The sequence below is a fragment of the Lactuca saligna genome, chromosome 3 (genome assembly GCF_052625555.1).
Source record: "Lactuca saligna cultivar CGN05327 chromosome 3, ASM5262555v1, whole genome shotgun sequence".
Lineage (NCBI taxonomy): Eukaryota > Viridiplantae > Streptophyta > Magnoliopsida > Asterales > Asteraceae > Lactuca > Lactuca saligna.
The window spans coordinates 188159673-188231761 of record NC_136419.1 but is presented as its reverse complement, the minus strand read 5'-3'; the positions used below and the strand labels follow the sequence as shown (position 1 = coordinate 188231761).

The 72089-nt window shown below is 42.3% G+C and overlaps 2 protein-coding genes and 1 pseudogene across 3 annotated transcripts in view; all 3 read left to right on the top strand.

Annotated features, from left to right (window-relative positions):
- The first annotated feature begins 15074 nt into the window (after positions 1 to 15074).
- On the top strand, positions 15075 to 29396 carry LOC145036260 (uncharacterized). Its single transcript, XM_078984715.1, has 4 exons — positions 15075 to 15196; positions 15289 to 15518; positions 15602 to 16096; positions 29335 to 29396. Exons 1-4 carry the CDS (start codon positions 15075 to 15077, stop codon positions 29394 to 29396), a joined length of 909 nt encoding a protein of 302 aa, XP_078840841.1.
- A 1757-nt stretch (positions 29397 to 31153) lies between these two features.
- Positions 31154 to 46377, top strand: LOC145037637 (putative disease resistance RPP13-like protein 1; annotated as a pseudogene). The gene is made up of 2 exons (XR_013678928.1): positions 31154 to 34990; positions 46089 to 46377. The product of XR_013678928.1 is annotated as a putative disease resistance RPP13-like protein 1 (transcript).
- Positions 46378 to 67176: 20799 nt separating this feature from the next.
- The window catches only part of LOC145037636 (putative disease resistance RPP13-like protein 1), a 5269-nt gene continuing 356 nt past the window's right edge, over positions 67177 to 72089 (top strand). The window contains exons 1-3 of the mRNA XM_078986336.1: positions 67177 to 71025; positions 71842 to 71960; positions 72042 to 72089. The exon at positions 72042 to 72089 is cut by the window's right edge and continues 356 nt beyond it. Coding sequence (XP_078842462.1) covers positions 67286 to 71023 — 3738 coding nt within the window. The 5' untranslated portion in view covers positions 67177 to 67285 and the 3' untranslated portion in view covers positions 71024 to 71025; positions 71842 to 71960; positions 72042 to 72089. The remainder of the gene's footprint in view (positions 71026 to 71841; positions 71961 to 72041) is intronic.

The following is a 72089-nucleotide window of genomic DNA, read 5'->3' as shown; positions in this document are numbered from 1 at the left end:
TGACAATAGAAGCACTCTGCTTCTTTTGGATTAGATGAAGGAGCAGCATAACCACCTTTTCCTTTGGATCCACTCGAAGTAGATCCATCATGAGACTTTCCCTTGTGATTCTTAGAGGGAGATTTCCTATTTTTCCCCTTCCCTATTCCAATAGCCAGGACTGGGGTAGTAGTGGTAGTAGGAGTAGACATGACCACTTTGTCTTTGAGTCCACTTTCAACAGTTCTCAACAGACCTTGAAGTTTACTCAAGGTGACCTCCTCCTTGTTCATATGGTAAGTCATCTTGAACTCGTTGTAACAAGGAGGTAAAGAGTGTAGGATTATATCAATCGCTAACTCTTCGTCAAAGTTGACATTCAACTTGAGCAATCGATCCACATACCTTTGCATCCTTTACAAGTGGCTCGTGATGGACTCTCCATCCTTCATCTTGGTCATGATTATCGAGGAAACAATCTCGTACCTCTCTTGACGTGCACTTCGATGGCACCTTTCCATTAATTCTTGCAACATCTCATAAGGCCAATAGTCCTCGTAAAACTGTTGGAGCGCAGGAGTCATAGTGGTGACCATGATACATGACACCTTTGTTGCGTCCTTCTCATGGGCCTTATACTCAGCTATCTGTTTAGGAGTAGATTTAGTTTCATTGATCCCGTTGAGTTGGTTGTCGAGAACATATTCCTTTTCTTCATAGCGTAATGCCATTCGAATGTTGCGAATCTAGTCATTGAAGTTGGATCCATCAAAGGTGACCCTCGCACAAATGTTCATGAAAGAAAATGAGCTAGATGAGTTGGATTTCGAGCTAGAAATGTTGTTTGGTCCAGACATTTGAAAAGAAAAAGAACAAAGTTTAGATTAGATAAAGAATCCTTAATATAACACCCAAATGAAATATTAAGGCTAGTACCCAACACAATATTTTACAATCTGGAAGAGAGATGCCGAAATCCAATTGCAAATATTTGAAGGTAGGTAAATGACGATTTACCAATTCCACCACAAAAAAACAAAATGAAGAATTAGGTTTTAAATGAAATAAAATTCCTAGATTCTTTTGAGATTCATTGAACTGTTCAATGACATGTTTAATCTCGATTATGCCCTTCAAGTTTGTGACTGGGATACCGAGGATCACAAACAAGGTGTGAATAACCATGCAAATTAGCTTGGCACTCTCGATTCATTTGTCACCTAATCAATGTGTCGGTTAACCACACACGCTCCATTGATCTATGATAATTCTCGAGCTACCCTTTGCCACCCTTGTTAGTCCAAGTTAGTGTGTCGGTTATCCACACATGCTCCACCAAAGACTTGGCATGGTGAAAAGTGTAATTTCATGGAATAGCATCATTTTCACATTTTCCTAAAGTAACTAAGATTGGGAATTTATGAAAACGTTTAGTTAATTTATAATATTCATTATACTCATTAATGAAGAATTAGTTGTCCTATCCTACCCGTTCGGCTAACGACCCTTCACCAATCAATGAAGTGGTGGGTGAGAGTGGACACCCATTCAACTGTCATTTTATAGGCAGTTTCCTTATACCCCCCCCCCCCCCCTTATAGATCGGCTTCGTGAATGAGGCCTACTAACGGCAAGACTGCCTCATCTTATACATATATATAAGTATTAAGCTTTTAATATTCTAATAGTATAAGGGTTGTATTTTAAACTTTTAAAACACTAGGGTTTTAGAATATAATATTTCATAATTAAAACCTTTTAATCAAATTTTAAATTCCAAAACTTGAGGACAAGTATTGAAACTTTTCAAAACTTCTAGATCAAATTTTAAAATAATTAAAATAATCATATAATTTTATCTTTATCAAAGTTTGACCTAATCTAATTTTATTTGGTAAGATAAATTCAAATCAAAATTTACAAATAATTAATATATCATATAATCTTGTAATAATCTTAAAATTTGACATTTATCTTTCAGTTAGATGAGCATATTCATTACCATATCAAAAAAATCTAATTTAAGCTTGAAATCTAAAAAATCTGCCAACAGACGACTCAACTTGTTGAGTTCCACATTAGACTCGTCGAGTTCATCTGGCAGAGTGTAGAGTTCGATTGCTTTCTGCTTTGAACAGTTAACCATGTCATCAAATATAACCAAAAAACACTTAAGCTCTGATACCACTGATCGGTTTTAAGCACTACAACATTCATATGGTGTACATGCAACCCTAATGCTTTGGATCTAGGTTTTTCTCAACTTATACATGCAATAAATTATCCAAAGCATAAACCCTAATCTAGTATAAAATTTTCGAAATTGATGACTTAAACAAAGTTAGAAGAATACATTTTCTTGTAGCTTGTTGATCTTGACCTTTAAGAGCTTAGTGCCTCAATTGTTGCACCTCTAATGGAGTCACAAACACCATTAGCAACAAGGAAGAACAAGAGAGAGAAGGGAGGCTCTAGAAGTCGGCTAGGGTTCTCTAAGAAAGCATAGGGCCGATTTCATGAAGTCAAGGGGTGTATTTATAGTTAAGCTGCTAGGGTTTCAGGTAAAACCCTAATATGACTAAATTGTAAGTTGTCATCGCTTACAATTGAGGATACCATGAAAAAAACTTGAATTCTCATCTCTAAAAAAATGTTTCATTCTCCTTCCAAGCCAATGTGGGATCAGGTATAACCCACCTTCATCGCCCATTATAGGGTTCGACTTCGTTGTCGAACACATCGACTCGTGCACCATCTCTGATACCATTTGTAACATCCCCCCCCCAGAAAGTTTTCGTACAGGGAGCCTAAAGTGGACAATATTGTGATACATGCCAGAGGGGGATGTTACACCAAGGGTTCATATCCACCAACCCAACCACCAATTGCGACCAAGAGCCACGTACTATCTCATCAAAATCATCTAATTCAAACCAAGAGTGAAAAATCCGAAAAAGAGTAGGACCGTAATCAACAGGTTGTTCTATCAAAATAATGAGACGATGATCTAGTAAATTCTTTTCCAAAACCAAGCCCGTCATATGAGGAAAATTATGCAATAAACCCTCTATGATAAGAAATTTATTGAGTTTGCTAAATTTTCGAACCCCATCAATCGCTCCAAGTAAATCTGGTCCCTCCTAAAGGAACATCCACCAAATCGACATATTCTATAAAATCATTAAAATATCTAGAAGTCATCGAATTAAAACGAGACCCCAATCGCTCTGACTCATCTCGAACTTCATTAAAATCGCCCATAAAAATACACTCTCCTAGAAAAGAAACAACCATCTCTAAAATGTTAGCCCACTGATTCCTTTTACAAACAGCCCCTTGGGGCTCATAAATAACAAAAAACATAACATCCAAACCCAACCGCGACCAAACAACCTCAACAACAACAAACCAATCACTAATAATCACCTGTTTCTGAGAAATAAAATGCGGGTTCCAAATAGCTAGAATACCACCAGAACCTACACGAGATGGAGAAAAAGCATGCATAAAAGAATAATTCCACCAAAACAACCGAACCAACACTAAATCCATAACTTCCATTTTTGTTTCTTGAATGGCTAGAAAATTTACTTTATGAAGATGTCATAAATTTCTAACCCACCCTCGCTTATCTACATAAACGGCTCCATGAATGTTCAATTAAAGACAATTCATGGATTATTAATACACATCCCGTGACCTTCAATAATTTCTTTCACCCTTTCAAAACACCCTTCCATAACATAGCCCATTGATTCTCCCATGTCCATGGTTTTTTTCAATTCAATTAGAAATGATTGATTATTAAAAGAAGCATCTGAAATAATTTGATTACCACCAAAATTAGAGTGGCATGGATCAGAAAAACCTGGAGGATGTGAAAGATCCTCCTCTAAATCTTGCACTCTCGACAATCTTCCAAAACCCCCTGAAAAACCCAATGGTGCTTCACTATTTTCAGGTCTATGCTATTTCAGATCATTCACAGGTGTACAGACAGAAATCAGTTCCGAAAGACTTTCGATGGAAGAGGTAGAATAGAAACAACAACATGAAAAACAACATTTGTATGTTGTATAAATGCTGATGGCAACGAAGCTTCAAGTTCTGGTGAAGTTGCATTTGGACGAGCAAAATTCTGCAGAACCAAAGCAGAATTTTTTACAGCATTTTGCTGAACCGAAACCTGAAAAGATGCATCAGGTTCTTCTACCTCAATATTCCAAAAATGCCCCTGACAGAAAACTTTTTTTGGTTTTTCCAATTTCTCAGCAATTAAATCTTCATTTTCCATTTTTCTAACGTTTCATAAACACCAAAAGGGTTGTAACGATGAGATTTTCAAAGCAAAATTTTCATTTTTCAACAACCAAATTTATATATAAAATATTCTCAAAAAGTATTCCACAATAGTTATCAAATCAAAACATATCCCAAGATCACAAATCAAATTTCCTCTCTGTCTGTACGCGTCACGCCGGCGCCTTTCCACGGTCCTCGCTAGTACCTGAAACACATAACACAACAAATGTAAGCGTAAATGCTTAGTGAGTTCCCCAAAATACCACATACAACACATACGCCACTCGAGGCTGCTGTATGACCCTTCGGTCGATGTGTCTCAGCGGGACCCTCCAGTCCCGTAGCTCGTTGGACCCTCTGGTCCGACCATAGCTCGTTGGGCCCTCCGACCCGGTCTGTCTCGTTGGACCCTCCGGTCTGGTCTGAATTGTTGGACCCTCCGGTCCGGTCTATACAAATATATATATATATATATATATCATACCTACATCACATAGCACATAATCTCATACGTGGCACACAATCTCATACATATCACATAAGACCCTCCGGTCAACTCATAATACCACTCTAGGTAACGTATAGTGAGAAGACTCACCTCGTGTAACTCGGTAACTCGGAAATCTCGGTCTCCGTGAAAATAAGATCTAGCATTCGCCTAATCATACGAAATAAACACTCGGCATCAACACATTTCCCAAGGCTAGACCATTCCCTCTCTTAGCACTCTTAGGAGGGTAAAAGACCATTTTACCCCTCTCATGGCGCAAATATACTAAAGCTGACCAAACCCTAAAAGTGAACAAAAGTCAACCCTGTGGGTTACGCTGCGCGTACCAAACATGTACACTGGGCATACCCGGTGCCTTCACAGAATCGGGGTGCGCCACCCCCTACGCTGCTCGTACTGGGATTACACCCAACGTAAATCCTGGTTCAACCATATTGAGTATTTTGGTCTTAAATGGTTAAGACAAGAACTCATATTCCAGATCTGACTTCTTTAAGGGTCCTTACTCCATAAAGTTGAAACCTTTAAGCCTTGCATAGCTGTAAAGATCATCTATCACTCAAAACACCTTTCCTCTTTCCATATTAAGACCTAACTCATGCATGACTCGATATCCACAACCAAGATTGGATTTTTATGAATCCTCAACACATATTACACTGGGGAAGGCTAGATCTAGACTTATGGAGACTCTTTGCACACGAAGTCTCCACCTTTGAACCAAAAACCCTAAAATGGGTCCAAAAAGCAAAACTCTTGAAGGACAAGGAAAGCTTTGAGTTTTTTACCTCAAAAGGGATCTCTAACCACTGTAGAACTCGGATCTACTCTTCTTCTTCCAGTTCTAGCTCCAACAATGGCTTCCTCTTCTCCTTCTTCACCTTAAAAAGGTACCTTGAAACTCAAGAACACACACAGGCTTAAACATGGATTTCTGCACTCTAAGGGCTCATTCAAAGGGGGTATGGTGGCTTGGGCATAGGACTAAACGTTCTTTTTATAGTGCACAAGCCAGAAATTAGGGTTTGCATCTAGAAACACTACGCCCAGCGTAACCCTGGGTACGCCCAACGTACCCAGGCGAGTCCGCGTTCAAAATAAGTGCGTGAGTACGCGTGGCATATGCCTCATTAAGCCGAGCATACTCACCACCAACACACAACTTAAAGGGACTCATCTTGTCAACTCTCAAAATAGAAGGGATATAAAGGATACCTGAATTTCGGGCTGTTACAATTCTCCCCCACTAGAACCAGACTTCCCCCTTGAAGTCTCATGTTGAAAACAACTCCGAATGCTACTCCCGCATCTCTGACTCCGGCTCCTAAGTTAGCTAGAACCCCCTCCGATTCTACCACTGAACCTGAACTAAGCGCACCTCCTTGTTTCTCAAAACCTTGATCTTCCGATCCAAGATTGCAATCAGCCTCTCGACATAATTCAAACTTGCTTCCACCTGGATATCCACCAGTGGTACCACTACCGACTCATCGGCTATACACTTCCTTAGTTGCGACATGTGGAAAGTATCATGAATCTGGTCCAAATCCACAGGATGCTCCAAGCGATACGCTACCCTGCCCACCCTCTCGATCACTCTAAACGGCCTAGTATACGGGGGCCCCAACTTGCTCCTCTTCCTGAATCGGATCACTCCTTTCCAAGGAGATAACTTCACGAGCACTAAATCCCCGACCTGGAACTCGAGCTTGGATCGTCGCCTATCCGCACAACTCTTCTAGCGACTCTGAGCGGTCAACAACCTTTTTCTGACCTGTTGTATCTGCTCTGTCGTGTGAAGCACTATCTCATCAGGTGATATCCCGACCTCAAGTCTATCTTGGAGAACCAATACGCTTCTTGCAACTGATCGAACAGATCGTCGATCCTCGGTAACGGATAACAGTTCCTGACCATCAACTTGTTCAACTCCCGGTATTCAATGCGCATCCGGTGTGAACCATCCTTTTTCTTGACAAAAAGGATCGGCGCTCCCCAAGGTGAGTTACTCGGTCTAATAAACCCCTTTCCCGGTAGCTCCTGAAGCTGCGAGGATAACTCTTACATCTCGAGCGGCGTAAGGCGATAGGGTGCCTTGGAAATAGGTGCCGCCCCGGTACCAAGTCGATATGAAACTCCACGTGCCTCTCGGGAGGCACACCTGGCAACTCCTCGGGGAAAATATCAGGGAACTCCTACACAATCGGGACCTCATCAATCGAACTTGGCCTCCTAGCGGCTGCTCTGGTGTCCACCACATAGGCCACAAACCCCTACAGCCCTGATGTAAACTCTGCCTCGCCCTAGCAGCCGAACAAAATGTTGACTCAGTACGGTTACCCTCACTGTACACCGTATGTACACCCCCACTAGGGTCTCAAATCGTCACCAACTGACGCTCGCAGTCTATAATAGCTCCAAATTGGCTCAACCAATTCATTCCCACTATGACACATACGTCCCCCATCGCAATCGAGACTAGATCGATCGGGAACCCCACAACGAAGATCTCAAGTCTACATCCTCGAATCACCTCCATGGCGTACACCGCTCGCTCATTAGCTATAGAAACTCGCAAAGGTCGACTCAATGCCTCTCGACAAATACTGATATGACGACTAAAAGCTAACGACACAAAAGATCGACTCGGTCCCGAGTCAAATAGCACTAAGGCAGGTACAGAATTCACAAAAAAGGTACCCACGCATATCATAATATAAGCATAATATCTTAGACTCAAATTAAATAGAGAGAAGAATACATACCAGCCAACAACGTCGGGTGATGCGCGGACCTCCTCCGTTGTCAACGGGAAGGCTCTCTCGCGAGCCTTCGGTGCCTTGATCATTGCTGGCCGAACCTCGGTTGCCCTAGCAGCAGGCACAGATCCCTGCGCTGATCCCTGATGTAGCTGAGGGCACTCGGCCTTCCGATGGCCGGTCTGGTTGCAATGGAAGCAAACAGAAAATCCCTTGGGGCAATCCCTCGCGATATGCCCCTCCTTCCCGCACTTGTAGCATACTCCCACTCTGCACGACCCCTCGTGACTCTTGCCGCACTTCCCACAAGTGCGGCCCTTCGTGCTCCTAGATCTCGAATCAGTGGGCCTGACCCGCTTGGCTACCGGCTGAGACTGTGCCGGCCCCCGATCCTTCCCCTGAGACTCCGCCTCCTCCCTGGCCTGAGTCTCCAGCTCTATCTCACTCTTCCGAGAATTTACCTGGAGCTCGGAAAATATCCGGTAGGTCGAGTTCTCCACGAACTCCCGAATATCTCTCCTCAGTACACTCAGATACCGGCTCATGCGAGCCTACTCGGTAGACACCTACTCAGGGAAAAACATCGCCCTATCATGAAACTTCTGCGTAATCACAGTAACTGAATCAGTACCCTGCTTGAGGGTCAAAAACTCGTGAGCCAGTCGTTCCCTTTCCATAGGGGGAACCTACTCATCACAAAACATGGTGGTAAACCTTTCCAAGGTCACCACAGTAAGCTCAGTTGGGGAGAAATTTGCTGACACGAACTTCCACCAGTCCTTCGCCCCCAAGCGAAGCTGGTTCAGCGCGAACCGCACTCTCAAATGTTCCAGACACGAACAAGTGTAAAAGCATCCCTCAACAATCTGCAATCCATCTCATAGCAGTAATCGGATCCTGTGTCCCATCGAACTCGGGTGGCTTCGTGTTGCTGAACTCCCGATACAGCAACGAATCTCCCCCCTACGGCCTGGCAGCCGCGACGGCTGCGGTGGCTGCTGCAACAACAGCATCAGTAAGAGCGGAATGCCGCTCATCAAAATTCTCAATCAACGTGGTCTTGATAGACCCAAACATCTCTGGTATCTCAGCCCATATGGCCGCAGCCACCTTCTCATGAATCAACCGACGGATCTCCTCGTCGCTGACACCGCTTCTCCCAGGTGTGTGTCGTGTCCCAACCATAATATCTCTGAAAAAAAACATAAAAACATCAGAGACTCGATCGAGCATACTCGTACTCGATAACGCAAGCCTACTCGTCCTCCAGTATCCTAAGGATTCTTACTTGGACTGCTCACTTATCCGGTGTCATCAGTAGTATGGGCCCTATACTACCGACCACACAACATTAGCATTCACCACAAGTCCTCCTCCTTGGATCCCGGATCGCAAGTACTCTACTCTCGCTATGCATTGTCTACCCTCCGGTAGACCTCTCATGAGCTCCTAACTGCTACCTACTCACTCTCAAGGCATCTCATAGCAGCAGTAATCTCCTAGGCTAAGGCATCACAAATCATGCCACTCTAGTCCTAATATGAATACCTAGCCTACTCTAGCATGCATAACATAACATATCATATCTCATAACACATAATGTAAGGGTATTTTAGGGATTCACTGTTCGGGCGCTGACTGACCGGACACACTGTTCCGCTCTGGTTGTCTCTAAACCTCTTACTCTTTTTAGAAAATTTAGTTTTATTGTTGAAAATTTCTCAAATCCCCAGTTTAAGTTTAGATACACCCGAAGGTGCATCTGAGTCCCTCAAACCAAGGCTCTGATACCAACTTGTAACGTTGATATTTTCAAAGCAAAATTTTCATTTTTCAACAACCAAATTTATATATAAAATATTCTCAAAAAGTATTCCACAATAGTTATCAAATCAAAACATATCCCAAGATTACAAATCAAATCTCCTCTCTGTGTGAACGGGTCACGCCGGCGCCTTTCCACGGTCCTCGCTAGTACCTGAAACACATAACGCAATAACTGTAAGCATAAATGCTTAGTGAGTTCCCCAAAATACCACATACAACACATATGCCACTCGAGGCTACTGTACGACCCTCCGGTCGATGTGTCTAAGCGGGACCCTCCAGTCCCGTAGCTCGTTGGACCCTCTAGTCCGATCATAGCTCGTTGGGCCCTCCGGCCCAGTCTGTCTCGTTGGACCCTCCGGTCCGGTCTGAATCGTTGGACCCTCCGGTCCGGTCTATACAAATATATATATATATATATATCATACCTACATCACATAGAACATAATCTCATACATGGCACACAATCTCGTACATAGCACATAAGACCCTCCGCTCAACTCTTAATACCACTCTAGGTAACGTATAGTGAGAAGACTCACCTCGTGTAATTCGGTAACTCATAAATCTCGGACTCGGTGAAAATAGGATTTAGCCTCCGCCTAATCATACGAAATAAACACTCGGCATCAACACATTTCCCAAGGCTAGACCATTCCCTCTCTTAGCACTCTCAGGAGGGTAAAAGACCATTTTACCCCTCTCATGGCGCAAATACCCTAAAGTTGACCAAACCCTAAAAGTGAACAAAAGTCAACCCTGTGGGTTACGCTGCGCGTACGAGACATGTACGTTGGGCGTACCCGGTGCCTTCACAGAATCAGGGTGCGCCACCCCCTAAGCTACGCATACTGGGATTACGCCCAATGTAAATCCCGGTTCAGCCATATTGAGTATTTTGGTCTTAAATGGTTAAGACAAGAACTCATATTCCAGATCCGACTTCTCTAAGGGTCCTTACTCCATAAATTTGAAACCTTTAAGCCTTGCATGGCTGTAAAGATCATCTATCACTCAAAACACCTTTCCTCTTTCCATATTAAGACCCTAAATCATGCATGACTCAATATCCATGACCAAGATTGGATTTGTATGAATCCTCAACACATATTACACTGGGGAAGGCCAGATCTAGGCTTATGGAGACTCTTTGCACACAAAGTGCACACAAAGTCTCCACCTTTGAACCAAAAACCCTAAAATGGGTCCAAAAACCAAAACTATTGAAGGAAAAGGAAAGCTTTGAGCTTTTTATCTCAAAAGGGATCTCCAACCACTGTAGAACTCGGATCTCCTCTTGCTCTTGCACTTCTAGCTCCAACAATGGATTCCACTTTTCCTTCTTCACCTCAAAAAGGTACCTTCAAGCTCAAGAACACACACAAGCTTAAACACGGATTTCTGCACTCTAAGGGCTCATTCAAGGAGGGCATGGTGGCTGGGACAAAGGACTAAGCGTTCCTTTTATAGTGCACAAGCCAGAAATTAGGGTTTGCATCTGGGCACACTACGCCCAGCGTAACCCTGGGTACGCCCAACGTACCCGGGCGAGTCTGCGTTCAAAATAAGAGCATGAGTACGCACGGCGTACGCCTCATTACGCCCAGCATACTCACAACCAACACACAACTTAAAGGGACTCATCTTGCCAACTCTCAAAATAGAAGGGTTATAAAGCTTACCTGAATTTCGGACTGTTACAAGGGTCATCTGAACATTCATCTTTGTCATGTAGTGAAAAATTACTTCCACCCTCTTCAACTAAAATTTGATCCTTATCTACACCATGTCATTTTTTCTAAGACCAGATGAGAACGAAGGATTCCAGCCAGGAGCTTCTTTGAAACTTATTGGAAACACCACACCATCCACTCTAATATACATTAACTCCGAAATGATTTCAAAAAAACTAGTCAAAATACAAACACGATTCTTGTAAATGTCTTTACCTAACCTATCATCAAGATGAACAAATAGTTCCCCATTTGGCCACAATCTTCCTAAATGTCGATTTACTCCAACCACGTATAGGAACTCCTTCAATATCTACCAATACAATCCGATCCGTAGGAATAAAATTCCTATCCCATGCACGCTTCCCAATGATCTAATGATCAATTGCATCATTTGACATAAAGTTTTTACATGCTTCCTTTGTCTTGAACTCCAATATCACCCTAAAACCCCCGACATAGCGAATATGAAAATCATCAAAGCCCTCATCTGTAACGCCCCGGTTTTTCTCGGTACTTTTGGTTATTTTAATTTAATTATCCTTGTAACCTTGGGTTAATTTATTTAACCAATGTCTGATTTCTTATGTTATTGGACTCTTTTTATCATCTTGTAAACTCCTTTTATTGAAGTCCATGGACTATGAGCCTATTTGCAAAGTCCATCTAGTAAATAGTAGTTAATGTGTTAATTGAGTCATTTAGAACACACACAACAAAAACACTCTAAACCCCCCCTCTCTCTCTCTAAAATTGTCCTCTATCGCTTTGGGATCAAGAGAATCCAAGGGGATGTTGTTTGGAGCTTAATTCTTGTTCATTTCCATCCTTGATTCATATTGGTATGAACCTCCTTATCATTTCTTACAACTTGATTCATAACCTTGTTCTAATTTTATGATTTCATCTTCACTTCTTCTCCTTCTTATTTGATTTGTAATTTTATGTTATACATCATCTCAAGGTCCTATATTCACCCCATATATGGTGGATGATGGATCTAAGGTATTACATGTGGCAAAAGATCATGGAAACCCTAAAAGGGACAATGGTGATTTTATGTGCTTTATGTTCATTTTCATGTTGATTGTTATTACAATCTTGTGGAAAAATGAAATCCTAATGATACCTAACCATTTTTAGTACCACCATGATTATGGGGACTAAATTGGGATGATGAACACATCTTAAAATGTGTTTCAAAGGGAGAAGGATGGATAAGCCAAAAATGAATCACGGGTGGCTACGATTATGTTTTCCATCAGATCAGTAGTCATTTTGTAAAACTCATATCTTGAGCTCTAGAACTCAAACGGACCCCAAACTAGTTCCAAAAGTTCAAAAATTGAGTTGGATAACTTTCTTAATAAGGCCAACCTCACTTATAAGGACCGTATCTATGGGAAAGAATGGCATCTTTGCTGTTAGGTCTGATCCGGGTCTGTTCTGATATGTCATTTTGTTTTCATCATTTCTAAGGCTTGGAAAAGGATCTAGAGTGATTACAAGTTTCTATATGTTCCATATATTATGAATTTAAGATCTGGAGAAGATGGGGTGTTATTGCCAATTATAAATTGGTTAGAATGGATCCACACTCCATATCAGTGGGCAGTCACTAGCTTTTGCTAGTGCTATGATTGTCCACAATGTGAATTTTATATCTGGAGTTTGGGAGATGCTTTGTATTCAATTCTAACTCTGAGACTTTCATTTTTATGTACTTTACTTCTATTAATTTTGGTTTGGACGAATTCTACTCACATGTTAGGTAGAATTGGCCAACATTACTTGACTGTATTGTTGGAGACAGAAGTGATACACCATTTTGTAAAATTCATATTTAATTCATCTTTTGGAGTTAGTATGAGTTCTTTATAGTTGTGGAATCCTGAGCAATCATAGTTTCCTATAAAATTTAGTTAAAGATATATTTCTGTTTTAGATTTTGGAGTAAATCCGTTTTAAACAGCAGGTCTGTTTTAGAGACCTTGCTGTGATTACTCTTTTCTCAACTCATAGCTTCATTACTTCTCCTTTCTAACCGTTAGTCCTTCTTAGGTGGGGTTTTTAAGTTTACTCAAGCTTGGTAGCATTATTTGATTCTTAGCTATCCATACTACTCACTCAAGGTGAGTTCTCTCACACTGTTGTATTGATGATTGTGTTTGCTAGTTAGCTCGTGTGTGATTATTTGAATTTATTATAAAAGCATGCTATATAAGTATTGTTTTAATTCGTACATGTGCAATGTATGTAACTAATCATGGATATGGGGACACCACCAAAGGATATGGATTTACCGGTGCGGTGGGTAGGTAAGATCACCAACGTAATATTCATCGTGAGGTGTGGTGATTAGGGCCAAGTGATACGGGATATTCCCGGTGCGGCCCAAACCTACAAGTCCTTCTTGTATTATTGGCGTTGATTCATTCTTTTCCCTTATTATCAAACTATAATTGGAAAATGGATTAGGGTTAGTAAATATGAATGTTAGTACAATGTCTGTGTTTTAATTCACTAAGCTTTGTGCTTACGTTTTCCCTTATAACTTTTCAGGTGTTAAGATTAAAGAGGCTAGGGCTTGACATGGAGCACCGGGACATCACTACTAGTTATTTTTGTTGGTACCTTATTATTATTATTACTTACGCACTTATTTTATAAGATTATTATGTATATGGATTATGTTATGACTATTTCAGTTGTTTTAATTTAATGTAAGATGGGTTTTAAAAGTTTAAAATTTTTGCAAAAATTTGGGTGTCACAAGTTGGTATCAGAGCCACAATTTGAGGGAAATAGGCATTCTTGTGGATGTTATAGACTCAAATTTGAGGCTCTATAAGAGTTTATTTTCTTTTTAAAAGATTTTTCAAACTTTCTGAAGACTAGTAGTGGAAGATGTCGCGGTATGTCAGTCGGCCAGCCAAGTAAGCCTTATTTCTTATGTTAAATGTTTACGTTAAATTGTTGACTATGAATTGGATTCTACTAGTCTAAAAATGTTAGATTACACACTTATTTAATGTTAACATGTGAGAAAGTTGTACAACTAACGGCTAGAGCGAGCTGGATATTTTGAAACTAGACGCGAATGCGAAATTGGAACTTGTGTGGAAGGTAGTAGAAGGGCCCCTACTATTTGAAACATCGGTGCCGGTTTCGGGTCGGGGCAAGGTTGAGAAATTTTCGGCAAGCTGAGTGTTTCGTCTTCCTAGAAATATCTAGGCTGAATTATTTCTAAATATTTTCCTCCTTCTACGGATACAGATGGCTCCGCCTGCTCGCCTTAATCAGCTATAAATGGAGCAAGTTAGGAATATTGTCACTGAGGAATTCAATAACGCTTTCAACGAACTAATCCTGAGCATGACCAATGACATAATCAACCAGGTCAAAGCTCTTATGGATGAGCACCTCGCAGCTATTCCCGGGGGAGCGTTACCGACTCCACCCGTTCGGGATTCGGCATACTACTTCGAGAAGTTCAGCAAGTGTAGCGCTCCTCTTTGGAACGGTGAATCAGACCCAGTTGCTGCTAAGCACTGGGTGTTAGATGTTGAGGGCGCCTTCATGACTGTTGGGTTTCCGGACCAGTACAAAGTTGTGATCGCCATGAATCAGCTGTGAAAAAGGGGAAAGACATGGTGGAACACCATCACCGCTCTATTAAACGAAGAAGAAGTGAGGGCCATGTCTTGGGCCCAATTTGTGGAGAGGTTTGAGGCACAATATGTGCCTAAGGTGGAGCAGCAGCGGATGCAGCAAGAGTTCATGGCCTTACAGCAAACTACCTAGTCTGTTAGCGACCTGAACGCCAAGTTCTTGGAGATGCTATCTTTTTGTCCCTCGTTTGCTGGGAACGAGGCCTGGTTGGTCAGCCGATACACTACCATTCTACGTACCGAGATTCAGGAATTCGTTAGCATGCAGGAGTTCCCGACTTTATCCGCGATCATGGATGCAGCGAGGAGGAGGGAAATCGAGTTGCAGACCCAGTCCAAGAGGAAGGCCAATGACACCTCCTCTAAGACATCCGGAGATGCCCAGAAAAAGCAAAAGCAGGGTGGTAAGTCAAGGTATGAGTACAGGCTGTCTTCAGGTCAGGGCGAGAAAATCCGTTGATATGCTACAACTGCAAAAAGCCAGGGCATCATTGGAAGAATTGTAGGGCTCCCCCTGCGAGTGCAGTTCCTCAGATTACTTTTGCTGCTCCCGTCTGCTATCACTACAACGAGACGGGACACAAGAAGCCCGAATGCCCAAAGTTGAAGGCTGGTAAAGGAGGCGGGGGTACAAATCCTGCATTTGCATCGTCTTCTAAGGGACCCACTATGGTGACACGAGGTCGTGCTCACCAGATGACTGCGGATGAGCCGGTGATTACCGCGACAGTGGTAGGTAATTTTTTTTTCTTTTCTCTCCTGCCATTATTTAATAAATGGTAGTTAGAATTGTTTACATGATTGTATGTGGTAAATCAGGCACTTATTTGCTAGATTCTGATCCCGCTGTTGTTATGTTTGATAGCGGTGCTACCCATTCTTTTGTATCTCGCACGTTTATTAATCATTTGGGGTGTAGTATCGGAATATTGGCTCGCCCAATGGTTGTCGAAGTTGCCGACAACCGCACTATTTATGTCACCAATGTTTATCGGGGTTGCACTCTCGAGTTTTCTGGAGTTGAATTCCCTATTGATCTTATCCCTATTGCGATGCGAGAGCTCTACGTTATCATAGGCATGGATTGGCTTGATGCGGAAATCTGTCGTAAGAAGCAAGTTCGTGTTCGAAACCCTAGAGGTGGAGAACTTATTATTCAGGGGGACATTCCCCGCCTGGCTATGGCTTCTTGCTCTTTTGCTATAGCACTAGATGACATTCCTATCGTTTCCGACTTCAGCGATGTCTTTCCAGAGGAACTCCCTGGCTTGCCACCTATTCGGCAAGTGGAGTTTCGCATTGATTTGGTGTCAGGTGCGACTCCGATAGGGAAATCTCTGTACCGCTTGGCACCACCTGAAATGAAAGAGCTCCAAGATCAACTTCAAGAACTAAGTGATAAAGGGTTTATACGGCCAAGCTGCTCGCCTTGGGGTGCTCCTATTCTCTTTGTGAAGAAGAAAGATGGATCCCATCGAATGTGTATTGATTATAGGGAGCTAAACAAGCGCACGATAAGGAATAGGTACCCGTTGCCACGTGTTGACGATCTTTTCGATCAGCTTCAGGGAGCATCTTGGTTTTCCAAGATTGATTTACGTTCCGGTTACCATCAGATGCGGGTTTGTGACATCCCCAAAATCTCGGCCAGAAAAGACCGATTTCCATTTATGCTTTTAAAATAATATCAGAGTAAATCCATTTGATTTGAAAGAATTGTGGAATTTGTTCCCAAAAACAAAACATGATAAAACAATGTTTACCAAAGCATTTCATAAAAGAAATGTATTTTTCATTATATAATCAAAACTCGGGGTATCATGTTCCGATATAGACCAATAAGCATAAACGATAACATTACAAGTCATTCAACAAATATATACACATAAAGACTTGTAAACAAAACAACTTGATGGTTCATCCATCTTACGCCCTTGCGCCACTTCCTATACTACAAATAAAACTGAGTGGGTCAGGCTTGGGAGCCTGGTGAGCATATAGGGTTTTCAACCCACAATAAATAATTAAATTAATTATTATCAACCAACAATAACCCAATTACCCATTCCCGTTATTCTCACTTTATGTCCCTAAAATAACTAACACAAGGGACCTAGTCTAAGAATATTTCATCGGGGTGACAACACATGCTTCGGGGGTTCCTCAGAAATATAAGTCAAATAAGGCAACCATGAGGGGGATGGAATACAGCGAATGAACACCCAAGTTCATTAACACCTACAGGTTATGAGCCTGCTAGCGTTCGACAGGACTATCTAGAAAAGTCCATGGTCGTCATCTAAATTCCACTAGATGACTGGATAAAAACAACAACGAGGCCTCTCATCTGTTTATTACACACCAACTATCTACCCATGTTCTACCCAACATATTAGTAGATAAAAACATACATTTTCGTACATATTTTCAAAACCTGTATAACATGCTTGATCAATACATTTTCCATATAACAGATGAGGCACACACACATAACACGTATTTCATATAGAAATAATCAGATCTGTAAGATAGAAGAAAGTGAATATACATTCACACACATAACAACAAAATATACACATAACACGTATCTCGTATAAAATACTTCATAATTATACGTTAGGAGAAAGTAACAACGCACTCACACATATAAACAACAATATACTTAATACACTCAAACCATACTTGTATTATTATTGCGTTTATGAAAGGTAGTATACACTCACTTGATCAGAAGATGATCGAACAGCACTACGGCTCGTAGAAGTAGTAATCCTCAGCAGATCTGGAAGATCTCTACAAAAATCGAACTTCTCGCGGGCAGAGCTTCGGATCAGAAACCGCACTTCTCGGGATCTTCGGGATCTCGGGACTTGCTTCGGGACTCGGGAATATTATCAGAGCTTCGGGGTGCTTCTGGCACGCAAATCGAGGTAAAACGGGAGAGAGAAGAGAGAAAATAGCAACCCTAAACGGCTGGCCCTTCAAATCTATTTATAGGGAAAATTTGGCCCTTGCCACGTCGTGGCAACCTTTTTCCACGTTGTGGGCTTGGTCGTCACTGCATCTGGGGGCCTCCTGGAGGTGTCAGGACACTTGCCACGTCGTGGACTCTGACAGTTTTGGGGTTTCGCGCCCCGAACTTCAGAAATTCATAACTTTCGCATACGAACTCCGTTTTCGACGTTCTTTATATCGCCGCGAAGGTGAGATTATGCTCTACAACTCTCGTTTAGACTCCATTGGCTAATTTTGACTTTATTTTTAATAAATTATAAGTATATTACTTATATATTATTTTTAGTAGGCCGGGTCAGGAAAACTCTGTTCGAAATTCATAACTCCTTCATCTGAACTCCGATTCTGTCCGTCTTTCCGTCGTTGCACTACTATCGATGAGATCTTCAATTCTCATTTAGATCACTAAGGATAGATATCTATCTACCTTAAATTCACTATTTACATCGCGTTGGGTCGCGCTGGGTCGTGCCGGTTCTGTCGCGAAACTTCGACAGGTCATAACTTTTTCGTTATAACTCGGATTTCGGCATTCTTTATATATTCGGAAACCTCGTTTCAACTACTAAAACATTATCCATAAATATAGGCTTTATATAACATTTCATTTTGATGCTTTTTTTATTCTTAATTAAATTAAACCACATAATTAAGCAATTAAGCACAAAACACATAATACTCAAATAATACACTTCCATTATTTCAAAACGGGTTACAAAGGTTAACCTAGACTATCACATTGCTAAAAATGGCAAGCCCAGAAACACAAGCTTCACAATTCTCCCCACCTTAGGATGATTCCGTCCCCAGAATCACACCTCAACAAACAAATGCGGATAGCGACCCATCATGTCACTCTCCGTCTCCCAGGTGAGATTCGGCCCATTCGTGTGTTTCCATCGGACAAGCACTAACTCGACCATCTTGCGTCGCAACTTCTTAGTCTTTCGGTCAACAATTGCCTCTGGTTCTTCAATCAACCTTTTGTTCTCATCGATTCTCAACTCCGAAAGTGGAATCATGTCGGGAACTTCCCCCGTGAACTTTCATAAATAACACACATGTAAAGTGTTATGAATTCCATTTAGTTCTTCTGGTAGTTCGAGCTTGTAAGCTTAGTTCCCAATCCTCTGAAGAACTTTAAACGGTCCAATAAACCTTGGACTCAATTTTCCCCTTTTTCCAAATCTTATAAGTCCCTTCCACGGTGAGACTTTAAGCAAAACCGAATCCCCAACTTCAAACGTCATCGGTCTTCGCCTTTTGTCAGCATAACTCTTTTGACGATCTTGAGTTGCTAACTTTCTTTCCCTAATTATTTTCAACTTTTCTGCAGTTTGATGAACCATCTCCGATCCCATAAACTGCTTTTCCCCAGCCTCAAGCCAACAAGACGCGTACGACACTTTTGTCCATACAAAGCTTGGTAAGGTGCCATCTTAATGCTCGAGTGAAAACTGTTGTTATAAGAAAATTCTACCAATGGTAATTGTTCATCCCAATTACCTAGGAATTCCAAGGTACATGCTCTTAGCATATCTTCAAGTGTTTGTATCGTTCTTTCACTCTGACCATCAGTCTGCGGATGGTAAGCTGTACTTAAACACAACTTGGTACCCAATTCCTCTTGTAGACTTTTCCAAAATCGTGAGGTGAAACAGCTATCACGATCCGACACAATCGTTAACGGAACACCATGAAGCCTCACAACTTCCTTCACGTAAGAATTCGCAAGCTTTTCCATAGACCATTTCTCCCTGGCTGCTATGAAATGCGCACTCTTAGTGAATCGATCAACGACCACCCAAATCATGTCGTGACCATTCTTTGTTCTGGGTAGTTTAGTGACAAAATCCATAGCAATGTCTTCCCACTTACCCATAGGCATAGGTAAAGGTTCTAAACTCCCATACGGTTTCTGATGTTGTGTTTTGACTCTCGCACAAGTCACACACTCGGCCACATACTTTGCAACATCAAGCTTCATCGTCGGCCACCATTAGTAGGGTTTCAGGTCCCTATACATTTTAGTGCTACCAGGATGAATCGAGTACATGGTCTTGTGAGCTTCTTCCATCAAAAGATCTCTGACTCCTCCTATCTTAGGTATCCAAATCCGATCTTGGAACACCTTCAGTCCATGACTGTTTACACCGAACACCAACGTTTTGCCCAAACGTTCCTCCTTTCGGTCATTCTTTTCAGAAGCTTCGCTTTGAGCTTTCTTTATACTTTCTAAAATAGTTGAGACAACTTCAATTCTCAACGCTCTTGGCCTTTTCCTTTTAAGATTGACTTTCCGACTGAGAGCATCAGCAACAACATTAGCTTTACCGAGATGGTAAAGTATCTCACAGTCGTAGTCCTTGAGTAATTCCAGCCAGCGTCGTTGCCTCATATTCAATTCCTTCTGATTGAAGAGATATTGGAGACTCTTATGATCAGTGAAAAGTTTGCACTCCGTGCCATAGAGGTAATGCCTCCATATTTTTAGAGCGAAAACTACCGCTGCCAACTTCAAATCATGAGTCGGGTAGTTCTTTTCATGCTCTTTTAGTTGTCGAGACGCATATGCTATCACCTTTTCTCTTTGGGTCAAAACACAACCCAATCCAACCCTAGACGCATCGCTATAAACAGCGAAGTCTTCAACTCCATCGGGTAGAGAAAGTATCGGTGCCTCGCATAGCTTCCTCTTTAGCTTCTCGGATGCTTCTTTATCCTTATCACTCCAATCATAAGTAGCTCCTTTGTGGGTCAAAGCTGTCAATGGAGTAGCAATCGAAGAAAAGCCTTGGATAAACCTTCGGTAATATCCGGCTAATCCTAAAAAGCTTCGGATCTCCGTGGAACTTTTCGGTTGTTCCCACTTCATTACAGCTTCAATCTTTGCTGGATCAACCATTATCCCTTCTTGGTTAACCACGTGACCCAAGAATTGGACTTCTCGAATCCAAAAATCACATTTGGAGAACTTTGCATGCAACTTCTCCTTCTTCAAGACTTTTAACACTTCTCGCAAGTGTCTGCCATGCTCCTCTTGGCTTTTTGAGTAAATCAGAATGTCATCTATGAACACTATCACGGATTTATCAAGGAACGGATTACAAACCCTATTCATTAAATCCATGAATTGTGCCGGAGCATTGGTTAGTCCAAACGACATAACCAAGAACTCGTAGTGTCCATATCTAGTTCTGAATTCAGTCTTCTCTATATCCTGCTCTCTTACTTTCAGTTGATGATATCCTGACCTAAGATAGATCTTCGAGAAATAGCTCGAACCTTGCAATTGATCAAATAGGTCATCAATCCTCGGCAACGGATATCTATTCTTTATTGTTGCCTTGTTCAGCTCTCTGTAATCAATGCACATTCTCATACTTCCATCTTTCTTCTTCACAAATAACACCGGAGCTCCCCAGGGTGATGAACTAGGTCTAATGAAACCTTTGTCCAATAACTCCTGAAGTTGCATCATCAGCTCCTTCATCACCGTTGGTGCTAATCGATAAGGTGCTTTTGCTATTGGTGTGGTTCCTGGTAACAAGTCAATTCTGAACTCCACTTGTCTATCAGGCGGTAATCCAGGAAGATCTTCGGGAAATACTTCCGGATAATCACACACCACTGGAATACTCTGCATCACCTTCTTTTCCTTCTTAGCATCAATCACGAATGCTAAATATGATGTACATCCCTTGGTCAAACACTTTCTGACTTTCATTAGGGAAATGATTCCAGAATTCACTCGATGTTTGTCCCCATACACCATAAACGAATCTTTTCCAGGCGGGTTCACTTTAACTATCTTCTTCTTACATAAAATTTCGGCATCATTGGCGCTGACCCAATCCATTCCCAACACGATGTCGAAACCATTAAGTTCGATAGGCAATAATTCCTCGCGGAACTTATTCCCATTCAAGTCAATTAAGATGTTTTTAATACGATGGCTAATAGGTACAAACTTGCCACTAGCAACTTCGACTAATAAAGCATCATCTAGTCTATCAACAGGCAAAGCTAGTTTTCTACCAAATTCATGCGATATAATGGAGTAGTTGGCTCCAGAATCAAATAAAATTTGGGCAGGCAATGTGTTTACGAGAAAGGTACCTGAAGTGACATCAGTTTCATCCTTAGCAGCTTCCAGTGTCATCTGGAATGCTCTCGCCTTCGGCTTTGGTGGAATGTTGGGCTTAGATGCCTCCTTCTTCTTCGGATAGTCTTTCAAAATGTGCCCCTCTTCATTACAACCAAAACACATCCTTTTGTTGTTCGGACATTCATTGGCAAAATGTCCAACCTTTCCACACTTGTAGCAAGTTACATCCTCGCTACATTTCCCAAAGTGCTTTTTCTTACACTTTTCACACCACTTCGCTTCGCCTCCTCTTCCCCCACCAAACCTTTTCGAATCAGATTTCGAAAATTTGTTTTTCTTACCGGAACCAGATGTTCCCTCAAACTTCCTCTTCTCAACAACCTCAACCTTGTTGGTGGTTCTCCCCTTTATCATGTTCTCAACAGACTTGGCAGCCTAGATAGCTGCCTCTAAAGTATGTACCTGGCATACTGGCACTTCGTACTCCCATGGAAGTCCCTTCGCATATCGGTCCACCTTTGTCAGCTCGTCTGGAACGATAATCAAGGCAAACTCCATCTTATCGGTGAAGTTATTGGTGTATTCATCGACTGACATGCTGCCTTTCGTTAGTGTCAGAAACTTGTTCTCTAGCTCCAATAGATTCTGAGCCGAGCAGAACTTGCGCGTGAACTGCACCAAGAACTCTGCCCATGACAATTGCAGTGGCTCATTTGGGCTTAAAGTCTTCCCTAGAGTATTCCACCAACGAACGGCTCCTCCTCGGAACTGACGTACTGCATAGATAGTCTGCAACTTGCCTCTGCAGCCACAAGTCATGAAGGCTAACTTCATTTCAGAGATCCAATCCATCACTCCTATCGGATCCTCTTTTCCATTGAAGGTCGATGGTTTGCAAGTTAGAAAGTCCTTGACTTGCATCCCATTCCATCATTCCTTCCATCGTGGTTGTCTTGTCTAACTATCGGTGGGTTGGCTTGACCAACCGATCCACTGAAGTTTCCACCTTCCGAGTGCCCTTCATTTAATTCAGGCTCTTCCACACGAATTGACAGTTCTTCACAATTCTGTTGAAGCAACCGTCTAGTTTCATCCATCTGACGATCCAACATCGTTTGAATCATCATTTGCACACCAGCCATGGTTATTGGCTCAGGTGCTGCTGCTACGATAGGTCTTTGCTCAATCACTGGTGGTTGATTCCTGTTTTCATCAGCATTTCCAACTCCACTTCTTGTTCTCACCATTTTTGATCTACACACCGAATAAGGTGAAATTAGATCCTTATTCACGATAGATATTCAAATCATCCTTATCACTCCAAAACATTTACATGCTAGTTCTAATATCGTAGACGTACGCTTAGAATCCTACACACATAAAGTTTCTAGATCCGGTCGGCAACAGACCATAGATCCGAACAAATAATATCATATATGGCAACATATAACATTTAGCACATAAAGCATTTTAGGCAACTTTCCTAAAATAAACTAGTGCTCGTGTCTAAAATATAACACACACATCTCAAAATTTCACTTAGCATTCTAAGTTTAAGTCTAGAAATCCTACAAATTCCTAGTTCGCTTAAACTAATGCTCTGATACCAACTGTGACATCCCCAAAATCTCGGCCAGAAACGACCGATTTTCATTTATGCTTTTAAAATAATTTCAGAGTAAATCCATTTGATTTGAAAGAATTGCGGAATTTGTTCCCAAAAACAAAACATGATAAAACAATGTTTACCAAAGCATTTCATAAAAGAAATGTATTTTTCATTATATAATTAAAACTCGGGGTGTCATGTTCCGATATAGACCAATAAGCATAAACGATAAGATTACAAGTCATTCAACAAATATATACATATACAGACTTGTAAACAAAACAACTTGATGGTTCATCCATCTTATGCCCTTGCGCCACTTCCTGTAATACAAATAAAACTGAGTGGGTTAGGCTTGGGAGCCTGGTGAGCATATAGGGTTTTCAACCCACAATAAATAATTAAATTAATTATTATCAACCAACAATAACCCAATTACGCATTCCCGTTATTCTCACTTTATGTCCCTAAAATAACTAACACAAGGGACCTAGTCTAAGAATATTTCATCGGGGTGACAAACACATGCTTCGGGGGTTCCTCAGCAATATAAGTCAAATAAGGCAACCATGAGGGGGATGGAATACAGCGAATGAACACCCAAGTTCATTAACACCTACAGGTTATGAGCCTGCTAGCATTCCACAGGACTGTCTAGAAAAGTCCGTGGTCGTCATCTAAATTCCGCTAGATGACTGGATCAAAACAACAACGAGGCCTCTCATCTGTTTATTATACACCAACTATCTACCCATGTCTACCCATGTTCTACCCAACATATTAGTAGATAAAAACATACATTTTTATACATATTTTCAAAACTTGTATAGCATGCTTGATCAATACATTTTCCATATAACATATGAGGCACACACACATAACACGTATTTCATATAGAAATAATCAAATCTGTAAGATAGAAGAAAGTGAATATACATTCACACACATAACAACGAAATATACACATAACACGTATCTCGTATAAAATACTTCATAATTATACGTTAGGAGAAAGTAACAACGCACTCACACGTATAAACAACAATATACTTAATACACTACAACCATACTTGTATTATTATTGCGTTTATGAAAGGTAGTATACACTCACTTGATCATAAGATGATCGGACAGCACTACGGCTCGTAGAAGTAGTAATCCTCAGCAGATCTGGAAGATCTCTACAAAAATCGAACTTCTCGCGGGCAGAGCTTCGGCTCGGAAACCGCACTTCTCGGGATCTTCGGGATCTCAGGACTTGCTTCGGGACTCGAGAATATTACCGGGGCTTCGGGGTGCTTCTGGCACGCAAATCGAGGTAAAACGGGAGAGAGAAGAGAGAAAATAGCAACCTTAAACGGCTGGCCCTTCAAATCTATTTATAGGGAAAATTTGGCCCTTGCCATGTCATGGCAACCTTTTTCCACGTCGTGGGCTTGGTCGTCACTGCATGAGTCATCCCAAGTTGCATCTGGGGTCCTCCCGGAGGTGTTAGGACACTTGCCACGTCGTGGACTCTGACAGTTTTGGGGTTTCGCGCCTCGAACTTCAGAAATTCATAACTTTCGCATACGATCTCCGTTTTCGACGTTCTTTATATCGCCGCGAAGGTGAGATTATGCTCTACAACTCTTGTTTAGACTCCATTAGCTAATTTTGACTTTATTTTTAATAAATTATAAGTATATTACTTATATATTATTTTTAGTAGGCCGGGTCAGGAAAACTCCTTTCGAAATTCATAACTCCTTCATCTGAACTCCGATTCCGTCCGTCTTTCCGTCATTGCACTACTATCGATGAGATCTTCAATTCTCATTTAGATCACTAAGGATAGATATCTATCTACCTTAAATTCACTATTTACATCACACTGGGTCGCGCTGGGTCGTGCCGGTTCTGTCGCGAAACTTCGACAGGTCATAACTTCTTCGTTATAACTCGGATTTGGGCATTCTTTATATATTCGGAAACCTCGTTTCAACTACTACAACATTATCCATAAATATAGGCTTTATCTAACATTTCATTTTGACGCTTATTTTTATTCTTAATTAAATTAAACCACATAATTAAGCAAGTAAGCACAAAACACATAATACTCAAATAATACACTTCCATTATTTCAAAACGGGTTACAAAGGTTAACCTAGACTATCACATTGCTAAAAATGGAAAGCCCAGAAACACAGGCGTTACAGGGTTCGTGAAGAAGACATTGAGAAAATAGCATTCCGTACTCGATATGGGCACTTTGAATTCATGGTGATGCCTTTTGGGCTCACCAATGCATCCGCAGCGTTTATGGATCTCATGAACCGGGTATGTAGCCTGATGCTTGACCGTTCGGTCATAGTGTTCATAGATGATATCTTAGTCTATTCTAAAAGTCTGAAATATTTGTTCGAGCAGCGGGATTTGAACATGAGGCAGATCTGATGGTTGGATGTGGTAAAAGATTATGATTGTGAAATTCACTACCACCCCGGTAAAGCTAATGTGGTAGCTGATGCTCTCAGTCGTAAACAATCTGCTGAACCGATTCGAGCTAAGTGTCTCCGGATCACGATGGTGTCATCTTTGTTAGATCTAATCCGGGACGCCGAAAAGATGGCAATACTGGAGGAAAACATCAGGCGTGAGAAGATTGGGAAAGAGTTTCCTAAGATGGAACGAGACGGCAAGGTTTGCTGACTCGCTACGGTAGGGTTTGGGTTCCATATACCGGGGGAAATCGGAAAACCCTAATGGATGAGTCTCATAAGTCAAAATTTTCTATCCATCCTGGTGCTACTAAAATGTATCGAGACCTTCATGAGGCTTACTGGTGGTATGGAATGAAGAATGATGTGGCTCGATTTGTGGAAGAATGTATGACCTGTCGGAAGATCAAGAAGGAACACCAGAAACCGCATGGGAAGTTGCAACCATTGGAGATTCTTGAATGGAAATGGGAGCATCTAACCATGGACTTCATTACAAAACTTCCTAGAACTGCCCGAGGATCCGATACGATATGGTTGATTGTTGATCGTTTGACTAAGAGTGCTCACTTTCTGGCTATAAAGGATAGCTCATCGGCGGAGAAATTAGCCGAGATCTTTGTTCGGGAGATTGTCTCATTACATGGGGTGCCCGTTTCTATCGTCTCCGATCGAGACACCCAATTTACCTCTCAGTTCTGGAGGAAGTTTCAAGAGGAATTAGGCACATAATTACATTTTAGTACCGCCTTCCATCTGCAGACAGACGGGCAGAGTGAGCGGACGATTCAGACCTTGGAGGACATGCTTAGGGCATGTGCGATTGATTTTGGGGGTATTTGGGATGACCATCTACATCTAGCTGAGTTTTCTTATAACAACAACTATCACTCGAGCATTAAAATTCCTCCGTATGAAGCCTTGTACGAGAGGAAGTGCAGGACGCCCGTTTGTTGGGGCGAGGTTGGGCAGAGGATACTTGGGAGTACCGATATCGTGCTACGGACTACGGAGAAAATCCAAGTGATTCAGGATCATTTGGTCACAACGAGCAGTCGTTAGAAATGTTATGCCGACAAAAGATGCTCCAATGTTGAGTTCCAGGTGGGAGATTATGTGTTGCTTAAAGTCTCCCCCTGGAAAGGTGTGATTCGATTTCGGAAGCGGGGAAAGCTTGGACCTCGATTCATTGAACCCTACAAGGTCATAACCCGTGTGGGGAAGGTAGCTTACCGTTTCGAGTTTCCTGACGAGCTTAGTCTAATTCATAATACGTTCCACGTGTCTCAGTTATGAAAATGCGTTGTTGATGAGACCGCTGTGATACCACTGGAGGACATACAGATTGACGAGCGTCTCAATTATGTTGAGAAACTAATCGCTATTTTAGAACGAAAGATGAAAGCTCTCCGCAACAAGACTATAAACCTGGTTAAGGTGAAGTGGCAACATAAGAAGGGTTCGGAATGGACTTGGGAACGAGAATGCGAGATGCGGGCTCATTATCCGGATCTGTTTCTAGGTGTTGACTTTGAGGACGAAGTCCGTTCTTAGTGGGGGAGAGTTGTAACGCCCCGGTTTTTCTCGGTACATTTGGTTATTTTAATTTAATTATCCTTGTAACCTTGGGTTAATTTATTTTAACCAATGTCTGATTTCTTATGTTATTGGACTCTTTTGATCGTCTTGTAAACTCCTTTTATTGAAGTCCATGGACTATGGGCCTATTTGCAAAGTCCATCTAGTAAATAGTACTTAATGTGTTAATTGAGTCATTTGGAACACACACAAGAAAAACACTCTAAACCCTCCCTCTCCCTCTCTCTAAAATCGTCCTCTATCTCTTTGGGATCAAGAGCATCCAAGGGGATGTTGTTTGGAGCTTAATTCTTGTTCATTTCCATCCTTGATTCATATTGGTATGAACCTTCTTATCATTTCTTACAACTTGATTCATAACCTTGTTCTAGTTTTATGATTTCATCTTCACTTCTTTTGCTTCTTATTTGATTTGTAATTGTATGTTATACATCATCTCAAGGTCCTATCTTCACCCCATATATGGTGGATGATGGATCTAAGGTATTACATGTGGCAAAAGATCATGGAAACCCTAAAAGGGAGAATGGTGATTTTATGTGCTTTATGTTCATTTTCATATTGATTGTTATTACAATCTTGTGGCAAAATGAAATCCTAATGATACCTAACCTTTTTTAGTACCACCATAATCATGGGGACTAAATTGGGATGATGAACACATCTTAAAATGTGTTTCAAAGGGAGAAGGATGGATAAGCCAAAAAGGAATCACGGGTGGCTATGATTCTGTTTTCCATCAGATCTATAGTCATTTTGTAAAACTCATATCTTGAGCTCTAGAACTAAAACGGACCCCAAACCAATTCCAAAAGTGCACAAATTGAGTTGGCTAACTTTCTTATGCAGGCCAACCTCATTGATAAGGACTTTATCTATGGGAAAGAATGGCATCTTTGCTGTTAGGTCTGATCCGGGTCTGTTCAGATATGTCATTTTGTTTTCATCATTTCTAAGGCTTGGAAAAGGATCCAGAGTGATTCCAAGTTTCTATATGTTCCTTATATTATGAATTTAAGATCTGGAGAAGATGTGGTGTTATTTCCAATTATAAATTGGTTAGAATGGATCCACACTCCAGATCAGTGGGTAGTCACCAGCTTTTGCTAGTGCTGGGATTGTCCACAATGTGAATTTTATATCTGGAGTTTGGGAGATGCTTTGCATTCAATTCTAACTCTGAGACTTTCATTTGTATGTACTTTACTTCTATTAATTTTGGTTTGGACGAATTCTACTCACAAGTTAGGTAGAATTGGCCAACATCACTTGACTGTATTGTTGGAGACAGAAGTGATACACCATTTTGTAAAATTCATATTTAATTCATCTTTTGGAGTTAGAATGAGTTCTTTATAGTTGTGGAATCCTGAGCAATCATAGTTTCCTATAAAATTTAGTTAAAGCTATGTTTCTATTTTAGATTTTGGAGTAAATCCGTTTTAAATAGCAGGTCTGTTTTAGAGACCTTGCTGTGATTACTCTTTTCTCAACTCATAGCTTCATTACTTCTCCTTTCTAACCTTTAGTCCTACTTAGGTGGGGTTTTGAAGTTTGCTCAAGCTTGGTAGCATTATTTGATTCTTAGCTATCCATACTACTCACTCAAGGTGAGTTCTCTCACACCGTTGTATTGATGATTGTGTTTGCTAGTTAGCTCGTGTGTGATTATTTGAATTTATTATAAAAGCATGCTATATAAGTATTGTTTTAATTCGTACATGTGCACTGTATGTAGCTAATCATGGATATGGGGACACCACCAAAGGATACGGATTTACCGGTGCGGTGATTACGTAAGATCACCAACGTAATACTCATCGTGAGGTGCGGTAATTAGGGCCAAGTGATACGGGATCTTCCCGGTGCGACTCAAACCTACAAGTCCTTCTTGTAATATTGGCGTTGATTCGTTCTTTGCCCTTATTATCAAACTATAATTGGAAAATGGATTAGGGTTAGTAAATATGAATGTTAGTATAATGTCTGTGTTTGAATTCACTAAGCTTTGTGCTTACGGTTTCCCTTATAACTTTTCAGGTGTTAAGATTAAAGAGGCTAGGGCTTGACATGGAGCACCGGGACATCACTACTAGTTATTTTTATTGGGACCTTATTATTATTATTACTTCCGCACAAAAGTCTCTAGCCTTTACCAGACACGTTAGTTTCTTTTTTCTACAATAAAATCACCAGAAACGACTTCCATGACATCCACCATCTGTTCCTTATCCTTTGCAGCCTAATAACTTCCTTTCAACACACTTGCATACGACTTTTCATAATTTTCTTGCTTTTCAACTTTGGAGTGAACTTCATGGTTAGCATCATAGGGTTCTTTTTTCTGGTAATGCAAAATAGATGAAAAGTAATGACGATTTTAAGTTGGGCCTCTTTTGACCCATTTGTCTTTCTCCCACTTGTCCATAAATGCTTCTGTCAGATCATCTATGTGCGTCACATCATTTCCCCTCGAGAGGATCTCGACCTTGAGTTCTCGGGATAAATAGGTTCCTCTTGTAGGGAGTACTTGTAAAATTTAATCATTTAGTTAAAAATTTACAAACCCCATAACCTGCCTTCAAATTTCTATTCGATTGTTCGCCCTGGGTTCACTTATTGAAAAAAAAAAAATTAAACCTTGGATTTCATGAAGACTTTAGTTGTCAACTTCTTCAGTCATTTAACAACTTCTAACCAAAGTAAAAGTAAGATCAGAGTCGACGATGGGTTGAGGTGGATTGGGGAGGAGAATGACAACTAAAGATGGGGTTTATTGACCGATGACGACAGACGAAATTCGAAGTTGACGGTTGGTATAGGTGAAACGCAGGAGGCGACGACTTCTAAATCGAAAGTGAGAAGCCATTGCAATATCTTGTTTAAAGGGGTATTTGGGTGACTGAATTCCGGCAACCAAGCCGCTTCTGATCCTAAATAGAGAACGAAGCAGGAAGGTGGTCTGTTCATAAAAGATATTAAAGCGGTGGCGAGGTGATGGAGCAGTTACAGACCCAAATCATCAGTTGTGAGAGAAATAGATTGAACACGTGAAGTAAAGAGACGATGGACTCGTGGATGGGTTAACCTCGGTGGAATCCAAAAACCGAGCCAACCAAATTTTGAAGAGTACCCAACTCGGGTACCATTCATACGCATACATCATATGCTTTTATTATGTATATAATTATCTCGAGAAGACAATCCATTATTTTAGTATCTATGGAACATTCATAATTTCTCTTTTTAATATTTAGTTCTAAACCAAAATTTATTTCTTGTTATTCAATGTTAAAACAATTAAGTTCCATAGCTTTTTTCAACATAAATAGTTTATGCGAAAAAAATAAATACAAAATCAATTGTTTTTCCAATTATATTTATTTACTTATTTTTTTATTTTGTTTTACTTTTTCAATTGAAAATGAAAAAGAATACATGAGTAAAAAGACATTTACAAAAAGCCATTTACAAAAAAACGTTTACCAAAACAATAGACGACTTTATCTCTATAAACAAGGGTTTCGAATCGTCCATTTCCATCCACTCATTACACCTTCATCCTATCTTTCATAGTTTCATACATTTCAAGTGCTCCCGGCCTACGTCTTCACCATAGCAATGGCTGGAATCATTTCTGCCTTGTACTCTTTGTTCTGTGACAAGCTGGCCTCCGAAGCCTTCAGGCAGTTTGCTCGTTTCAAGAAAATCGATGACGATGACGTGGAGAAATTAAAGATGTCATTAATCAAGATCAAAGATCTGCTTAATGATGCTTCTCAGAAGAAATACGTCAGGAAGCTGTTAAAGAATGGCTGAATAGTCTCCAACATTTGGCTTACGACATAGACGATCTACTTGACGAATTGTCAACAGAAGCTATGCATCGTGAGTTCACAGAGGAATCCGGAAGCTCAAGCAAGGTAAGAAAGCTGTTACCAAGTGCTAGGATGCATGACAAGTTTGAAAATATCACCATCAAGTTACAAGAACTGTTTGAGGAAAAATATAAGCTTGGTTTAAGTGTGATAGGTGAAAGCCCAAAACATAGAAATAGAAGGTTAGAGACCTCTTTGGTAGATCCATCTAGTATTGTTGGGCGCACAGATGATAAGGAAGCGTTGCTTCTCAAGCTATATGAACCATGTGATAGAAACGTTAGCATCGTGCCCATAGTTGGTATGGGTGGGGTAGGTAAGACCACTCTCGCTAGACTTTTGTATGATGAAATGCAAGGGAAGGATGATTTCGAACTCATGGCGTGGGTCTATGTTTCTGATGAGTTTGATATCTTCAACATAAGCAATATTATTTTTCAATCAATAGGTGGGGGAAACCAAGAATTTAAGGATTTAAATCTGCTGCAAGTAGCTTTAAGAGAGAAGATCTCAAATAAGCGATTTCTGCTTGTTTTAGATGATGTGTGGAGTGAAAGCTATACGGATTGGGAAATCCTAGCAGGGCCATTTCTTGCAGGGGCACCCGGAAGTAAAGTTATCATGACAACCAGGAAGATGTCGTTGTTAACCCAACTTGGTAACAATGAACCTTATCATTTGCCTATTCTATCTGATGAAAGTGCTTTATCCTTATTTTGTCAGCATGCATTGGGAGATAAAAACTTTGATTCACATCCGCTACTTAAACCACATGGTGAAGGTATTGTCAGAAAATGTAATGGGTTGCCGTTGGCTTTGAAAGCACTTGGAAGGTTATTAAGGACAAAAATAGATGAGGAAGACTGGAAAGAAGTGCTGAATAGTGAGATATGGAGTCTAGAAAAGGGAGATGGGATTGTTCCGGCTCTCAAATTAAGCTACCATGATCTCTCTCCATGTTTGAAGCAGTTGTTTGCATACTGCTCCTTGTTCCCCAAGGACTTTGAGTTTGACAAGGAGAAGTTGATTCTGTTGTGGATGGCAGAAGGTTTTTTGCAATCAATGACAAACAAGACAATGGAACGCTTGGGTCTCGAGTATTTTAATGCGTTGTGGTCAAGGTCATTTTTCCAACCTGCACCAAATGACAGATCGTTGTTTGTGATGCATGATCTCATGAGTGACTTGGCCACATCTGTTGCTGGAGAGTTTTTTTCAAGGGTAGACATTGGGACGGAGAAAGAACATAGGAATGAATCATTCGAAAAGTACCGTCATCTGTCATTTGTTTGTGAGGAATACATGGTTTCTGGAAGGTTCGAGCCACTAAAAGGAGCTAAAAGTTTGAGAACATTATTAGCGGTATCTGTTGGGTTGATAGAAAGTTGCCAAAGATTCTACTTATCGAATAAGGTCCTGGAGAACTTACTTCAGGAGTTACCATTGTTAAGGGTCCTAAGTTTGAGTCATCTTGGCATAAGCGAGGTACCCGAATTCATTGGCAGTCTAAAGCACTTGCGGTATCTGAATTTATCTCGAACTGATATCAAACTTTTACCAGAAAATGTCTGCAAGCTTTATAATCTCCAGACATTGATCCTTTTTGGCTGTAGATGTTTAACTAAGTTGCCCAACAGCTTCTTAAAGCTTAAAAATTTGAGGCATTTGGACATTAGGGATACTCCTTGTTTGAAGAAGATGCCCATAGGGATTGGTGAGTTGAAAGGCCTACAAACTCTCTCCAAGATCATTGTTGGAGGTGAAAATGGCTTTGCAATAACCGAGCTTAAAAACTTGCAGAATCTCCATGGGAAAATTTCCATTTGGGGGTTGGGCAATGTACAAAATGAAACGGAGGCACACGGCTCACACTTATCACAAAAGAGGCTTACCAAGTTAGAGTTGGATTGGGGTTATGGGTTATTGCAAAAGAGGCTTAGTATGTTGGAGTTTGCTGTGAGTTTTGGGGATTCTGAGTTGAATGTTTTTCGGAAGGAGACACATGATAAGGAGGTCCTTACTGAGCTGAAGCCTCAAACTGATAGTTTGAAGAAGCTTAAAATTGTGTTATATGCGGGTACAGAGTTTCCAAATTGGGTTGGGGATCCTTCGTTTGTTGGGTTAACTCATGTGTCGATATATGGGTGTGAAGAATGTACATCTTTACCAAGACTTGGGCAGCTACCATCACTTAAGGAGTTGTATATTGGGAAGATGAGTAAGGTGAAAGTTGTAGGTTGGGAGTTGCTTGGAACAGGTGTTGCATTCCCATCCCTTGAAATTCTAACTTTTGATAGTATGCCATCATGGGGGGTATGGTCAACCGATAACAATGGGGTTGTAGATGCAGCAGTGTTTCCATGCCTTAAAGAGCTTATTATTCTATTTTGTCCTAATCTGGTTGAAGTCTCACTTGAAAAACTACCTTTACTCAGAGTTATGACAGTAAAAGGATGTGGTCATGGTGTGTTGACAAGCCTGGTTCATGTCGCTTCATCAGTCACTGAGTTGATATTATATGATATTTCAGGTCTTACTCATGAGGTGTGGGGAGGTGTTATGAAGTATCTTAGGGAAGTTGAAGAAGTAAGAATAGAATGTTGTAGTGAAATAAGATACTTGTGGGAATCTGAAGCAGAGGCAGGTAAGCTTCTTGCGAATTTAAGGAGGTTGGATGTATGGAATTGTTCAAATTTGGTGAGTTTAGGAGAGAAAGAGGAGGATAATTGTGGGAGCAACCTAACATCTCTTAGGTTGTTGTGGGTATCTGATTGTGCCAGCTTACAGCATTGCAGCTGTCCAGATAGTCTTCGGTCATTGTTTATTTTTACCTGTGATTCAATTACATCTGTGTCTTTCCCAACAGGAGGAGGGCAGAAGCTCAAGTCACTTTCTATCCGGGACTGCAAGAAACTTAAATCGATGAATGAATTGAAGTTCTTCATCCATCTAACCTCATTCAAAATAGACGAGTGTCCAAGTCTGGAGTCATTTCCATTTCCTGACCAAGAGTTGCCGAATCTTGCCTCGTTAACACATTTGGAAATAAAAAACTGTACAAGTCTGGATGCTTCCTTTCCTGGTGGGCTTTGGCCTCCAAAACTGGGTTCTCTTACCATAGGAGGGTTGAAGAAGCCCATGTCAGAGTGGGGCCCACAGAGTTTTCCAACCTCACATGGTTACCTACGTCTATATGGCGGACCATATGAAGATGTGACTGATTTTAGTCGGTTGTCCGGTCTTTTTCCTTCATCTCTTACTTCTCTTCGCATAGAAGGATTTGAGAAATTGGAATCAATTTCAACGGGACTCCAACACCTCACCTCCCTCCAACATCTCAGCATTGTCAAGTGCCCAAAGATGATGGATCTACCAGAAAAGTTGCTGCCTTCGCTTTTGAGTTTGGGAATTATTGAATCCCCAAATCTGAAAACAAAGATTAATATAGGAGGCTCGTATTGGCCAGTCGTCTCTCTAATCCCCTGCCTCCGGGGATGACTTTATTTTAATTTGAAGGTGCGTCCTTCTCTATGTATTTTAACTTCTTTTTGTTTCATAATGTGTAAATTAAATAACTGTCAGTCAAACAAAAAATTTAAATATTATCTCCTTAATCCAAGCGTATTTTTCAATAAAAGTTCTATTTGGGACTCAATACTTTTTTGTTAACGTGGATTTAATATGACTAGGGTTGTCAACATGGAAGTGTCACAATGGCCTGCAAAATGATTTAAATTAGTTAACAAGTCAAATACTTTGAAATTAAAAAATCATTCCATTCGGATATCCAAAATAAATGGTGAACTAGGGTTGGTGTGTACACTTGTTGTTGTCTGTTAAAATTACACAACTTCCATTTGGAATGACGATGATAATAATAATATCTTATTGAAGCGGTTTAAATACGTGCAAAACATGAATCTTTTGATCAATTAGATCCACAATTAAATATTAGTAGCACTTTTAAGCACTGATTTTTAAACGGAATTAATACTAATTAAACCCATTAAGGTTTAGTAGATGGAATTCTCATCTAGTAGATCGATTTTGACTCGGCTAAATATTATTGTATATCTGTGAAACTATTGTGAACAGAAATGCTATTTATCTTTCACTTCCATATATTTATTTGTTGCATAGTTTTTCCTTTTATACCATATTTGGTATTTCTTTTTAGCTTACTTCTTTGGAGGGACCATGAGATGTGTTTTATTGTTTATGACTCATTGAGTCATTGTTCAATTCTCTGTTCTTTTGTTATTTGGTAAAATATTTGCTAAATTGTGCTTGTATAATTACTTGACATAATGTATCCATTAGTCATTTCAGAATGAACAACTTCTGTTGATTTCATTTTTACATGTTCTGAATTTGTGAAAATCTTATTTAGATGTAGAGGTGAAATACCACTTGCTATTAGTTACTTGGAATTAGTTACTGAGGCTTGTATGTGAGATGAGAACCATATTTTGACACCTGTCAAGTTGAACAATGATAATGGAAAACTAGTCCAACTATCCTTTTGAGAACTAAATGTAACGACCCGTTTCCGGTATGTTAATTAACTTGATTTTGGACTAAGTTTTCATGAGGGACTCGGCGAGTTCTAGCCTGACTCGCCGAGTCGGGTCGCGCATCTTGTGCACGCGGGAGCCGGCGACTCGGCGAGTCCATATCATGGACTCGGCGAGTCCATCCGTCTGGGTGAAACCCTAAATCCCCGGGTTTGCTCACTATTTAAACCCCATTATAGCCTCCATCTCGTCACTTTCCCCCTGAGAGCACTGTGAGAAACCCTAAACCTTCCATTTGTGAGCTTATATGTGATCTTGTCCCATTTTGTGAAGGGGTGAAGAAGGAGAAGAAGAAGGAAGCAAGGAAACGTGTTCTAGTGCCAAGATCCAAGGTCAAGTGTGAACTTATTGAGGTATTTTCGGAGTTCCCTTCTGGTTTCATGCTTAAACTTCCATTAGAGCTCTTTTAGGGCTATTTGATGCTTGTTCCAAGCTTTATGCTTGCTTGAATGTGTTATTAAGCCGAAATACCTTTAGATCTGAGTGTTGGGGTGTTGTAGAGTCCAGACCCACTGCCTTTTTGGAGTTACATTGCATATTAGCCATGGATCTACCCTTATTGTGCATATTTTAGTCTTATTTCCCTCATTCATGTGGTTGTGCACGTAAAGTTGGAAACTTTACGTGGTAAAACAGCTTAATGGACCTAGATCTATCATTTGCATGTGTTGGATTCAAGAGAAATCGAGTAAAAATATGTTGCATGGCGGCGACTCGGCGAGTCGGAAGAACGACTCGACGAGTCCGGTCGCGAGTCCCGAGTTCCGCAGTTTCATCAATGTCGAGTGGACGAGGTGAGTTAGGGAGTGGACTCAGCGAGTTGAGAGTAGACTCAGTGATGGAGGGACTCGGAGAGTTTGTTCATACAACTCGGTGAGTCCAAGGCAATCTTCTTGGGGATCAAGAACAACTCGTTGAGTCTGTTCATCCGACTCGGCGAGTCGGATGAAGATCATCTGAGTTCTTGGATCCAGAGGGTACTCATCGAGTCGATGCCACACTCGACGAGTATCAGCGTGTAAGAGTTGAGCGGAGAGTCTAGGACTCGGCGAGTTGGGTATCCCGACTCGGCGAGTCAGCCCTGAGTAAGTTGACTTTGACCAAGGGTAAAAGAGTCATTTTACCCTGAGTGTAGTGTTAGTGAATGATCGAGTGTGTTTATGGATTTGTAGCCGAGGAGATTCAGGAGCAGCAGCCGTTAGCTTTCCGAGCCACACACTCATCCGCTAGCTTACGAGGTGAGTTTCCTTCCCGTAGGGGCGGGTTTAAGGCCACAACGCCGGCCCGTCCAGTTAGTAGTAGTTTCCGGACTTCGGTCCGATGTAGTAGTTAGTATGTTTGATGCCTTCGTAGTTCAGACATAATTCATGTGCTATGTGTTATGTGTTTTATGTTCCGGGCTACGGCCCGATGCAGTATGCAGTATGTTGTTATGATATGCTATGCTATGCTCAGCCAGTTCCGGACCCCGGTCCGATGCAGGGGACACGGTCCCAGTCAGTTCCGGACTTCGGTCCGATGCAGTCAGTTCTGGATTTCGGTCCGATGCAGTTAGTTCCGGACTCCGGTCCGATGCAGTTAGTTCCGGACTTTGGTCCGATGCAGGGGACAAGGTCCCAGTCAGTTCCGGACTTCGGTCCGATGCAGTTTCCGGGCCCCGGCCCGATGCAGTGGGCAAGGCCCAGTATGTGTTTATATGTTTTGTATGGTATATGGTAAGTTGGGGGAGCTCACTAAGCTTCGTGCTTACAGTTTCAGTTTTGGTTTCAGGTACTTCCGCAAGCAAAGGGAAGAGCTCTGGGTGACGGCATCGCACACACCACCGCTGCAGCTTAGTCTAGATTTGATTTAGTTATTGTTTTCGATGTAGTATGATGCAGTTTCCGCACAGTACTTTATTATATTTTTGGGACATATCACGCATGGTTTATTTATATGATACTCTGATTATATTTTTGATGGTATTAAAAACAAAAATTTTCGGGTCGTATTTTGGGTCGTTTCAAGTTGGTATCAGAGCCCTGGTTTGAGGGATTCGGATACACTCTCGGGTGTATCTGAACTCAAACTAAGGGGAAATAAAAGATTTTTTTTTTATAAAATGTTTTTACAAAAGAATTTTGAGAAACCTTTAGAAGGAAAAGAATTGTTCTAAGATAGAGGTGTGTGCATGCGGTCAACCGAGCTCAAGTAAGTACTCCCAAATTACCCATACAAGTTATTGTTCAATTTCAGTTTTAGTAGAACAGCATGCTAGAATAGGACTAAGGATGTAGGAGAATGCCTTATGTGCCTGCTTATGTGTTACAGCTTTATGAATATTACATGCTAGAATTGAGTAGACAGCAGTAGGATAGCCTGTTTAGGTTATGCCTAATAGTATGAGCTTAGCATCCTATGCTAGTACAGTTTCTTGTTATAAGAATAGTTTGCGTGAGTCTGTTTCCCTTGTCCGAATGCTGCTTGCTTTGTGCTTAGTGGGGTTCCGAGTAATGGGAGTTAGCCATTAATTGGACACGTCACACCACATGTAATCAGGTTTGAATAATCCCAGAGTGCTGGAACTGGCCCTACTGCGCAGCTCTTGTTTGAGTCCAACCGTTGTAGGGACGGATCTTTTACTTGAAGGATTATCCGATCCTCATCACATGTGATGGTGTTCAGGTGATGGCTAACTGGCAGTGCGAGGAGACCTACAGCAGCTGAGGACCAGTCGTATTGAGCTCGAGTTTTCTCTAGGGCAAGCCTAGGATAAGAGTAGCAGAGAATAGCAGCGGTAGAAGTGACTTGGGGAAGTCAAGGCGGTTCTTGAGGAAAGTACGGGTAGATGTGGAAGGTAGTAGGGGCCCATACTACTGAAAGCAGAGGATCCGTACTCGAATCAAGGAAGGCCAAGATTAGACCAGGAAGCTAGTAGTCGTTTCATGATCCCTTGAAATATTTCAGTGTTCTGATGTTGTTATGATATGTTTCAGAATGGTAGTGTTACGTCCGAGGCCAGCAGCCGGCAGTTCAGATGCCGGAGGGGGATCAGGATCGGGATCCGACCCGGAGGTCGGACAGATGGATGAGCAGACCAGAGAGTTCCTTTCTTCTGAGATTACTCGCATCATACTTGAGCAGACTCCTGTGATCTTCGGTTCGATCAAGGAGGGCATTTTGGAGATGATGGATGAGAGACTGGGTGCTTTCCGTACTGAGATGGCGGCCGTGATGGGGTCACGCACACTCACTTTCAGGGAGTTCAGGGCATGCGGGGCTCCTGACTATCACGGGGCACGGGACCCCATAGCGAGTACCAGGTGGTTGGCGGATGTGGCCAACGCATTCCGCACTAGCAGATGTCCCGAGGGGGACAAGGTTAGATTGGCGTCCTGTCTCCTGAAGGACAGGGCACGTGACTGGTGGGAGGAGGTAGGACATACCATCGGGGATGATGCGGCATTGGATGCCATGACCTGGGCTGATTTCTCTACCAGGTTCAGAGCGGAGTTCGCACCGGTCATTGAGGTGCAACAGTTAGCCAGGGAGTTCCAGGATCTTACCCAGACTACCGAGACAGTGGCGGAGATCACCGCCAAGTTCAGGGAGCGGGCCCTTCTTGTTCCACAGTATGCAGCAGATGAGGAGATGAAGAAGGCCCGTTATCACGAGATGTTGCGGAGCGATATTCGTATGTTTGTGAGCCGGTCCAGTTGCAAAACACTGGACGACATGATTGCTAGAGCCAGAGAGAGGGAGATTGATCTCGAGATGGAGAGGAAGAGGAAACCGGAGGCGGTTGCGGGTACAGGCAGTGTGGGCAAAAAGCCCAAGGTTTCAGATCACAGGTCCAGGGGTCAGCAGAGCCACGGTCGGTGTGGTAAGTGTGGGAGGTTGCACGAGGGGGCGTGCAAGGCAGGGAGTTCCGGTTGCTACAAGTGCGGTCGGACCGGGCATATGAGTAGGGATTGTACGGCCCCTGCCACTACGGTTACAGCATCGGATCTGATTTGCTTTCAGTGCAATAAGAGGGGACACAAAAGGTCCCAGTGTCCCAGTTTAGCTGCAGCAGGGAAGGTGCATGCACCCGCCCCTGCCACTCTGAGGATCACGGATGGCCGGCAGGGCCGAGCTGATGCGCCAGTGGCGAAGAGCAGGGCATTTCAGATGACAGCGGAGGAGGCGCGAGCGACTCCTGATGTGGTGACGGGTATGTGTATTTCTTTCATCTTTTAATTATTAATATATCGATTGAATATTATTTGATGGTACGTTTTATTTAGGGTCGTTCTCGGTGAACGGCATCCCTGCTTTGGTATTGTTTGACTCGGGGGCCACCCGATCATTTGTATCGCTTGCGCTAAGCAAGAGATTTAGCATAGCTCCAGGGGAGCTGGATTGTCCATTAGAGGTTGAGATAGCAGATGATAGGACCGTGAGGGTCGACAGAGTATGCAGAGGATGTTCCCTTCAGATATTTGAGGAGCAGTTTCCAGTGGATTTGGTTCCGATTCCCCTGCGCGGGAATAAAGTCATTGTGGGCATGGATTGGTTGAGCCCCAATGGAGCGGTGATTGATTGTGAGCTTCAGCTAGTGAGGGTTCGCACTCCCAGTGGGGGAGAGATAGTGATTCAGGGCGAGAGGCCCCAGCGAGGATTGACCTTCTGCTCTGCCGCTAGGGCGAGGCGCTACGTTCAGCAGGGTTGCGTCGGTTATGTAGCCTATGTCTTGGATGCCCGGGATAAGGGCAAGACGACGATCGATGATGTTCCTATTGTTCGAGATTACCCGGACGTGTTTCCTGAGGATTTGCCGGGGATACCTCCTGAGAGGCAGGTTGAGTTCAGGATTGACCTGGTTCCTGGTGCGGCTCCGATAGCCAAAGCACCATATCGACTTGCTCCCCCTGAGATGCAGGAGTTGTCTACACAGCTTCAGGAGCTGTTAGACAAGGGTTTCATTCGGCCGAGCAGTTCGCCTTGGGGAGCGCCGATCTTATTTGTGAGGAAGAAAGACGGGTCGCATCGGATGTGTATTGATTACCGGGAGTTGAACAAGGTAACGGTAAAGAACCGTTACCCACTTCCGAGGATAGATGACTTGTTTGATCAGCTCCAGGGAGCGTCTTGGTTCTTCAAGATCGACCTACGCTCCGGTTACCACCAGATGAGGGTCAGGGATGAGGATGTACAGAAGACTGCTTTCAGGACCCGGTATGGTCATTATGAGTTTGTGGTGATGCCATTTGGGCTCACCAATGCCCCAGCCGCGTTCATGGATCTCATGAACCGCGTGTGCAGACCGATGCTAGATCGGTCAGTGATAGTGTTCATTGATGACATCTTGGTGTATTCCAAGACGCAGGGGCAGCACGAGGAGCACCTGCGGGAGGTGTTGGAGACTTTGAGGAGGGAGAGACTTTTCGCCAAGTTCTCCAAGTGCGAGTTCTGGTTGCGCGAGGTGCAGTTTCTTGGGCATCTCGTTAATCAGAAGGGTATTTTGGTTGACCCGGCCAAGATTGAGGCCGTGATGCAGTGGGAGGTCCCGAGGTCTCCATCTGAGATTCGGAGCTTCCTAGGATTAGCAGGGTATTATCGGAGATTTATTCAGGATTTCTCCAAGATAGCAGTGCCGCTCACCCGACTAACCAAGAAGTCGGTAGTTTTTCGTTGGGGGCCTGAGCAGCAGGCGGCGTTCGAGACTCTCAGGCAGAGATTGTGCGAGGCTCCGATCCTTACCTTGCTAGAGGGTGTTGAGGATTTCGTGGTCTATTATGATGCTTCGATCACAGGTATGGGAGCAGTGTTGATGCAGCGAGGCCATGTGGTGGCTTATGCCTCGAGACAGTTGAAGCCTCACGAGGCTAATTATCCTACCCACGACTTGGAGCTGGGGGCAGTTGTATTTGCCCTCAAGATTTGGAGGCATTATCTGTATGGGGTCCGCTGTACTATCTACACGGACCACAAGAGTTTACGATACCTTATGGATCAGCCGAGTTTGAACATGAGACAGAGGAGATGGTTGGACGTGCTGAAGGACTATGACTATGAGATCCTGTATCATCCAGGGAAGGCCAACGTGGTGGCCGATGCCCTGAGCCGTAAGGCGTCGGCGGCCCCTATCAGGGATTTGTGTATGAGGATGACGGTGATCACTCCTTTGTTGGAGCGGATCAAGGAGGCTCAGTTGGAGGGTCTCAAGGAGGAGAGGCAGAAGTGCGAGAGGATAGTGGGCCGAGTAGCTTCGTTCGACTACGACAGTCGGGGTTTGATGACGCTTCATGGTAGGGTGTGGGTACCGTACTGGGGTGGGGTACGGCAGGTATTGATGGACGAGGCTCATAAGTCTCGATTTTCTATCCATCCAGGGGCGACGAAGATGTATCGAGATCTTCGACCTGATTATTGGTGGCCCTGCATGAAGCGGGACGTCGCTTGGTTCGTTGAGAGGTGCTTGACCTGCCGGAAGGTCAAGGCGGAGCACCAGAGACCTCAAGGCAAGATGCAGCCGTTGGATATTCCCGTGTGGAAATGGGAGGATATCACCATGGATTTTATCACCAAACTTCCCAGGACCGCACGTGGAGTAGATTCGATATGGGTAGTGGTGGATCGGTTGACGAAGAGTGCCCATTTTATCCCAATCCAGGAGAGTATATCGGCTGAGAGGTTAGCCGATATCTATGTGCGAGAGATTGTGGCACGTCATGGAGTGCCGGTATCGGTAGTGTCGGACCGAGATGTTCGCTTCACGTCCAGATTCTGGAAGCGGTTTCACGACGAGATGGATACTCGTCTCCATTTCAGCACCGCTTTTCACCCTCAGACTGACGGGCAGAGCGAGAGGACGATTCAGACTCTCGAGGACATGCTTAGGGCATGCGTTCTAGATTTTGGGGGCTGTTGGGATACGTACCTTCCCTTAGCGGAATTCTCGTATAACAACAGCTATCATGCGAGCATTGATCGACCTCCTTTTGAGATGTTATACGGCAGAAAGTGCAGGACCCCGATTTGTTGGGGCGAGGTCGGTCAGCGGGTCATGGGGAGCACCGAGGTGGTGCTCAAGATGACGGAAATGATCCAGCAGGTCCGTAGTAGACTGCAGACTGCGCAGAGTCGGCAGAAGAGCTACGCCGACAGGAGGCGTTCAGACTTGGAGTTCCAGGTGGGAGACATGGTCCTTCTGAAAGTCTCACCTTGGAAAGGTGTCATCAGGTTCCGGAAGAGGGGCAAATTGGGCCCCAGATTTATTGGTCCTTTCAGGGTTTTGGCCCGGGTGGGTCGGGTTGCTTACCGGTTAGATCTTCCTGAGGAGCTCAGTTTGATACACAACACCTTCCACGTGTCGCAGTTGAGGAAGTGTTTAGTGGACGAGACAGCGGTCGTTCCCTTGGAGGATATCCAGGTTGATAGCGGCCTGAATTATATCGAGAAGCCGATAGCAATTCTGGAACGGAAGACCAAGGCCTTGAGGAACAAGGTGATCCAGCTGGTAAGGGTGCAGTGGCAGCACCGAAAGGGGTCTGAATGGACATGGGAGGCTGAAGAAGAAATGAGAACGCACTACCCGGAGTTATTCGCAGATCCAGCTGTAGCAGACTTCGAGGACGAAGTCTGAGACAAGTGGGGGAGAATTGTAACGACCAGTTTCCGGTATGTTAATTAACTTGATTTTGGACTAAGTTTTCAAGAGGGACTCGGCGAGTTCTAGCCTGACTCGCCGAGTCGGGTCGCGCATCTTGTGCACGCGGGAGCCGGCGACTCGGCGAGTCCATATCATGGACTCGGCGAGTCCGTCCGTCTGGGTGAAACCCTAAATCCCCGGGTTTGCTCACTATTTAAACCCCATTATAGCCTCCATCTCGTCACTTTCCCCCTGAGAGCACTGTGAGAAACCCTAAACCTTCCATTTGTGAGCTTATATGTGATCTTGTCCCATTTTGTGAAGGGGTGAAGAAGGAGAAGAAGAAGGAAGCAAGGAAACGTGTTCTAGTGCCAAGATCCAAGGTCAAGTGTGAACTTATTGAGGTATTTTCGGAGTTCCCTTCTGGTTTCATGCTTAAACTTCCATTAGAGCTCTTTTAGGGCTATTTGATGCTTGTTCCAAGCTTTATGCTTGCTTGAATGTGTTATTAAGCCGAAATACCTTTAGATCTGAGTGTTGGGGTGTTGTAGAGTCCAGACCCACTGCCTTTTTGGAGTTACATTGCATATTAGCCATGGATCTACCCTTATTGTGAATATTTTAGTCTTATTTCCCTCATTCATGTGGTTGTGCACGTAAAGTTGGAAACTTTACGTGGTAAAACAGCTTAATGGACCTAGATCTATCATTTGCATGTGTTGGATTCAAGAGAAATCGAGTAAAAATATGTTGCATGGCGGCGACTCGGCGAGTCGGAAGAACGACTCGACGAGTCCGGTCGCGAGTCCCGAGTTCCGCAGTTTCATCAGTGTCGAGTGGACGAGGTGAGTTAGGGAGTCTAGGACTCGGCGAGTTGGGTATCCCGACTCGGCGAGTCAGCCCTGAGTAAGTTGACTTTGACCAAGGGTAAAAGAGTCATTTTACCCTGAGTGTAGTGTTAGTGAATGATCGAGTGTGTTTATGGATTTGTAGCCGAGGAGATTCAGGAGCAGCAGCCGTTAGCTTTCCGAGCCACACACTCATCCGCTAGCTTACGAGGTGAGTTTCCTTCCCGTAGGGGCGGGTTTAAGGCCACAACGCCGGCCCGTCCAGTTAGTAGTAGTTTCCGGACTTCGGTCCGATGTAGTAGTTAGTATGTTTGATGCCTTCGTGGTTCAGACATAATTCATGTGCTATGTGTTATGTGTTTTATGTTCCGGGCTACGGCCCGATGCAGTATGCAGTATGTTGTTATGATATGCTATGCTATGCTCAGCCAGTTCCGGACCCCGGTCCGATGCAGGGGACACGGTCCCAGTCAGTTCCGGACTTCGGTCCGATGCAGTCAGTTTCGGATTTCGGTCCGATGCAGTTAGTTCCGGACTCCGGTCCGATGCAGTTAGTTCCGGACTTTGGTCCGATGCAGGGGAGAAGGTCCCAGTCAGTTCCGGACTTCGGTCCGATGCAGTTTCCGGGCCCCGGCCCGATGCAGTGGGCAAGGCCCAGTATGTGTTTATATGTTTTGTATGGTATGTGGTAAGTTGGGGGAGCTCACTAAGCTTCGTGCTTACAGTTTCAGTTTTGGTTTCAGGTACTTCCGCAAGCAAAGGGAAGAGCTCTGGGTGACGGCATCGCACACACCACCGCTGCAGCTTAGTCTGGATTTGATTTAGTTATTGTTTTCGATGTAGTATGATGCAGTTTCCGCACAGTACTTTATTATATTTTTGGGACATATCACGCATGGTTTATTTATATGATACTCTGATTATATTTTTGATGGTATTAAAAACAAAAATTTTCGGATCGTATTTTGGGTCGTTTCACTAAATCTCAATTAGGTACAAAATTGCTCACTGATTTCAGTTGCTCATGTAGTTGCTTAATCTTTTCACATTATATATTGACATTCATGTTCCTTGTTTGAATGTCTTTAATTTGTTTTTTTTTTTTTGTAAATGTATCTTTGCAAAGGCTTTCTGTAAGTATGAAATTTTGAGTAGTTTCCATAACTCTATGACACTAGGAGCAATCGATTGATGAAGGGGTGCATTAATACAATAATGAAAGTAATTATTCATTTCAGCCAATTTTGAAATTTGTGGGAGTTATCATAATTGTCCATGGTTTTCAAAATAGTTGCAATTTGATGCTCCGACCATATATTTTTCACCATTCTGTTTGTTGTGGCTGAATAATATTTGTAGTGATAGAGTCTTTAATCACTGCTTCAATTATTAGACTTCACAATACAAATTAGAAACAGTTACAATTGCAGGAAAACAAATACATGAATCTCATCTTCACTTTACTGATTACAACTGGATCTAACATAGGAATGGTATCTTGATTACACTATATTGAGTTACAACTTATTTTATACAATACTATATAACTGACATGAACTGTTTCTAAATTCTAATAACAGAAAAACAGCAGAAGAGACAAGGGAAAAACTGTTGTTTGTGATGATTAAGGTTACAAAAGCGAGATCTGTGTTGGTGATGAAACAGTTGCTTCAGCAGGATTGTGAAGAAAGGCGAATCTGGTTTCTGTTTTTTTTCTTTGGAATATGAAGATATTTAAGAATGAGAAGAGAGGGCCAAATAGCACTACTGAAGAAGCATGTACAGTCGATCAATGTATTTTAAGTTCAGTTATTCATAGATCAGCATGTAAAAACTTGTTTCATGTTATCTAACTCCTGTTGAGTGTTATTTGCATGATTTTTTTTTCCCTATCCTCTTCATTATAGATTTTTGTTACAATTTCAAATCTCAGCATAGAAATGTGAGTGCAAAATTGGCATTATTCATTTTACCTTCACAAGTGATGCATTGATTTGTGCATATGCTTCTTCGCAAGTATATCCAGCCATTTGTAGTGCAGGTTTAGTGTAGGTTTAGTGTGGATGCATGGTTCTTATTTCTCTTTATCTGACTCTTGTTTTAACTTTTATGTTATAAATTTCATAAAATTACAAACTCTCATTGTGGTTGTCAAAAGTCTGTGGTTTTGGTCCAAAAAAGTACCACACCCCGAAACTGATGACGGAAACGTTCCGGGGCAGAGGATGTTATGTAAAATATCACAATCAATGTACATAGTAAGCATAGTAACACAACCATTACATTACATAGGAATATTTACATTTGTTTGAAAGTAAAAAAAATACATGTTTTATATATATCAGTACGAACAAAAGTAAAGACGAGACGTCTGAACGCTCCGTCTTCTCCAAAAGAACGCAAGATACCTGTCTATTGGAAACCTGAGAATACAAGCAGTTTTAGAAATATCAGCATAAAGCTGGTGAGTTCATAAGCGGTTTATTTCTAGTGAAAGAATAAGTTTTCCTTTGGTTTTATGAAAAAGTTGTTATCCAAGAAAATCCCATATTTTCTTATAAGAGAAATTTAGTTATCCATTTGTTAAACAACCCGGTTAAGAGAAGTTAAGTTATCCCAGGAAAAACCCTTATTTTCCTTAAAAGTTGGTGGTTGGTTATCGATTTGGAATGCAGTGTACAAGTATCTACCATACTTGTAGCGTTTAAGTGAAGTATCCTGAAAGTCCAGTTATCCTTGAAAAGTACATTAGTTTTAACACGTATATAAAACTAATAAGTAGGTTGTAAACTAATTTCCTAAGAGTATTAATTTACTAAGTTCTTTATTACTTAAAAGTAAATCTCCATTATCTAAGTTGCGAGTTCCATAACCATACGATAAACTAGATATGGCAAAAGGCCAGTATCATTTTATAATTTTTGTCACCCGTAGACCTACCGGTCCCACTGTAGCTAGCAGCAAGGTGCGGGGTAGTCAGCCCCGTATAGATATATACACTCACGTCACACTCTCCTTCTAAGAGATTCTGGTTACAGGGGCGGTCCTCCACTCGCGTATCTCCGTGGAGTGTTACAGAGGACGTGTCTCCAATCTTAAGAATAGCGAATTTACAAGTAATAATGCGGAAAATCCTGTTTTAGATTCTAGTTACAAAGGCGGTCCTCCACTCGCGTATCTCTGTGGAGTGTTTCAGAGGACGTATCAAAAGTTCTAAGATTAATGATTTTAATAGTAATGATGTGGAAAATCATTTGTGAAATATAAAATATAACATTTTATATTGGGTTTCGCAATTAGTTTGAAAACTAACTCTACAAGTCAAACGGTTGGTTAATACGGTTATCAATGTTATAAACATACTGAACATGGAACATTTCATACGAAATAATAAGTTTGAGTACAAGATTTCCTTGTACTTTTGCTTGTATTCCCCACCCCCTGAAAACATGAAAAACACGGAAAAATGTGTAGAGGTATGAACTCACCAGACGGGAAATGTGCCGGTTAGGATGCTAAGTGTTAGTTTAAGGCTTGAACACACGCGAGGATCCTATGTAACATGAAGTGATACACAATTGTATCTAATTAGACTTTGAACTACTAATTAAGTGAGATAATACACTCCGATGCACGAAAACACTTTATCTCAAGTGTTGGAAGTGATACGGGTTGCATCTAAGGAGTGTAGGGCCTAGATAAGGAGTTTACTCTTCAAGTGTAAACCCTTAGGGGTGTTTACGGTCCAAAGACCATATCCCCCATGAGTTTATGGCCGTCAACTCATGGATGGGGTGTTTTTGGGTGTCCAAAGGTCTTATAATGCATAAGGGAAGGTTATAGGGTTGATTCCATGGCTTAGGAAGTGATTGGGACTTGAAATGACCTTGGAAAAGGGGTTTACGGTTCTTGAAGGACACTTGGGGAGTTTACTGTCATAAACACATGAGTTTACAGCTGTAAACTCATGCTTGGTTCATTCTTCATGTGTTTTGGTAGTTGTAGGTTAAGCATGCAATGTTCTAGACCTAAATATAAGCCATGCAAGGTGTTAAGGGAACTTAAACACCCTTTGGAGGTGTTTACAGTTTTGGGAGACCTTCCCAAACCGTAAACTCAAGTGTGTCTCATTTGTGCATGATTTGGTGCATCACATGAAGGAATATAAGGTTCTAGGCACTCATGGAAGGTTTTGGAGGTGTTTAAGGGGCAATTTAACACCTTAAAAGGTGTTTATGGTCTATGAAGGTGTGTTTACGGTCCAAGAATGTTCTTGGGCCGTAAACTCATGTTTACTACCCAAATGACATGATTTTGGTGTTCTAGACTCGTACATGCAAGTCCTTAAGTCATATCTAAGCACTAGAAGGGATTTGGAAGGGTTTTGGGGATTCAAAACCCTCTTATAGGAGTTTACGGTTTTGGGAGGTGTTCCCAAACCATAAACACATGATTTTGAGAGTTTTGGATGGTTTAAACACATATTTTCATTCTTAACAAGTCAAACAATAAGCTAGGATAGATCACTTATGCTTTTGGAGCTTGAAGGGGCATTTTTTGGATCAAAACTCGAGTTTTAGAGAGAGTGTAGAGAGAGAAAGTTTTGAGGAGGTGGGAAAAAGCTTAAGTGAAGGTTACTCATCCTTTATATAAGGCTTGAGTTTGTGGCCCAGAGGAAATCTACCCGATACCGACGTTAAATGGGGTTTACAATTTTACCCGATTAAATTGTCGTAACCCGACTTAGTTGTAACTAAAAATTTTCCAAATAAATATCGAGGGTGTTTTCACGTGATTTTATTTCGTTCCGAAACTTAAGAAAATAAAATAAAACATTAATTTATTTGCCTAACCCAAAAGTTAATGGAAAATTTTAATAAAAATAAATTTTATTAACGGAAATGGGTTACAATGACGGAATAAATTTCAGGTTGTCATAAAAAGTATGGTGCAAAAGTTAAGTTTGGATTCTTTGTATGGTTTTGGTCCTAATGGTTATCTTTTTTTTTTTCTCCATAGTTTTGGTCCATACCATACTTGAAATGACAAATATGCCTTTAATTGATTCCTTTTTTAATTAATTTCTTATTATTTTAATTAAAAAAAACAGCCACCCTTTTAAGTCAACACCCCACCGGCCCACTACCATCTATGGTTTGCAAAATGAAAATGGTAACGACGATTTTAGGGTTAGGTGTATGATGGTTTCCAAGCAACATCTAGTGATTTACGACGTAAGAATCAATCGTTGCTAATCTTCCTTGATATACAAATCTGCAGATCGATGACCATAAAGAACATATCAGTGGTGTCTAATGGTTTCCCTCAAATGTAGTCAGGTCAGAAACACCAAAAGCTAATAAGGAGAAACCCTAAATTAGGGTTTATACGAAATCCAGTAAGTCTAGGCGTGGGGTTATGAATTTTGTATATAGGAGAGAAAGGGAGCATATGGATGGTTATGAGATGGAAAAAGAACCAATAGGGTTATAGGCTCCAAATAAATCCTCAAGGGTTTTAAACTCTTACAATTTATCCTATCATATTCAAAACCTGCTTGTAACACAACACCCTGTGTATTTATTTAATATATAAATAAACTAATGAGAGAATAGTAGCCCTAAAATAAATAATTATATGTAAAAGGATGGTCTATCAAGTCTAATTGTCATAAATTTAGAAGTTTAGGGCTAAATGGTAAATTATGGACTTTAATTGAAAAGAATTTGTCAAGCAAGGGGTGGTTTTGTAAATTTTGGATTAGTTTTGTAAAGATTTTAGAAGATGGGGGCTGTCTAGTAAATCCGGACTTATTATGAAAGAAATTTATGGATTCAGGGTTTAAATGGTAAGTGTCGGCCTTGCTTTGAAAGAAAATGTGAAGAGAGGGGTTATTCTTGGCATTATGGAAATTTGTCTTGGGACCAGGTATATATACTATGTGTTGCCGTTATCAAACCCTAAACCTAAAGAATCACCTTCAACCGCCATCTTCACCACTCTCACTCCCTCTGCCGTTGCTCTATCGCCATCATCTTTTCCAGTCGACAGCGAAGCCACGAGCCACCAAGTTGAAGACGTTCGTTATTTGTAACGACCCGTTCAAGGTATGTTAATTAATTGTTAATTGTCTAAGTTTCAAGAGGGACTCGGCGAGTTCTAGCCTGACTCACCGAGTTGGGTCGCGCATTTTGTGCACGCGGGAGCCGGGGACTCGGCGAGTCCATATCCCGGACTCGGCGAGTCCGTCCGTCTGGGTGAAACCCTAAATCCCCGGGTTTGCCCACTATTTAAACCCCATTATAGCCTCATTCTCGCCACTTTCACCCTGAGAACACAGTGAGAGAACCCTAATCCTCCCTTGAGAGCTTATAAGTGTTTTGGTGCCATTTTTGTGAAGGTGTGAAGAAGGAGAAGAGGAAAGAAGCAAGGAAACAAGTTGTGGTGCAAAGATCCAAGGGCAAATATGAGTTTATTGAGGTATTTTCGGAGTTCCCTTCTTGTTAGATGCTTTAAACTTCCATTAGAGCTCTTCTAAGAGCTATTTGATGTTTGTTCCAAGCTTTATGTTTGCATGAATGTCTTAATAAGTCGAAATACCTTTGGATCTGAATGTTGGGGTGTTGTAGAGCCCAGATCTACTGTCTTTTTGGAGTTACATTGCATATTAGCCATGGATCTACTCATTTTGTGCATCTTTTAGCCTTATTTCCTTTATTCATGAGGTTGTGCACGTAAAGTTGGAAACTTTACGTGGTAAAACAGCTTATTGGACCCAGATCTATCTTTTGCATGTGTTGGATTCAAGAGAAATCGAGTAAAAACTAGCTGCATGGCAGCGACTCGGCGAGTCGGGATGAGCGACTCGGCGAGTCGGGTCGCGAGTCCCCGATTCCTTCGTTTTTAGCAGTGTCGAGTGCACCCAGTGAGTTAGAGAGTGGACTCAGCGAGTTGAGGGTAGACTCAGTGATGGAGGGACTCGACGAGTTGTTCATACAACTCGGCGAGTCCAAGGCAATCTCCTTGGGATCAAGAACAACTCGTCGAGTCTGTTCATACGACTCGGCGAGTCGGATGAAGATTGTCTGAGTTCTTGGATCAAGAGGGTACTCGTCGAGTCGATGCCACACTCGATGAGTCGCAGTGAGTATGAGCTAGAAGTGAGAGTGAGACTCGGCGAGTTGGGCGGCCCAACTCGGCGAGTCAGCCCCGAAAGCAAGTTGACTTTGACCAAGGGTAAAAGAGTCATTTTACCCCAAGTGCAGTGTTTAGTATTTGATTGAGTGTGTTCATGGACTTGTAGCCGAGGAGATTCAGGAGCAGCAGCCGTTAGCTTTCAGAGCCACACACTCAGTCGCCAGTTTACGAGGTGAGTTTCCTTCCAGTAGGGACGGGTCTAAGGCCACAATGCCGGCCCGTCCAGTTAGCAGTAGTTTCCGGACTTGATCCGATGCCGTAGTTAGTATGTTCGATGCCTTCGTGGCTCAGACAGGATTTGTGAGCTATGTTTTATGTGTCATGTATTATGTGTTCCGGGCTACGGCCCGATGTAGTATGCAGTATGTGTGTTCATACTAGTTGTTATGATATGCTATGCTATGCTCAGTTCCGGACTTCGGTCCGATGCAGTCAGTTCCGGACCTCGGTCCGATGCAGCCAGTTCCGAACTTCGGTCCGATGCAGTTAGTTCCGGACTTTGGTCCGATGCAGGGGACAAGGTCCCAGTCAGTTCCGGACTTCGGTCCGATGCAGTTAGTTCCGGACTTTGGTCCGATGTAGGGGACAAGGTCCCAGACAGTTCCGGACTTCGGTCCGATGCAGTTTCCGGGTTTCGTCCCGATGCAGTGGGCAAGGCCCAATATGTGTTTACATGATATAGTTATTGTATGGTATGTGGTATTTTGGGGGAGCTCACTAAGCTTCGTGCTTACAGTTTCAGTTTTGGTTTCAGGTACTTCCGCAAGCAAAGGGAAGAGCTCGGGATGACGGCATCGCACACACCACTGCCTCAACTTTAGCCTGGGATTGATTTAGTTGTTTGATTTGATGTAGTATGATACAGTTTTCCGCACAGTATTTTAGTATGTTTTGGAATACATCACGCATGGTTTTATTATATGGTACTCTGATTACGGTTTTGATTATATTAAAAAAAAAAATTGGGTTGTAATTTTGGGTCGTTTCAAGTTGGTATCAGAGCCCTGGTTTGAGGGATTCGGATACACTTTCGGGTGTATCTGAACTCAAACTAAGGGAAATAAAAGATTTTAATAAAATAAAAATGTTTTACAAACAGAATTTTGAAAACACTTAGAAAGAAAGAATTGTTTTAACAAGATAGAGGTGTGTGCATGCGGTCAGCCGTGCTCAAGTAAGTACTCCCAAATTACCCATACAAATTATTTGTTCAGTTTCAGTTTCAGTAGAACAGCATGCTAGTATAGGGCTAAGGATCTAGGAGAATGCCTTATGTGCCTGTTTATGTGTTACAGCTTTATGAGTATTGCATGCTAGAATTGAGTATACAGCAGTAGGATAGCCTGTTTAGGTTATGCCTGATAGTACGAGCTTAGCATTCTATGCTAGTGCAGTTTCTTGTTATAAGAATAGTTTTGCCTGAGTCTGTTTCCCGTGTCCGAATGCTGCTTGCTTCGTGCTTAGTGGGATTCTGAGTAGTGGGAGTTAGCCATTAGGTGAACACGTCACACCACATGTGATCAGGTTTGAATAATCCCAGAAGTGTTGGAACTAGCTCTACTGCGCAGCTCTTGTTTGAGTCCAACCGTTGTAGGGACGGATCCTTTACTTGAAGGATTATCTGACCCTCATCACATGTGATGGTGTTTAGGTGGTGGCTAACTGGCATTATGAGGAGACCTACAGCAGCTGAGGACCAGTCGCGTTGAGCTTGAAGTTTCCCTAGGGCAAGCCTAGGATGAGAGTAGCAGAGAATAGCAGTGGTAGAAGTGACTTGGTGGAGTCAAGGCAGTTCCTGAGGAAAGTACGGATAGATGTGGAAGGTAGTAGGGGCCCATACTACTGAAAGCAGAGGATCCGTACTCGAATTAAGGAAGGCCAAGACAAGACCAGGAAGCTAGTAGTAGTATCATGATCCCTTGAGATATTTCAGTGTTCTGATGTTGTTATGATATGTTTCAGAATGGTAGTTTTGTGCCCGAGACCAGCAGGCAGCAGCTCAGATGCCGGAGGGGGATCAGGATCGGGATCAGGCCCGGAGGTCGGGCAGATGGATGAGCAGACCAGAGAGTTCCTTTCTTCTGAGGTTACCCGCATCATATTGGAGCAGACTCCTGTGATCTTCGGTTCGATCAAGGAGGGTATTTTAGAGATGATGGATGAGAGACTGAGTACTTTCCGTGCTGAGATGGCGGCCGTGATGGGGTCGCGCACTCTTACATCCAGGGAGTTCAGGGCGTGCGGAGCTCCAGACTATCATGGGGCGCGGGACCCCATAGCGAGTACTAGATGGTTGGCAGATGTGGCCAACGCCTTCCGCACTAGCAGGTGTCCCGAGGGGGACAAGGTCAGATTGGCGTCCTATCTACTGAAGGACAGGGCACGGGATTGGTGGGAGGAGGTCGGACACGCCATCGGGGATGATGCGGCGTTGGATGCTATGACCTGGACTGATTTCTCTACCAGGTTCAGGGCAGAGTTTGCACCGGTCATTGAGGTGCAACAGCTAGCCAGGGAGTTCCAGGATCTTACTCAGACTACCGAGACAGTGGCGGAGATCACCGCCAAGTTCAGGGAGAGGGCTCTTCTTGTTCCTCAGTATGCAGCCGATGAGGAGATGAAGAAGGCTCGTTATCATGAGATGCTGCGGAGTGATATCCGCATGTTTGTGAGCCGGTCCAGTTGTAAAACGCTGGACGACATGATTGCTAGAGCTAGGGAGAGGGAGATTGATCTCGAGATGGAAAGGAAGAGGAAACCGGAGTCGGTTTCGGGTTCTGGCAGTGCGGGCAAAAAGCCCAAGGTTTCAGATCACAGGTCCAGGAGTCAGCAGAGCCACGGTCGGTGTGGCAAGTGTGGGAGGATGCACGAGGGGGCGTGCAAGGCAGGGAGTTCCGGCTGCTACAAGTGCGGTCGGATTGGGCATATGAGCAGGGATTGTACGGCCCCTGCTACTACGATTTCAGCATCAGACCTGATTTGCTTTCAGTGCAATCAGAGGGGACATAAAAAGTCCCAGTGTCCCAGTCTAGCTGCAGCAGGGAAGGTGGTTGCACCTGCCCCTGCCACCTTGAGGATTACAGATGGCCGGCAGGGCCGATCTGATGCACCAGCAGCGAAGAGCAGGGCATTTCAGATGACAGCAGAGGAGGCGCGAGCGACTCCTGATGTGGTGACGGGTATGTATCTTTCCTTCACCATTTGATTATTATTATTATCGTTTGTATATTTCTTGATGATATGCATTATTTAGGGTCGTTCTCGGTGAACGGCATTTCTGCTTTGGTATTGTTCGGTTCGGGAGCTACCCGATCATTTGTATCGCTTGCGCTTAGCAAGAAATTTAGCGGAGCTCCAGGGGAGCTGGATTGTCCGTTAGAGGTTGAGATAGCAGATGATAGGACCGTGAGGGTCGGCAGAGTGCATAGAGGGTGTTCTCTTCAGATATTCGATGAGCAGTTTTCAGTGGACCTGGTTCCTATTCCCCTGCGAGGGAATAAAGTTATCGTGGGCATGGATTGGCTAAGCCCCAATGGGGCGGTGATTGATTGTGAGCTTCAGCTAGTGAGGGTTCGCACTCCCAGTGGGGGAGAGTTAGTGATTCAGGGCGAGAGGCCACAGCGTGGTCCGATCTTTTGTTCCGCCGCAAGGGCGAGGCACTATGTTCAGCAGGGTTGCGCCGGTTTTATCGCATACGTCTTGGATGCCCGGGAGAAGGGCAAGGCGACGATTGATGATGTTCCTATTGTTCGAGATTACCCGAATGTGTTTCCCGAGGATTTGCCGGGGATACCTCCAGAGAGACAGGTTGAGTTCAGGATCGATCTAGTTCCTGGTGCGGCTCCGATAGCCAAAGCATCATATCGGCTAGCTCCCCCTGAGATGCAGGAGTTGTCTACACAGCTTCAGGAGCTGTTAGACAAAGGTTTCATTCGGCCGAGTAGTTCGCCTTGGGGAGCGCCGATCTTATTTGTGAGGAAGAAGGATGGGTCGCATCGGATGTGCATTGACTATCGGGAGTTGAACAAAGTAACGGTGAAGAACCGTTACCCACTTCCGAGGATAGATGATTTGTTTGATCAGCTTCAGGGAGCGTCTTGGTTCTCCAAGATCGATCTACGCTCTGGTTATCATCAGATGAGGGTTAGAGATGAGGATGTACAGAAGACTGCTTTCAGGACCCGGTATGGTCATTATGAGTTCGTGGTGATGCCATTTGGGCTCACCAATGCCCCAGCCGCGTTCATGGATCTCATGAACCGCGTGTGCAGACCGATGCTGGATCGGTCGGTGATAGTATTCATAGATGACATCTTGGTATATTCCAAGACTCAGGGGCAGCACGAGGAGCACCTGCGGGAGGTGTTGGAGACTTTGAGGAGGGAGAGACTTTTCGCTAAGTTCTCCAAGTGCGAGTTCTGGTTGCGTGAGGTGCAGTTTCTTGGGCATCTCGTTAACCAGAAGGGTATTTTGGTTGATCCGGCCAAGATTGAGGCCGTGATGCAGTGGGAGGTCCCGAGGTCTCCATCTGAGATTCGGAGCTTCCTAGGATTGGCAGGGTATTATCGGAGATTTATCCAGGACTTCTCCAAGTAGCGGTGCCGCTCACCCGACTAACCAAGAAGTCGGTGGTTTTTCGTTGGGGGCCTGAGCAGCAGGCGGCGTTCGAGACTCTCAGGCAGAGATTGTGCGAGGCTCCGATCCTTACCTTGCCAGAGGGTGTAGAGGATTTCGTAGTCTATTGTGATGCTTCGATCACAGGTATGGGAGCAGTATTGATGCAGCGAGGCCATGTGGTAGCTTATGCCTCGAGACAGTTGAAGCCTCACGAGGCTAATTATCCTACCCACGATTTGGAACTGGGGGCAGTTGTGTTCTCCCTCAAGATTTGGAGACATTACCTTTATGGGGTCCGCTGTACTATTTACACGGATCACAAGAGTTTGCGATATCTTATGGATCAGCCAAGTTTGAACATGAGATAGGGGAGATGGTTAGACGTGCTGAAGGACTATGACTGTGAGATCCTTTATCATCCAGGGAAGGCCAATGTGGTAGCCGACGCCCTGAGCCGCAAGGTGTCGACGGCCCCTATCAGAGATCTGTGTATGAGGATGACAGTGATCACTCCCTTGTTGGAGTGGATCAAGGAGGCTCAGATGGAGGGTCTCAAGGAGGAGAGGCAGAAGTGTGAGAGGATAGTGGGCCGAGTAGCTTCATTTGATTACGACAGTCGTGGTTTGTTGACACTTCATGGTAGGATATGGGTACCGTACTGGGGTGGGGTACGGCAAGTATTGATGGACGAGGCTCATAAGTCTCGGTTTTCTATCCACCCAGGGGCGACGAAGATGTATCGAGATTTTCGATCGGATTATTGGTGGCCCTGCATGAAGCGAGATGTCGCTTGGTATGTGGAGAGATGTTTGACCTGTCGGAAGGTCAAGGCGGAGCACCAGAGACCTCACGGCAAGATGCAGCCGTTAGACATTCCCGTGTGGAAATGGGAGGATATCACCATGGATTTTGTCACCAAACTTCCCAGGACCGCACGTGGAGTGGATTCGATATGGGTAGTGGTGGATCGGTTGACGAAGAGTGCCCATTTTATCCCGATTCAGGAGAGTATATCGGCGGAAAAGTTAGCCGATGTCTATGTGCGAGAGATAGTGGCACGTCATGGAGTGCCGGTATCGGTGGTGTCAGACCGAGATGTTCGTTTCACCTCCAGATTCTGGAAGCGGTTCCACGACGAGATGGGTACTCGTCTTCATTTTAGCACCGCTTTCCATCCTCAGACTGACGGGCAGAGCGAGAGGATGATTCAGACTCTCGAGGACATGCTTAGGGCATGCGTTCTAGATTTTGGGGGCTGTTGGGATACGTACCTTCCCTTAGCGGAATTCTCGTATAACAACAGCTATCATGCGAGCATTGATCGACCTCCTTTTGAGATGTTATACGGCAGAAAGTGCAGGACCCCGATTTGTTGGGGCGAGGTCGGTCAGCGGGTCATGGGGAGCACCGAGGTGGTGCTCAAGACGACGGAACTGATCCAGCAGGTCCGTAGTAGACTGCAGACTGCGCAGAGTCGGCAGAAGAGCTACGCCGACAGGAGGCGTTCGGACTTGGAGTTCCAGGTGGGAGATATGGTTCTTCTGAAAGTCTCACCTTGGAAAAGTGTCATCAGGTTCCGGAAGAGGGGCAAGTTGGGCCCCAGATTTATTGGTCCTTTCAGGGTTATGGCCCGGGTGGGTCGGGTTGCTTATCGATTAGATCTTCCTGAGGAGCTTAGTCAGATCCACAACACTTTCCACGTGTCGCAGTTGAGAAAGTGTTTGGTGGATGAGTCAGCAGTCGTTCCTCTAGAGGATATTCAGGTTGATAGCAGCCTGAATTATATTGAGAGGCCGGTCGCGATTCTGGATCGGAAGATCAAGACCTTGAGGAACAAGGTCATTCAGCTAGTGAAGGTGCAGTGGCAGCACCGGAAGGGATCTGAATGGACGTGGGAGACTGAGGAAGAGATGAGAACGCACTACCCGGAGTTATTCGCAGATCCAGCCGTAGCAGACTTCGAGGACGAAGTCTGAGACAAGTGGGGGAGAATTGTAACGACCCATTCCCGGTATGTTAATTAATTGTTAATTGTCTAAGTTTCAAGAGGGACTCGGCGAGTTCTAGCCTGACTCGCCGAGTTGGGTCGCGCATTTTGTGCACGCGGGAGCCGGGGACTCAGCGAGTCCATATCCCGGACTCGGCGAGTCCGTCCGTCTGGGTGAAACCCTAAATCCCCGGGTTTGCCCACTATTTAAACCCCATTATAGCCTCATTCTCGCCACTTTCACCCTGAGAACACAGTGAGAGAACCCTAATCCTCCCTTGAGAGCTTATAAGTGTTTTGGTGCCATTTTTGTGAAGGTGTGAAGAAGGAGAAGAGGAAAGAAGCAAGGAAACGAGTTGTGGTGCAAAGATCCAAGGGCAAATCTGAGTTTATTGAGGTATTTTCGGAGTTCCCTTCTTGTTAGATGCTTTAAACTTCCATTAGAGCTCTTCTAAGAGCTATTTGATGTTTGTTCCAAGGTTTATGTTTGCATGAATGTCTTAATAAGTCGAAATACCTTTGGATCTGAATGTTGGGGTGTTGTAGAGCCCAGATCTACTGTCTTTTTGGAGTTACATTGCATATTAGCCATGGATCTACTCATTTTGTGCATCTTTTAGCCTTATTTCCCTTATTCATGAGGTTGTGCACGTAAAGTTGGAAACTTTACGTGGTAAAACAGCTTATTGGACCCAGATCTATCTTTTGCATGTGTTGGATTCAAGAGAAATCGAGTAAAAACTAGCTGCATGGCAGCGACTCGACGAGTCGGGATGAGCGACTCGGCGAGTCGGGTCGCGAGTCCCCGATTCCTTCGTTTTTAGCAGTGTCGAGTGCACCCAGTGAGTTAGAGAGTGGACTCAGCGAGTTGAGGGTAGACTCAGTGATGGAGGGACTCGACGAGTTGTTCATACAACTCGGCGAGTCCAAGGCAATCTCCTTGGGATCAAGAACAACTCGGCGAGTCTGTTCATACGACTCGGCGAGTCGGATGAAGATTGTCTGAGTTCTTGGATCAAGAGGGTACTCGTCGAGTCGATGCCACACTCGACGAGTCGCAGTGAGTATGAGCTGGAAGTGAGAGTGAGACTCGGCGAGTTGGGCGGCCCAACTCGGCGAGTCAGCCCCGAAAGTAAGTTGACTTTGACCAAGGGTAAAAGGGTCATTTTACCCCAAGTGCAGTGTTTAGTATTTGATTGAGTGTGTTCATGGACTTGTAGCCGAGGAGATTCAGGAGCAGCAGCCGTTAGCTTTCAGAGCCACACACTCAGTCGCCAGTTTACGAGGTGAGTTTCCTTCCAGTAGGGACGGGTCTAAGGCCACAATGCCGGCCCGTCTAGTTAGCAGTAGTTTCCGGACTTGATCCGATGCCGTAGTTAGTATGTTCGATGCCTTCGTGGCTCAGACAGGATTTGTGAGCTATGTTTTATGTGTTCCGGGCTACGGCCCGATGTAGTATGCAGTATGTGTGTTCATACTAGTTGTTATGATATGCTATGCTATGCTCAGTTCCGGACTTCGGTCCGATGCAGTCAGTTCCGGACTTCGGTCCGATGCAGCCAGTTCCGGACTTCGGTCCGATGCAGTTAGTTCCGGACTTTGGTCCGATGCAGGGGACAAGGTCCCAGTCAGTTCCGGACTTCGGTCCGATGCAGTTAGTTCCGGACTTTGGTTCGATGCAGGGGACAAGGTCCCAGACAGTTCCGGACTTCGGTCCGATGCAGTTTCCGGGTTTCGTCCCGATGCAGTGGGCAAGGCCCAATATGTGTTTACATGATATAGTTATTGTATGGTATGTGGTATTTTGGGGGAGCTCACTAAGCTTCGTGCTTACAGTTTCAGTTTTGGTTTCAGGTACTTCCGCAAGCAAAGGGAAGAGCTCGGGATGACGGCATCGCACACACCACTGCCTCAGCTTTAGCCTGGGATTGATTTAGTTGTTTGATTTGATGTAGTATAATACAGTTTTCCGCACAGTATTTTAGTATGTTTTGGAATACATCACGCATGGTTTTATTATATGGTACTCTGATTACGGTTTTAATTATATTAAAAACAAAATTTTTTTTGGGTTGTAATTTTGGGTCGTTTCATTATTGCTCAGGCGTTGTGCGGATCGAGGACCCACCTTAGGACGTAGATCAGTCGGGTATCTCACCGTCGTGTGGCTGTTGCCGGTTGTAGGCACCACAGTGGCCGACGTCTGCTGCCACCTCTTCATCCTTATACCCCCACTTCGTCTCCAGCGTTGTTGCCACCATCCTCCATTCGTTTTTCGATTAGTTTGCGGTCGCAATGTCAAGCTCTCATCCGCTGGCGGGCATTCCTTCGTCTGTTGCCACTACTACAGCTCACACCGCCGTTGTGTGGATCATTTCAGTGGCTCCGTTCGTCGGTTGCCACCCCGGGGGGGGGGGGTATTGTGTTCGAGTGACGCTGCTTTAGCCGCCGTACGCACTGCGGTTCCCCGCTGCTGCTGCCTTCCTGGGTTGCTGTCAGCGTCGCCACCTACCACAGGTGGGTGTTGGGTTCGTTTTCCAAGCAAGGATTGCTGGTTGGTGTGTGTGCTTGACTGGAAACCACAAGAAATCACCACCACCACCGTGAGGTGGTGCCTGGCATCCTAAGTTCATTGTTGTTGCCGCTGTGAGCCACCAAGTGGGTGGCTGCAATGTATAGTGAAGTCTGAAGTGTGTGTGTGTGTGTGTTATTTCTATTGTGTGTGTATCGTGAGTGGTTTTGTCTGGCCAGGAAATTAAGAACAACCACCACCACCACTGTAAAGTGGTGGCTGCCACCATGCACTACCGTGTGTATGTGTGTGTGTTTATTTGTGATTTAGCATTGTAAAGTGTAATTACAAATTGGAATAATGAAAGGAAAACTAAAAACCACCACCGTGAGGTGGTGGCTGCCGCCTGCTACCGCCATCGGCCGCAGTGTCGACTGGCAATGTGCCTTATTTGGATTGTGACTCGTTTAGATGTTTGGACAAGGGACTAAAACCCTAATGGGCCTAATAAACCTCAATGGGACCAATGAAGCCCTAATTGACCTAAAAAGCCCAAACACATGACTAATGGACCTAGTTAACTCTAATGGGCCTAATGAACCTTAACTAGTCAAAAGACCTAGCTATTGGGCCTATAGGACTAAGATGGGGTTGGAAACCCTAATTAGGGTTTAGAAAACCCTAATATTGGATTTATGGGTTGGACTTATCGGGACCCACATTTGGGCCATGGGAATGTAATTGTGTGTTAAGCCCAATCACACCATACGAGTTATTTAGAAGAATGATGGACTTAATGGATTAAGTCCTTAATAGGTTAAGTGAGAAACACTTAACCTTAATCGTCATTTTATGTGAAAACCCTAATTTCACTTGGGTTTATTGTTTGGCCTTTTATTGGGCCTTGATGATTAGATTATTAATGGGCCATCCAAGATCAAGCAAATGGACTAGAATAATTAACAGGCTTCGATGTAAGGCCCATATGAGGAGTTGGGCCTAATTTGGAAAATTAGGCCATAGATGGGCCATAGTTTGGACCTTTAGGATTATGTGATATTGGGCCACTATAATGTTGAATGTTAGATTGAAATAAATGGTTGGGCCTTATGGTAAGACCTTGTAAAGGTTTGGGCCCAATTTTCCATATGTTGGGCTTTGACTTATAGTTGACTTTTGGGCCTTTGGATTGGGACTTGGGCTTGAATAAAGCTAAGTTAGGGGTAAAGTAGAATTTACCCCCACATATGTATTTGTGGTTATGTGTTGGAACCCAATTATTAATTGGTGTTTTGATATTAACACTTTGAGAATCTATCATCCAACAGCTGGGGATTATGTCTACGGGACTTCAGCAGTGTGAGTTGAGTTACCTTCCAGTAGAGGTGGGTCTAAGGCACCAATGCCGGCCCACTAGTAGGTGACTATGTATGAGATGATTTTCTTTGTGATAAGGAAGCCCCGGAGCGCCCGACGGCTCCGAGAAGAAAAGCTTTCGGCTCGGAAACGCTGCTCCAGCGAAGCCCTTTTTTTTTATAATAAAAATCCGCTGTGAGTGAGCTACGCCTACACTATTTATAATATAACTTTTATTTAAATATAGTAATGTTATTAGGACCGTATAATAATAATAATAATGCTAAGACTAATAATTAGTCACGGTAAATATTAGACTAAAATCTAGTGGTAATAATACTAGGTTTCGTCGAAGGAAATTATATTGTTAAGAAGCGAAGCGCTGTCCGAGTTTGGAATCATCACTTTAACAAGTGAGTGCATAGTCCCTTTCATCTTACACATAGATATGAAGTATTTAATATAAATTATGTGTTGTGAGTGCATAGTTCCTTTCATCTTACACATAGATATGAAGTATTTAATATAAATTATGTGCTGTGAGGGTATAGTTACTTTCATCTTACACATAGATATGGAGTATTTTATATAAATTACATGTCATGTCTGCATATTATCTGGATACTTGCTATCTAGCTGGATGAATGAATTTATACATGTTTTAAATGATTTAAACTATATATTTATTTGATATCTACAAATATGTTGGGATAAAACATGGGTAGATGAAATAGTTGATGTGTGATTAAATAAAATGATGCGAGATAGGTGATGATAATTAGATGAGGATAGATAGGTGATGATGAATCAGTCATGTAAGATGAAAGATACTATAACCTTGTCCAGCAATTTAGAGATGTAGTCGTCTACCAGAGTATAGATGGTGACCATGGACTATTATAGACAACCTCGTGGAAACACCAGCAGACTTATAGCCTATAAGTGATGAATTACGAGTTCAGACGATGTTGTAACTACGTATTCATGCGATGATACTCTGACCCCTTACTATGAATTACGAGTTCAGGCGATGTTGTATCTACGTATTCATACGATGATACCCTAACCCTTGTTTGGCACGTATTGAGGGAGTAATCCCTGAATCAATACTGTCTATGCGATGTAGGCAATGATCCTTAGGGGAGTCCTTAGGAACAAACATATAAGGAAATGTGATGTAAGGAGATGAGATGTAAATATGATGTAGGAGACAATCCTTAGGATAAATCCTTAGGGAAGGTACTTAGGAATAAAGAAGATAATGGGGATGAGTAATTGGGTTAATTATTTGATGATTAAACATAATAATTATATTATTGTGGGTTGAAAACCCTATGTACCCACTAGGTTTCCCAACCTGACTCACTTAGTTTACTTGTGTCACGGGTGATGATGTGAAGTTACATTACACTAAGAGATTAAGGGGATATAGATCACTAGTGTAAATGAATGTAAGTTATGTTTATGCTTATGTTTCTGTATTGATGCGACATCCCAAATGTTTTAAAAGGAATAAAAATATATTTCTTCGAAAATGGTTTGATAATGAAATTATGATGTTTTTCTGGGAACAAATTCCGCAACGTTTTTATTGAAAGAGATACTCTGATTTTTATAAAGCATAAACAAAATCAATCTTTTCTGGCCGTGAAAATGGGGATGTCATAGATACGTAAGGGTTGCAGATGCGAGATTGACTTAGAGTACCATGGGAAGAGAGGGTCATGCCAGGTGTGTATAGTAGAGGGTCCCGAGGAGAGACCCAAGACTTCTGATCATCGGGTGAAAGGACAACAGGGCTAGAGGCAGTGCAACATGTATGGGGGAGTGCACAAGGGAGTCTGCCACTCCAAGGGTTTAGGCTGCTGCAGGTGTGGAAGGGTTGATCATGTTAGCTGGAGGTGATTAGGATTCCTCCAGAAGCTCAAGTCACTTTCCCAACAGGAGGAGGGCAGAAGCTCAAGTTACTTTCCATCTGGAACTGCAAGAAACTTAAATCGATGAATGAATTGAAGTACTTCATCCATCTGACTGCATTCAGAATAGAAGAGTGTCCAAGTCTGGAGTCATTTCCATTTCCTGACCATGAGTTGCCGAATCTTTCCTCGTTAACACATTTGGAAATAAAAAACTGTACAAGTCTGGATGCTTCCTTTCCTGGTGGGCTTTGGCCTCCAAAACTGGGTTCTCTTACCATAGGAGGGTTGAAGAAGCCCATGTCAGAGTGGGACCCACAGAGTTTTCCAACCTCACTTGGTTACCTACATCTATATGGCGGACCATATGAAGATGTGACTGATTTTAGTCGGTTGTCCGGTCTTTTTCCTTCATCTCTTACTTCTCTTCGCATAGAAAGATTTGAGAAATTGGAATCAGTTTCAACGGGACTCCAACACCTCGCCTCCCTCCAACATCTCAGCATTGTCAAGTGCCCAAAGATGATGGATCTACCAGAAAAGTTGTTGCCTTCGCTTTTGAGTTTGAAAATTAGTGAATGCCCAAATCTGAAAAAAAAGACTAGTATAGGAGGCTCCTATTGGCCCGTCGTTTCCCTAATTCCCCTGCATCTCCGAGGATGACTATATCTTATTGTGAAGGTCCGGCCTTCTCTATGTCTTTTAACTTCTTTTTATTTCGTAATGTATAAATTAAATAACTGTAAATCGAACAAAATTTTTAAATATTATCTCAATCCAAGTGCCTATGTATTTTTACAACAAAAGTTTTATTTGTGTCTCAATATTTGTTTGTTAACATGGCATGCTTACTGAATTAAACTGGTTACCAAACCAAACATCTAGAAATCAGTACATTATTACGTTGTAAAATATCCAAAATTAATGGTGAACAAACAAACAGGCTAAATACGTTCAAATAATGAATCATTTTGATTATGTACTGCCTAATATCAACCTACTGTTGTACCCATATGATTTAAGTACCGAGTACTAACACTGATTAAACCCATTAAGGTGAAGTGAATGGAATTTTTATTAAGTAGATCAATTTTGACACAGCTAAATATGATTCTATATTTGTGAAATTATTGTGAACAAAAATGCTATTTATCTTTACTGCCATCTATTTATTAGCTCCATTGTTTTTCCCTTTTAGAGAATATTTGGTATTTCTATTTAGTGTACTTTGGAGTGATCTTGATATGCGTGTTACTGTTTATGATTCATTGTTAAATTATGTGTTATTTTGTTATTTGGTAAAATAATTGATGAATTTTGCTCACATAATTAATTTGACATGATGTATCCGGTAGTCATTTTGGAATGAAAAGCTTATGTTGATTTATTTTTGCAGGATTCATGACCCACCCTTATGATTCACAATTGTAGCATTCAATGCTAATGCATATGCCATCGGGTGTGTAAGGTTGGTTTCTTTTATGCTATCTGCAGAGTCACAGATCCTTATAGTTTAATTCTTTTTTTAATTTTAACTTGAGTAAATTACTAAAATCGTCCCTATGGTTTGGTTAGAATTTCACGTTTGGTTCCTAACTTTTCTTTTGCACTCGGATCGTCCCTATGGTTTGATTTTGTTGCGTGTTTTGTCCCTTACATACATAAAATTAAGGACCAAACGTGCAATTTTGACCAAACCATAGGGACGAAAAACACAACGAAATCAAACCATAGGGATGGTCCGAGTGCAAAGAAAAAGTTAGGGACCAAATTTTGACAAAACCATAGGAACGATTTTAGTAATTTACTTTTTAACTTGTTCGTAAATGATTGGTGTAAGTATTGATAGTGCGAGTAGTTTTCATAATTCTAAAGTTAAATTCATACCAATGGCATTAGGAGCTATAATTGATGAATGAGTTCGCATTGATACAAGAATGAACGTAATTTTTCATTTTCAAACAAAACAGATACATCAATTTCTTCTTAATTTTACTTAAAACATTTCCATCTATGGTTATATCATTTCATTCAATACTGTGTCACTTAAATTGTTTCTCAATTCTGATAATATCATAAAAACAGAAGAAGAAATAATTGATGAAGCATTTGCATTGATACAAGAAGAAATGAAGGTAAAAAAAAAACAGATGAAGAAAAACAGAAGAAGAAACCAAGGGTAAGCTCTACTACTATGTGCCAATTTACTCGGTATCCTTCCTGTTATAGAATTATCCTTAACATGGATCTTTTAACAGTGGGCTTATGATAAACATAGACACTAGCCTCCGCCTCCATCTCCACCTCGACCTGTTTGTGAGTTGCCAAATGCCAACTGCTGTCTCAAACACGTGACTTTGAAGAGTATGGAAAATGGTTGATAAGTTTGCACGCAAGGTGTTTGTGGTTTTGCTTGTGTGAAAATTAGTACTGCTCTGATGGTAGAAATAGTTTTAAAATGCTCTAATCAGAAGTGTTTTGGAGATGTTTGTACGAAGAGTCGATACCAATACTTACATTGTTACTTATCCATGTGACATGATAGCATTAGCAATTCTCTGCACATGTTGCACCTCTTTGTACTGCTATCACTTTCCTGTAGTGTTAACAACAGTTTTGTACATTTTAAACGTGTTTTCTAGCATACACAGCACAAGTTCTGTATAATGGCATAATGCTAATCTTTGTGGGCCACCTAGAAAATATATCTCACTACAGAAATTTTGTATTATATGACATGTGTATGACAGCAGTTAAAAATAAATGGGCTCAGGTCCAAGTAGACATCAGTTATAGGAACAGAGATGTGAAAATTTGTTGAGTCATTTGATTACATATTTGTTAAGTGGATGAATTAAGAATTGAAAATCACAAGTGGAAATATCACTTTATATTTAAAATGATTACATATTTGTTAAGTGGATGAATTAAAAATTTTAATTCACAAGTGGAAATATCACTTTATATATAAAATGATTACATATTTGTTAAGTGGATGAATTAAAAATTTAAAATTACTAGTGGAAATATCACTTTATATTTATAATACAAAAGTAAAGCAGTGGTAAAAAGACGTTGACCAAAACAATGGACAACTAACTGAACTAAGGCTTGAATCGTTCTTTTCAATCCACAGTCACACTTAATTCATCTTCATCCCGATCATTCATACCTACGCCTTCACCACAAGCAATGGCTGGAATCATTTCTGCCTTGTACTCTTTGTTTTGTGACAAGCTGGCCTCTGATACCTTCAAGCAGTTTGCTCGTTTCAAGAAAATCGATGACGACGACATGGAGAAATTAAAGATGTCGTTAATCAAGATCAAAGATCTGCTTAATGATGCTTCTGAGAAGGAAATACGTCAGGAAGCTGTTAAAGAATGGCTGAATAGTCTCCAACATTTGGCTTACGACATAGACGACCTACTTGACGAATTGGAAACTGAAGCTATGCATCGTGAATTCTCAGAGGAATCTGAAACCCCGAGCAAGTTAAGAAAGCTCTTACCAAGTATGTTTACTATCTCACCCGAAAGTGTTAGGATGCACGACAGGTTTGAAAATATTATCACCAAGTTAGAAGAACTGTTTGAGGAAAAATATAAGCTTGGTTTGAGTGTGATAGGTGAAAGCCCAAAACATAGAAATAGAAGGTTAGAGACCTCTCTGGTAGATGCATCTAGTATTATTGGACGCAAAGATGAAAAGGATGCTTTGATCCACAAGCTATATGAACCATGTGATAGAAACTTTAGCATCGTGCCCATAGTTGGTATGGGTGGGGTAGGTAAGACCACTCTCGCTAGACTTTTGTATGATGAAATGCAAGGGAAGGATCGTTTTGAACTCATGGCGTGGGTCTGTGTTTCTGATGCGTTTGATATTTTCAATATAAGCAATATTATTTTTCAATCAATAGGTGGGGGAAGCCAAGAATTTAAGGATTTAAATCTGCTGCAAGTAGCTTTAAGAGAGAAGATCTCAAATAAGCGATTTCTGCTTGTTTTAGATGATGTGTGGAGTGAAAGCTATACGGATTGGGAAATCCTAGCAGGGCCATTTCTTGCAGGGGCACCCGGAAGTAAAGTTATCATGACAACCAGGAAGATGTCGTTGTTAACCCAACTTGGTAACAATGAACCTTATCATTTGCCTATTCTATCTGATGAAAGTGCTTTATCCTTATTTTGTCAGCATGCATTGGGAGAAAAAAACTTTGATTCACATCCGCTACTTAAACCACATGGTGAAGGTATTGTCAGAAAATGTAATGGGTTGCCGTTGGCTTTGAAAGCACTTGGAAGGTTATTAAGGACAAAAATAGATGAGGAAGACTGGAAAGAAGTGCTGAATAGTGAGATATGGAGTCTAGAAAAGGGAGATGGGATTGTTCCGGCTCTCAAATTAAGCTACCATGATCTCTCTCCATGTTTGAAGCAGTTGTTTGCATACTGCTCCTTGTTCCCCAAGGACTTTGAGTTTGACAAGGAGAAGTTGATTCTGTTGTGGATGGCAGAAGGTTTTTTGCAATCAACGACAAACAAGACAATGGAACGCTTGGGTCTCGAGTATTTTAATGCGTTGTGGTCAAGGTCATTTTTTCAAGCTGCACCAAATGACAAATCGTTGTTTGTGATGCATGATCTCATGAGTGAGTTGGCCACATCTGTTGCTGGAGAGTTTTTTTCAAGGGTAGACATTGGGATGGAGAAAGAATATAGGAATGAATCATTCGAAAAGTACCGTCATCTGTCATTTGTTCGTGAGGAATACATGGTTTCCGGAAGGTTCGAGCCACTAAAAGGAGCTAAAAGTTTGAGAACATTATTAGCCTTATCTGTTGGGGCGATAAGAAAGAGGGAAACATTCTACTTATCAAATAAGGTCCTGGATAACTTACTTCAGGAGTTACCATTGTTAAGGGTCCTAAGTTTGAGTCATCTTGGCATAAGCGAGGTACCCAAATTCATTGGCAGTCTAAAGCACTTGCGGTATCTGAATTTATCTCAAACTGATATCGAGATTTTACCAGAAAACGTCTGCAATCTTTATAATCTCCAGACATTGATCCTTTTTGGCTGTAGATGTTTAACTAAGTTGCCCAACAGCTTCTTAAAGCTTAAAAATTTGAGGCATTTGGACATTAGGGATACTCCAGGTTTGAAGAAGATGCCCTTAGGGATTGGTGAGCTGAAAGGCCTACAAACTCTCTCTAAGATCATAATTGGAGGTGAAAACGGATTTGCAATAACCGAGCTTAAAAACTTGCAAAATCTCCATGGGAAAATTTCCATTTGGGGGTTGGGCAATGTACAAAATGAAACGGAGGCACGCGGCTCACACTTATCACAAAAGAGGTTTACCGAGTTAGAGTTGGATTGGGGTTATGGGTTGAACGTTTTTCGAAAGGAGACACATGATAAGGAGGTCCTTACTGAGCTGAAGCCTCAAACTGATAGTTTGAAGAAGCTTAAAATTGTGTTATATGCGGGTACAGAGTTTCCAAATTGGGTTGGGGATCCTTCGTTTGTTGGGTTAACTCATGTGTCGATATATGGGTGTGAAGAATGTACATCTCTACCAAGACTTGGGCAGCTACCATCACTTAAGGAGTTGTATATTGGGAAGATGAGTAAGGTGAAAGTTGTAGGTTGGGAGTTGCTTGGAACAGGTGTTGCATTCCCTTCCCTTGAAATTCTGACTTTTGATAGTATGCCAACATGGGAGGTATGGTCAACCAATAACAATGGGGTTGTAGATGCAGCAGTGTTTCCATGCCTTAAAGAGCTTATTATTCTATTTTGTCCTAATCTGGTTGAAGTCTCACTTGAAAAACTACCTTTACTCAGAGTTATGACAGTAAAAGGATGTGGTCATGGTGTGTTGACAAGCCTGGTTCATGTCGCTTCATCAGTCACCAAGTTGATATTACATGATATTTCAGGTCTTACTCTTGATGTGTGGGGAGGTGTTATGAAGTATCTTGGGGAAGTTAAAAAAGTAACAATAGAATTGTGTAGTGAAATAAAATACTTGTGGGAATCTGAAGCAGAGGCAGGTAAGCTTCTTGCGAATTTAAGGAGGTTGGAGGTACGTAATTGTTCAAATTTGGTGAGTTTAGGAGAGAAAGAGGAGGATAATTGTGGGAGCAACCTAACATCTCTTAGGTGGTTGTGGGTATCTGATTGTGACAGCTTACAGCATTGCAGCTGTCCAGATAGTCTTCAGTCATTGTTTATTTTGACCTGTGATTCAATTACATCTGTGTCTTTCTCAACAGGAGGAGGGCAGAAGCTCAACTCAGTTTTCATCCGGAACTGCAGGAAACTTAAATCGATGAATGAATTGAAGTACTTCATCCAACTGATAGCATTCGTAATAGAAGAGTGTCCAAGTCTAGAGTCATTTCCATTTCCTGACCATGAGTTGCCGAATCTTGCCTCGTTAACAAATTTGAAAATAACAAACTGTACAAGTCTGGATGCTTCCTTTCCTGGTGGGCTTTGGCCTCCAAAACTGTGTTACCTTACCATAGGAGGGTTGAAGAAGCCCATGTCAGAGTGGGGCCCACAGAGTTTTCCAACCTCACTTGGTTACCTACATCTATATGGCGGACCATATGAAGATGTGACTGATTTTAGTCGGTTGTCCGGTCTTTTTCCTTCATCTCTTACTTCTCTTTGCATAGAAACATTTGAGAAACTGGAATCAGTTTCAACGGGACTCGAACACCTCGCCTCCCTCCAACATCTCAGCATTGTCAAGTGCCCAAAGATGATGGATCTACCTGAAAAGTTGTCTTCACTTTTGAGTTTGGGAATTATTGAATGCCCAAATTTGAAAAAAAAGACTAGTATAGGAGGCTCCTATTGGCCCGTCGTCTCTCTAATCCCACGCCTCCACGAGGATGACTATATGTTTTTGTGAAGGTGCGCCATTATCTATGCCTTTTGACTTCTTTTACTTCCATAACGTATAAATTAAATTACTGCCATTCAACCAACATTTTAGATATCCAAGGATGTATTTCGATAAAAGTTCTATTTACATCTAGATATTCGTTTGTTAACATGGTATGTTTACTGATTTAATATGATTAGGGCTGTAAAACGTGAGAGTACCACAATGGATTGCAAAAGGAATTAAGTTGGTGTATGGTGGACTAGGATTGGTTGTGAAGACTAAAGTTATCATTGTCTTTTAAAGTTGTAGAAGAAATCACAAGGATAAGAATAATAATAACTTAATGTAGTACAAACAAACAAGTTAAATACTTTCAAATCATGAGTCATTTTGATAATATACCGCCTAATTTAATGTAGTCTTATGCATGACTTCTGACCCGCTTTAATACTAATTAAACCCATTAAGATTATGTTGATGTAATTTTCATTAAGTAGATCGATATTAACACGGCTAAATATGATTCTATATTTGTGAATTATCGTGAACAGAAATGCTATTTATCTTTCACTGCCATATATTTATTAGCTCCATGTTTTTTCCTTTCAGAGCATATTTGGTATTTCTATTTAGTGTACTTCTTTGGAGGGACCATGATATGTGTTTTATTGTTTATGATTCATTTTTCAATTATTTTTTCTTTTGTTATTTGGTGAATAATTGCTGAATTGTACTCGTATAATTAATTTGTCATAATGTATCCGGTAGTCATTTCCGAATGAACAACTTCTCTTTATAGACTTTCTGAATTTTGTATGTTTTTCATAAATTTGGAGATGTAGGAGTTTGTAATTTATGTGGGATCAAATCTTGGAGATGGATTATAAATTTATCAGCTTGATCTTTTTGGACAATCTGTAATGATCGAACAACAGAAACAATGGGGGAAAAATTGCAAAGGGTAAGCTCTCTACTACTATGTGCCAATTTACTCAGTATCATTCCTGTTATAAAATTATTATTAACATGGATCTTTTAACAGTGGGCTTATGATAAAACATAGAAACTAGCCTCTGCCTCCATCTCCACC

What these genes read in the sequence shown, in the direction of transcription:
- LOC145036260 (XM_078984715.1), top strand. Translation starts at nt 15,075, where the DNA reads ATGGATGCAGCGAGGAGGAGGGAAATCGAGTTGCAGACCCAGTCCAAG. An exon ending in GATTACCGCGACAGTGGTAG is followed by an intron (nt 15,519 to 15,601) that starts GTAATTTTTTTT and finishes GTGGTAAATCAG; the next exon opens with GCACTTATTTGCTAGATTCT. An exon ending in TCGCATTGATTTGGTGTCAG is followed by an intron (nt 16,097 to 29,334) that starts GTGCGACTCCGA and finishes CACTGTATGTAG; the next exon opens with CTAATCATGGATATGGGGAC.